The following is a 72,089-nucleotide window of genomic DNA, read 5'->3' as shown; positions in this document are numbered from 1 at the left end:
ACTGCCTCCCCATGGCCATAATATATGGAATAACAAAGCATACCGCAAGTGGTCAAGTTTTATATAATTTAAAAACAAGAGACTATGATAACTGGATTCTTAAAGCAGAAGTTCTCTGCAAAATGGCAGGAGTTAACGTTCAAAGTAAGCAAGGTTGTGACTTCTCTGATTTGGAACTCTTTCAAGCATATTTGAAAGGGGAGTATCAAATCGTAGTTTATGAGGAGATTGAAAAGAATAATCGGGAATATATAGTACGTTACCCGGGAGAACATGCAGAAAATAAGATTTTTATCCTATATCAAAGAGGTAACACTATTGGTCATTTCGAACCCATTCGTAATATTACAAGTTTTCTTAGCAAACGGAAGTATTGTTATTATTGTTTGGAAGGTTATGATGAAAGGGCACGTGCACACAAGTGTAAAACTCGTTGTACTTTTTGCGAACATACTCACGAACGGGACTATACTGCAAACAGAATTAAATGTAATGCATGCAATAGAGAGTTTGCTGAGGGTATTTGTTTTGACAGCCATCGGACACATAATAAAGCGGCTAAATCCGTATGTGATAATGTAAAGCTCTGCATCGATTGTGGTATCATCTTTGATAAGAGGGGGCGAAAATCTGAACACATGTGTGGTGAACATTTTTGTTCAACATGCCGCGCATATGTTGATACAAATCATACATGTTTTGTTCAGAGACAGCAACCTGTTCATACGAAAAGGTTTATGTACATCACCTATGATGTAGAGACGATGTTGAAGGCGCCGAATGAGCGCGGTGAAAGGGAACACGAAGTTGTACTGGTGTGTTGTCATCATGTATGTCACGTCTGTATAAGGAAAGGTATCAATGAGCCTTGTAAAACGTGCGGTGACAATATTGGAAATCGTTCGTTTTCTTTTAAGACAATGACGGATTTTATTAACCACGTGTTAGTAGAACGTCCTGTCTTTCAGAAGATCGTGGCGATCGCTCATAATGCATCCAGATACGATGGTCTCTTCTGTCTTAGAACTCTAATAGAAGACCAGCATATTGTACCTAGTGTTCTTATTCAGGGTCAAAAGATTTTTAATATTAACATAGGTAACCGTATGTTTTTTCGCGACTTTTTCCTCTATATTGGTGTTAAATTATCTAAATTACCGAAAACGTTAGGCCTTAGTGAAAATTTAAAGAAGGGAGATTTCCCATATTTGTTTAATACTGAAGAGAATCAAAATTATGTCGGTCCCTACCCTCCGCTTAAGTACTATGACCCTGAGGGACGAAGCACAGAAGAAAGAAAACAACTGGAGGCCTGGCACCAAGAACGTGCGGAAAGTGGCGAGGAGTTTAACCTGCAGAAGGATATGCTGGCTTATTGTGAAAATGATGTTAGAATTCTAACAGAAGCGGTCATCAAGTTTAGCGATATTATTGAAGAGAAAACGGAGGGTTTGCAATGTTTCATAACATCATCAACCATTGCAAGTCTTGCAATGCGTACATATCGTACCTTGCACTTACCGGAAAATACTATTCCTATCATTCCCGCGTTGGGATTTCATCATAAGACCAAGTATAGTACAAAAGCTATGTAATGGCTTATGTATATGGAAGACCAATTAGGGATAGAAATCCAGCATGCTAGGAGAGGTGGGGAAAAGTATATTGGTAGGTACAAGGTCGATGGATGGCACGAATGACTCAACGCTGCCTTCGAGTATTACGGATGTTTTTTCCATGCTTGTCGCCTTTGTTTTCCCTTTAACCGTGACGCGGTTTTGCACGATGCACAAGACTCGTACAATACGATGGAGAAACGATATGAGCAAACCATGCGCCGCCGTAAGTACCTAAAAAGTATAGGTGTAAACCTATATGAAATATGGGAATGTTCTTGGGATAATAAGGTAAAGACGGACAAGGAAGTGCAAAAGTTTGTTCAAGAACGTTGTACTAATCTACCTGATTTTCTTACTCCTAAGAACTGTTACAACGGTGGTCGTACAGAGGTCTTTCGTTCTTAAGTCAATTGTACGAGTGATGAGCGTATTTCTTATGCCGATGTAACTAGCCTTTACCCATGGGTACTGGCGCGTAAACCTATGCCGGTTAAATCACCTAAGATTCACACGGGACCGGACTTTCCAGATGTGGAAAGTATTCACGGTGTAGTGAAATGCACAATTGTCCCTGCAAAGGACCTCTATTTTCCGATCTTACCATACGTTGCGGGAGGTCGATTACTTTTCGGCCTTTGCCGCACATGTATGGAAGAAGAAAGCACTAATGAATGTACGCATAGTGACGCTGAGTGTGCTCTCACAGGAACATTTAGCACTCCAGAGTTACACCTTGCTCTTAAATAAGGTTACAAAATAATCGATATACAGGAAATATGGGAATTTGAACTGTTAGATCCTGAAGAGGGGAATTCAGGTGGGCTGTTCGGGACATATGTGAATTCCTTCCTTCAGATGAAGCAGGAAGCCTCTGGTTTTCCTGCTTACTGTACCACTGAAGAAGACAAACATAAATATATCGAAGAATATTATGCCCATGAAGGCATACGATTAAATTATGATAATATTAGGACGAACCCTGGATTGAGGCAATGTGCGAAACTATACCTCAATTCATTGTATGGAAAGTGGGGGCAACGCACAGATATGTCACAGAGTATAATCGTTAGTGATGAGGTCACATTTCTTAGGTATTTAACTACGGCAAGGTATGAAATTCAAAGTGTGGTACCAATTGATGATGACCATCTCATTGTCACATACAGAGACATTGAAAACGAAAACGTTCCGTTAGCGTTTTCTAATGTGATACTAGCCGCATTTATTACTTCGTGGGCTAGACTTAGACTTTACGAACTACTGACGACTGTAGGACCTGACAGAGTAATCTACTGTGACACTGACAGTATCATGTATCTACAGAAAAAAGATGAGGAACCCTTGTTACCGCTCGGAAACTATTTGGGAGATCTTACAAATGAAATTCCTGAAGGTTGGTAGTTTACAACCTTTATTGGTCTTGGCTGTAAAAACTACGCAATGCGGCTAACAAATGCCCAAGGGGATGTTCGCGATATATTCAAAATTAGGGGGATAACACTAAATGATAGAACCTCTCAAAAAATTAACTTTGAGAGTTTCTATAAATTAGTGTCTGGACAATTAGAGTCCACAGTAATAGAAAACCCAAATAGCATCGTTCGTAGACCGGGGTTCCGTATCTTTAGCTGTAGAGCGACAAAGACACACCGTGAGGTCAACAAAAAACGAAAACGTATTGACGAACCTGACGTAACTGACGATGAACCAATACAAAAACGTGCAAGTGTACCTTACGGTTATAGACCCACGAATGAATGAATGTGAGTTGTATGAATGTCTCTTTTTTTAAGCAGCTCGTATGCACAGCATAACCGTTCTTAAAAATATTTATTTTTTTAATTTATTCCTAATTTATTTTAATTTATTCATAATTTATTTTTTTTCATTTCAAGCTTTAATTTTATATACCAGTGATTTTTTTATTGGTTCGTATGCCAGAGCAGCTACGCTGTGATCATTTTATTTGTTCGTTTGCGGTGCAATTTTAGTTGGTACGCTTTTCACTTTTTATATTCTCCTTTCTCATAGAAAGTCGTAAGAGCAGCTACGCTGTGCAAACAATATATATATATATATATATATATAAACTAGTCATTTCAAGCTTTAATTTTATCTTTTATTTCCTTACATGTTCGAAAATATGTGAATGTATGAGTGTGAGTGTGTATATAAAGCAGAGTCTCTATTGTATGCATTCATTTGATTACAAGATGTTAAAGTTTCAACATCCCTCTACTATTTTAATTGCTGGTCCTTCAAGGGCTGGTAAAACTTGTTTTGTAAATCGTTTACTTAATGAATGTGATCAAATGTTTAGTATAAAATTTAATGATATTGTTTGGTGTTATGGTGCAGTAATACCAAAATTAGATGCAAATGCAAAAATACGTTTTGTAGAGGGAATACCTGACATGAATAATTTTGAAATTAAAGAAAATTCATTATTAATACTTGATGATTTAATGTCAGAAACTAATGGCGATGTTGCTAATTTATTTACAAAGTATGCACATCATAAAAAGTTAACTGTAATATTTATTATTCAAAATTTATTTCCAAAAGGAAAACATGCACGTGATATTAGTTTAAATGCACATTGTATTATAGTATTTAAAAATCCACGTGATAAATTACAAATACAATATTTAGCAAGGCAAATTATGCCTCGGTATAGTAAAGAAGTCGTGAGTGTGTTCGAAGAAGTAACACGGGAACCTCACACTTATTTATTATTTGACTTGACACAAAAAACAAACGATGCATTGCGAATACGTACAAATATTTTTCCGAATGAAATCATGCATGTGTACGCTAACGTAAAAGACATGCATACAGAAATTTTTGTTTAGTCTGCATCAAGATGTTGAAGGTGAAACAACACTACAGCACGCTCCGTGCTCTGTGCAAATGCAAAAATGCAAAACGAAAACAAATTTTACAAAATGCTTCAAGGGATTTAATAAGAACAATATCTCAAGTAGCTAAAAACACAATAAAAGGAAACATTCCTTTAAATTCTCGTCAGAAGCAACGTTTACGTAGACATAAAAAGATCTTACGTGCTCTATCTCAGCAGTGTACTGCATTGAATAAAAAGAAGAAGTTGTTACTACAAAAAGGTGGTGCGCTTTTACCGTTAATCTTGGGACCACTTCTTGCAGCAGTAGGAAGTAGTATTTTCAGTCGTTAAATATGTCAGAATTACGTAAAATGATTTTAGTTCCTGAAAATGCTGTACATGAAATTCAATCAAATCTTAAATCCATAGATTCACATCAGTCACGTTTAGATGAAGAAATGAATAATATCTTAAAACGTCGTGATCTTAGTGTACAACAAAAGTGGAAATTATATCAACAAACTTTGCATCGTTATTTACAGTATACATCTTCTTCTTCACATAAGCCTATTACTTTACCTATCATTCAAGAAGAAAAATTATCAAGTTCCAAACAAGATAGCAATACTTCTATTTTACCATTTGTATCAAACATTTTACAATCAGTACCGAAAACACTTCGTAGGAAAACAGATCTATTATTAAAACAGTTGTCAAGTTCTGATAAAATTCAGTGGGATAAGTCTGGCATTGTACGTATTCAAGGAAAAACAATACCAGGTTCAAATATTATAGATTTAGTAAATGATGTTGTTCGTACAAGAAAATATTCAAGAAATCCTTTAGGTATTCATGAATTTAAAAATTTATTAGAAGATCTTAATGTTCCTAAAGAATTTATTGGTACACCTATTAGCACACCAGCATCAAAAGTGAATAGTAGTAGACAACGTATTCGTAAAGTAAGAAAATCTACTAGTCCTGCAGTAGTTGCTAATTTATTTAAACAGTGGAAAGAATATAGTATGTAAAAATGACAAAATTATCAAAAATATATTATGATTATTCAAATCCTGATTCTTTATCAAGTATACAAACATTACAACGCAAAACAAAGTTATCTAAAAAGAAAATTAAAAATTGGTTAGCTTCTCAAGATGCTTATACATTACATGCACCAGCTCGTAAAGTTTTTGAACGTAAAAAGTATTATGTTAGTGCACCAAATGAAACATTACAAATGGATTTATCAGATATGCAAAATATTGCAAAGTATAATAATAATTATAAATATATATTATGTTGTATTGATATTTTTTCACGCTATGCATATTGTGTTCCGTTAAAAACAAGAAAGGTCCTGAAATGGTAAAAGCAATAACAAAAATTTTTAAAAATTTCAAGTTACCCGTGTTTAACGTACAAACAGATTTAGGCGGTGAATTTTATAATCGTCATGTAAAACAATTGTTTAAAGAATATGAAATTAATCATTATAGTGTTCATTCTGAAATTAAATGCGCGTTAGCAGAACGTTTTATACGTACATTAAAAGAAAGATATCGGTATTTTACTGCAAAGAATACTTATCGTTATATTAATGTATTAGATCAAATTGTAAAAAATTATAATCATTCATACCATTCAAGTATTAAAATGGCACCTGCACAAGTAAATGATTCCAATGTGAATCAAGTGTGGGAAACATTATACGGAAATAAAAATAATAAAAAGAATATAACATGTAAATTTAATCCGGGTGATTATGTTCGTGTTAGTAAGAATAAACATGTATTAGAAAAAGGATATTTACCTAAATGGTCACAAGAAATATTTATTGTTGACAAATGTATTAAGTCAAATCCTGTCACTTACAAATTAAAAGATTGGAATGGTGAAGAAATTAAAGGAATATTTTATGCACAAGAATTACAAAAAGAAATTATAAATTCAAAGAAAACATATCTCATTGAAAAAGTATTAAAATGTAAAAAAGGGTGGATGTATGTAAAATGGTTAGGATATCCATCAAGTATGAATTCGTGGATTAGATCAGATTCTATTCAGTCTGCAAAATGAATTCGAACTTTACACACGACTTTTACGTTACTCTTCCTCAAATGCAAGTAGCAATCTTTTTGATAATAATACAACATCATCATTTCGAGTTAAATTGGCACAACCTATTGATTTAAGTGATGGGGAATGGGGTGTTGCATTAACACAAATTAATATTCCGTGGAGTTTTTACAATGTTGGTGAAAATGAAGAAATTATAATTACTAGTGTTATCGATGATAAAGTTGAACGCTACCGTGTTCCAATAACACCTGGATATTATTCATCAATTGAATCTATTCTACAATTAATTCCTGAAAATGTTCGTATGTTACACTATTTACAAAATAAAAATCAAGTTGTTATTAAACATTCTTTAAAATTAGAAGATCAATGTATGATTGGTGTAACACCAGGTTTACAACAGATTTTTGGATTTATTAATGAAAATACGCTTGATGTTAAAAATGTTATATACACAAAAGTTAAAAATGTTGATTTAATATTAGCACGTGGAAAATTTCCATGTGATTTAGATTATAATATTCCCAATACAATTAATGTTTGCATTGATATTGTAAAACAACAACAAAATATAGGTCCATTAGTTCGAAAACTTAGTGTATATAATGTACAACACGGTAATGTAAAATCTTTTGTCTTTCACACACCACACTATGTTAAAGTTGAAAAGAAATATTTTGATACAATAGAAGTAAACTTAAAAGATGAACACGGGTTAAAATTACCATTTCGTTTTGGAACTTCAAACCTAACACTTCACTTTAACGAAAATGATTTCTGAAAGTATTAATGATAGTTTTTACATTACATTAGTTTCAAATGCTAGTGCTGATGTATATCCTACAAATAGTCCGACACATTTTATTAATCAATTAAAAAATAATATTCGTTTATCAGAATCCGATTGGTATGTAGGATTAAGTGAAGTACATATTCCATTAACATGTTATAATGTTACCGCGGGTGAAAACGTTATATGGTACAAATTTAAAAATGCAGAACCTATGAAAAGTAAAATTCTTGTTGGATATTATCCATCCATTCATCATTTACTAGAAGAATTAAACGCAATATCGAGTTTTATAAGATTTAGTTTTTCAAATGTTGTACGTGTTGAATGTGATGAACATGTAGAATCAGTTACATTGTCGCCTACATTAGCTTTACAATTAGGTTTTTCTGAAAAATCAGATCTTGTAAAAGAATCTCACGGATTCAAACAACCATACATAGATATCGGATATCCACATCAAATTTCTATTTATACAGATATTATACAATATCAATTTTTAGGTGATACAAAAGCACCATTATTACGTATAGCAACAATCTCTGATATTAAATATGGAAAAGTTCAAACAATTACATTTGAAGATATTCATTATATGCCACTTGCAAAATTTTGTTTTAACACTATTGAAATACTATTAAAAGATCATGCAGGGCGAAATTTGCCATTTCGTTCTGGGACACTGACCGTAACACTACATTTTAAACGCTCTCCTGCATCTTCTAAATAATAATAATAATAATAATAAAATGAGAGCAAGATGTGTTACTTATCACCGTGGGCGCGGAATACCATATTTTTCAGGACCTGTATATCAAAGGGGACATGGTATAGGTAGTTTCTTTAAAGGATTATTTCGTTTTGCTTTACCATTTCTTAAACAAGGTGCAAAAACTGTAGGACGTCAATCATTACAAACCGGTATGCAAGTTGCGGGTGATGTATTAGAAAATCGACCATTTAAAGAATCGGTTCGTGCACGTGTAAAAGAAGCTGGTAATAGTTTAAAGACAAAAGCAATTAATAAAGTTGGGCAGTTGCTAACTGGTAACGGCAAGAGACGGTCACGCAAGAAGAAAGCTCCTGCAATTGTAAAGTTTGGACCACCAACAAAACGTAAACATATACAGGACATCTTTTCATAATGGCGTTCCTAAATTCAAATAGTTTCGAATGTTGTACCAATGAATTTGATTTCTTTTCTATACCTATGACACAAACAGCTATTGAAGCAACTACAAATGCTGAATATCGTCCTATTTCCACATTAACCTCAGAAGGACCTATTGAATTTGTTATTCCGGGAGAAACAGGGGAATTTATTCATCCTGCATATCTATATCTTTATGTACGTTGTAAAATTACTAAAGCTGATGGTACAACTTTAGCTAACGATGATGTTGTCGCACCCGTAAATAATTTCTTACATTCTTTATTTAGTCAAATTGATATTTCGTTAAATGATAAATTAATTAGTTCTTCATCAGGACCTTATCCTTATCGTGCATACATTGAAACATTATTAAATTATTCTCATGATGCTTCTCAAACACATTTAGCATGTGCCATGTGGCATAAAGATACTGCAAAAAATTTTAATAAATTAGATAATACAAATGCTGGTTTTCAAAAACGTGCTAATAAGGTGAGAAATAGTAAATCTTTTGAAATGTATGGACGTCTTCATACGGATATTGTAAGTTTAGATCGTATGCTTCCTAACAAAGTAAGTTTGCGTGTAAAACTACATCGTAGTAAAGATAATTTTTGCTTAATGTCTGCTGAAAATACAAGTTATAAAGTTGCACTTGAGGAAATTATTCTTCATGTACGACGTATTGATGTAGCTGCAGATTTAGCTATGCAATTAAATACACGAATGGGTTCGGAAACAGCCAAGTTACCTCTGACCAGAGTGGAAACAAGATCTTATACTATACCTGCACAACTAAAGTCTTACAGCATTGATAATCTTTTCCTGGGTAATGTTCCTAAAGGCCTGATTATTGGTTTCATCTCCAACACAGCCTTCAATGGGAAATCACATCTTAATCCCTTTGAATTTCGAAACTTTAACGTTAACAAACTGCAATTACAAGTCGGTTCAAAATCATTTCCTCCCAACCCCCTCACTCCTGATTTTAATAATAATTTATACCTTCTAAGTTACTATACTTTGATTTCAGGTACTGGTATATATTATCAAAATTATTCACATACTGTTACTCTTGATGAGTATCCAAACGGATATACTCTGTATGCATTTATTCTATCTCCAACAGGAACTTTAGATGATAACACGTGGGATGTAGTACGCGATTCCCCTGTAAATTTAAAAGTATCATTTTCAGAAACTTTAACTGAGTCTGTTACATGCATTGTGTACGCACAATTCGATTCTTTAGCACAAGTAGACAAAGACAGAAATATTTATACTGATAACACCTTCTAATTTATTTAGTTGAGTACAATGCGGGTTGTTGTTCACTTCTCGGCGTATCATGATAACGAAGATGAGTTTATTATAAAAGAGCTAGCCATTGTAAATCCTGACGTTCCCTTTTTTCAAAATTGGGTTTTTAAACCACCATTTCCTTTAAATAACTTATCTGAGCCAATCATAAGCACAAACAAATATCTAGGTGAGAATGTGTATGGCATTACCTGGCACGAAGGGGATGTAGAATATTCACATCTTAAGGAAATACTTCAAACATATTGTTCAAATACTACAACCATATACACATACGGAATAAATAGAAAGTGTTTTCTTCAAGAAATTCTTCAAAGAGAAGTTACAAATTTGGAAGAAATAAACTGTCCAAAATATACTGCATTAAGTTTTCACGTTCATCGGTGTGCACATAATAAGCATCGTTTCGGACAATATAGATGTACTGTTCATGAAGCATTACTGTATAGTGAATATGTGAAAGTGTATGATTATGTGTTACATGTGAATAACAGTGATAATTACATACTTACTGCAATTAAAAATAATCTCCATCATGTATAGTGATGAATTATTAAAAGTGTTACTAAGTGATAAAGTGATTGGTGCAAGTGTTACTGGAATTTACCCTATTGACAAACTTCCTGTAACGGTAAAACCTCCTGCAGCACTTGTGATTAATTTTGATACAACTGATTCTGCTGGTTCCCACTGGGTTGCAGTGTACATCAATAAGAAAAAACATGGGTACTACTTTGATAGTCTTGCTATGGACATTCCCAAGGAAATAAAAAACTTTTTGTCGAAAAATACTAAAATGTACTTTACAAATATTCAACAATATCAACATGATAATTCTGTATTATGTGGTTATTTTGTCTTATATTTTCTGCATCATATTATTCGCACTCAATCATTTGAAAAGTGTTTAAAATTGTTTAACAAGAAAATTTTGAAAAAGAATGATGCTATTGTTTATAAACATGTAAACAAATTTTTAAAAAGAAAACAAATAATTTTTAAAACTTATTTTTATTTATTTATTTATTTTTTTTAATTTACATTTTTAATTTACAATAATTTTTTTTTAAAACTTACACCCATGCATTTTATTTACAATTCCTCATTACAATCTTGATAATGCATTAGTTAATGCTGTTGATCTTTCATATTTCCACCAATAATTCAACTGTTGTGCATTACGATATGCACATCCTGATTTCTTTACAATACTTGTGTGAAAAGAACAATATTCATTAAATGTATTTCCACATAATATATTTAATGAAGGACAATGTTTTGTTTCTAAATCAATGACATTATCTAATGCAAATATTCTTTTAATCCAAAGAGATTTCTCTAAACCTTTACAATAAAAGGTTGAATTCTTTGCGCATAATTGATATACAAGGTTTCGTATGCATGATACAGTATATCCAGTTTTGCTATCCCATTTCAATCCATGCAAATTTAATGTTAACCAGTCAATTTGTTTTTGACATCCTAGTGATAATAAATTATATTCAACTGGTGATTTTACCAAGCAATGAAAATTTACTGTATCATCGCATGCAGTTAAACAAAACTCACGAATAATAAATTTGTTATCAGACATTTTAAAACCTTGAATATCGATAATATACTGATTTACACATGGTGAAATTTCATTTGTATGAAAAATAAAAAACGGAATTATCTGTCCAACAAATTCTGTATTTTGTAAAAGATCACAAGTTTTATGCATAAAGCATAGAAATGAGATTTCACTATGTTCTTGTTCAAACACTTCAAAGAGTTCACTAAGAGTTTTGTCAAGAGATAAATACTTCACTGCAAATGATCCAGTATTATGAAAATGTCTACATTCATGAGGAAGATGTAACTTGCATTCCACGCATTCCATTGGATTATTGTTGTGTAAGTATACTTTTATAGTTTTTAATACACAGTTCACATTAATGTTTTCACCATTACATAACACACATGAAACACTAGCACTATTCGAATACATTTTTTTTCAATCTGAAATATTCGCTTTCCGTTTGTCTTTTCTTATGAAGATCTCTAGTAATTCCGGTAAATAGTCTGTATCACTTAATAATTCCACATAGGCGTCATAAAATTTTTCTCTTGTTAATAGTCCGATAATATGCGTGTTTGCGTACAAATAAAACACATCATCTTCAACACTAGGACTTGCTATAATACTCCAAGCGCGAATTTCCAATAATTCTGGACGCATAGTCATACAATCATGATCAAAATCATGATTAGATCCTGTTGTACATCCGTCACATATTAGTGTTTCATTAAAATTCCATTTTTCAATAGCCTTCTTTATACATTCGCGATCCACTTTTTCACTATTACAACAACAATCTAAAGCCCAAAATCGTGATGTTCTTGATAATACAATTGGAGATGATGGCGGTGTTGGTGAAACTGATAGCGCTGGTGAATCTATTGCATCAAAATCAAATTCTTCATCTGACGATGATTCGTATATTTCTGTTTCAGCATCAGATATTGCTTCAATATTGCTATTGCAAAGATCCTTCTTCTCATATGACTGCATGATGTATCTTAATATATATTTTGTCTCTTATAACCTGTATTTAAAGTATTTTCATAACCGCAAGGTAATCACGTGTTCGGCATTCCCAATATTAAAGTTATTTTTATTAGTTTGTCCCCAATTTGCGACGTTTATCTCCCACGTCCACAATCTTTCTTTTGTTCACCTACCGCGGCGCCAAAGTTATTTCTATTAGTCTGGCGGTATTAAGTAATGTTTACCAAACGTGTCAACGGTCTTCCTTTGTATTTGAATTCAAGTTTTAGCAACGTCCTGCAAGCACACATCATCACTCTTACCCAACCGGTTTTCCAAAAGCGCGCGAAAAGTTCAGTTCATGTCTTAAGTTCACCAGCAAAAGACGTACGGAAACTATGCTCTGTATATGTACCATCATACTGTATCGTACCGTACACGTGCTTTTACAACGTTCACCGAATATGCTCACACAGTGTTCGAGTAATAATTACGAAAAATAAAAAAATACGATCCAACAAATTAAAAAGTCCCGCATGAATAAATATTTCCCTCCTATCATACAGTGTTCACCTATGGTGTTAAGGGTCCCGGGTTCGATCCCAGTACGTATCACAAACTTTTACACATTAGAAGTGTTCTCACCTTCTTATTTTTAACAACGAGTTTGCACAGCAAACGATTTATTTTGCAAGTTGCTACGACTAATTTATTAGGAGAATATCTTTTTATTCTCTCACATATTGTTCGAACATCTTATTTTTAACAAATAAAATAATTACCATCTCCTTTAGCCTAACAGGGATAATGGTGGGACTCAAATATTTAATTTTTTTCCAAATTATATATTTCTCAATGTAAGTTTCTATTAGTCAAATCCATTTGTATAATATGAGATTCGAACTGGGAATTCATCTCACTGTCATAACGTTTCATCATATCAACAGATTTAATTCAAATCGAACCAATTCAAATTTCCATTATTATTTTTAAAAATAGCCAGTATAGAGGCCGTACACGCGTATACACACTCGAAAAGGAGCACATGACCTTTACAACAATACAGACATGTCAGCACAACTAAAAAAAAGAAATATAAGAACTTTCCAAATCCATGTCATCAAACCCTAATGACATACACGCCCCCCTCTGCCAACACATCCCATTAAAGGAGAACATGACTTTCTAAATTAATTATTACGTAAAGTACCGTTAACATTCTTCCTTTCGGGTTTAAAAGTTCGTCAGGAACTACTCAGAATTGTCACTGTTAATCTCAGCTACTCCTAAAACTATGGATTCGACACTAATATGAGTCATTTTCGATCATTTTTAAATGTTTATCCCCCTTCCCTACGTTGTACCCTCCCCAACTATCAGGGCTGAACTAGGATTCAAAACAGCATCAGAAGTGTCACTGTTTCTCTCATTGACCCCAAAAACTATGGATTAAACACTAATATCGGTCATTTTTGATCATTTTGAAATTTCTCTCTCCCTTCCCTACGTTGCATCGTCAAACTGAATAGATTAAAGCAATCCCTGCCCCTAAACTCATGTATGTTGAAAATTTGATTGAGATCGGTTGTGTGGTTCAAAAGTAATGGAGTCACAAAGGCAGTCATTTTTATTTTATTTTTTACGTATATATATATCTCCCCTCCCCCTCCGCTACGTTGGCTCCTCAAAGTGAAACGATAAAAAAAACTACCAAGGCCCGACCCTTTTCTATGTTGAAAATTTGATCGAGATTGGTTGGGTAGTTCAAAAGGTATTAGGTTTTTTAGTTTTTATTTATACGTCCCCCTCCCCTAGGATCTACCGTTAAAGTGAAATTCCAAATATGTTTTCAGATCCGAACATCATGTATCTTGAAAATTTGATTGAGAATGGTCATATAGTACAAGAGTTATTAAGTTACAAAAAAAGTCACTTTCAGCCTTATATAAATTGACTTTTATATATCTCCTCCCTCCCCCTCCTCTAAATTGCAGCGTAAAAGTGAAATGACGAAAACATCCCAGGCCCGAACCGTATCTATGTTGAAAGTTTGATCAATATCGGTCTGGTGGTTTAAGAGTTACTGGGCCGTATGCAGTAACACCCATTTTCACGTGTGATGAGTGCCATACTAAAAAGTTCGACTAACATAAGGTTCCCGTAGTAGACAAGCTTTTAGTCTGACGTTAATCATACGTCAAAACGACTCTGCATAAGGCGGATTAAGTTTAATTTATTTTTATAGATTTCTCCCTCCCCTTCCCACCCCTCCCCTAAGTTCTACAGTTAAAGTGATATGATATAAACCACCTCAACTCTGATCTTCATGTATGTTGAAAATTTGGTTAAAATCAGTTGGGTTGTTTAAGCATGATGAAGTCACAAAGACAGTCACTTTTATTTTTACTTTTTTGACATATATCTCTCCCCTCCCCATCCTCTTCGGTGTACTGTAAAACTGAAATGAAGAAAGCATCCCAGGCCCAACCTTATCTATGAGATCGGTAGGGTGGTTCAAGAGTTATTAATTCACAAACATGCTACCTACCGTTTCCCTTGGGTGCTGGCTCCCGGAGAACTCCCTAAGAAAACAGCTGATAACAATTCTGGTCCAGGCTCATACTCTGTTTGGACGCTGATTGATAATATTGAGATATGACAAGTGATTTGGCATGAGCCACGTTGGTGCTTTTGAGACTCAGGTTGTGTTATACTTACTTTTGCGTATGCACACGCATATATATACGCAACTGGCAAGCCGTCTGCTCGCAGGAATTCACACACACATGAATGAAGATGATATTTACTTGGGTAAATTCCTATTTATTGAGTATGGATATATGTGGGTGCGGAACGGAATTATATATATATATATATATATATGACAACACACAAAATTCTCAGTTTATAGAGCTAAATGCTCAAACAGAAGGAATTGCACTGAAGTAATCGAATAAACGAAATGAAGAATAAATTCTTAACACTGCATGGTAAATGTAGATATGCGCACACTGTTTACGAACACTAGAAACATATCCCTGGTTGAAATATCACTTGCACTGTAAATTGACTCCGCACTGAGTCAAGACTTTCACTGTTTAATAATGACAAGGGGAAAAGGGGAAATACTGCTGAATGAAGTATCTCGACTTCAAAAGGACGCTGCATATCCAGAAGGTATTTGTTGGTCCTTTTGCTTCACATCCTATAGATTAATGTCGCACCACGAAGTTCTTCATACTATCACTTCATACGTTGTCTTGCACTGCCTCTCTCTACGACGAACTTTTTGCTAACTTCTCTTACTACGAACTCTTATTGCTAACTCCCCGCTTCTACTGACTCTTGGGAACAACCCGTTTTCGATACTTTTGGTTGACAATGCACTCTAGCAAATAATAATAATAATAAAAAATGTTAATGTTTTCTGCATTCATACGCAGTGCCAATGGGTTGATGTTATAATAGAGAACACTGGCAACATTTGATTTGATCCCGTGAGAAAGAAGCTTAGAAAGAATAGTTAAAAAAAGTGTAGCAGTCTAAACCGATAAATTCTTTCCATGGTTATAGGATTTTTATGCACTACTGTTATACATAAAACAGTTCAGTGAAAAGGAGCGAACGATGGCAATTGTGTGTATGAGTCATTCCACCTACGACTCCTGCAGGATATGAACACTTGTTCTCACGGCGGGAAGGATGACGTAATATGAGTGCGTGAGAACACGACAAACACAATATCATTAACACACAATATCAACTTCGTATCCAAAAATATTCCCAATCTTAATAAATGTTGTTAAGAAAAAAGTATATGCGGAACAGTCATGGTGACGAAGACTATAAGTTGGAAACTATTTTAGAGAAAGAAAAAATAAGTTTGCTGCGACGAAGCATTCTGTCTAGACGATAAGAGTTGCATTGAAAAACAACAAGTTCTTTGTTCTATCGTGAGAAACGATAAGGACGGCCGAAGAACACCTGCATAAACAGAAAGAATTGAAGTTCTCACCAAAAGGAAAAATAGCTGTTTGTTTCTATGAGTAAAATAATACTTTCGTTGCATGAATAAAAGTTAAAAAGAAATACACTGGTCGTCCAAAAACATAGTTTTGTGGCCGGGCAGACGGTCACAAACATAGTCACTTTTGTTTTTATATTTATTGATTTTCATATATTTCCCCTCCACCCCCTCCCCTACGTTGCTCCGTCAAAATGAAACGATAAAAATCATCTCAGCCCCAAACCTCATTTACACTAAAAATTTGATCAAGATCGGTCTGGTGGTTCAAGAGTTATTATTTTTTATTTATTTTTTCTGTCCCCCTCCTTTCCCTCTCCTAAGTTCTAATGTCAAAGTAAATAGCTAAAAACACTCCCAGGCCAGAACTGCATCTACGTCGGAAATTTGATCGAGATCTGTCGGGCGGTTCTAGAGATTAAGAGTCACATTCATGTGAATAAAATTTTTCATTCATTGGAGGTGGCCCCCTCAAAATTTTCTTGGGCCCTTCATTTCCCCCCTGAAAAAATTCTAGCAACGCTACTGAATATAAAGCAAGTTAAACCTTTATACCTAGTAATGGGTTCGATTTTTCAAGAGGCTTGTTTTCATTAGTACGAACAATGTTTATTCAGATTCAAATATATTGAATAAATGGACATAATAGAACACAAAATCTCGTTCTCTTCTCATCTAAAATATATATTTACACTTGATGTAAGTCTATTATTATTATTATTTTATTATTATTATTATTATTATTATTATTATTATTATTATTATTATTATTATTATTATTATTATTATTATGGCAAATTTTTACTTTGACTCCAACTGTGACTTCAACCGATTCATCTGATCCGGTTCCCGGAAGTCGAGGAAGTGACTGAACCTATAAGAACCGACTAAATATATTATTATTATTTACCTAAACATAGCTTCTATAGGGATTTACACTGAAAACTTCATCGCTTCGCCTCCAGACGACGCTCCATTCGCACGAATTCGGGCCCAGATGGACAATCCCATGTTCTGATTATTCGCATACACAACTTCGTTGGTTGTCACAATTCGTAAGTCGGATTTACTTGACGCGTTGCAATTCATTTACACGTGTTTAGAAATTCGCAATCACATTTGGATCTAATAAAAGTACTCCTTATAGAGATGAATTATACTGTAATTTGAATATTTACACATGTGTTTCTTGCTGCGCCACTAAACCTAATTCGCACGATTGGTTCAAATTTTAATGTGAACAGCAATGTCCTCTTATGGCTTCAACGCGTCGTTCTTGCTCGTATGAAAAATTTCGTATTAAAAGTGTTAAGCAATATCTAGCTATTATGTTTGACTACAAGTTATTTTCATAGTAAGAAGACAGTGACCACCGGAAGTCGCACATGCTCATTTGCGCATGCGGCCTTGAGTTTGGAGCCTGAGCCATTAAACCTATAGCCATTTTACGGAGAAGCGATTGCTTGGTCGCAGAAATTTGGAGTAATTTCATACATGTCAGAGCCACAGTCAGCTCTTTTACTACGGAAACAACTAGCAGGTATATGTGAATTTTGGTGAAATTTTCTTAGAGTATTTTGGGCCAGTAGTAACAGAGATTTTGATTATTACTTGTAACCAGTTCGTTCATCCAAATTAACTTCTTTGTCAGAAGCAGCTGATGCATGGATCAAACGAGCTGTATACATGTATCAAGTAATAATATTTATTTATCTAAAGAATATAATGTAAGACGTTCACGCATTTAAATGATGAAATCCGTTATTTGTAATCTGGGAAGGGAAGTTACTTTATAATTTAGTAGTAGCTGTAAAAAAAAAAAAAAAAAAAAAAAAAAAAAGTGCATGCGTTAGAGCATTACTTTTACTCATTACTTTCATTAACAATAAAGTAGGAGATATTTGCCATTTCAGGCACGCGTGGTTGCGTAATTATATTTCAAGTTCACACGCATGGTTGGTTTAGTATATTCGTAGTATTCAATGAGGGCGCTAATTGGAACCCATTTTATAAGTTAGGCTAATGTTGATGTAAATATTTGGAAGATTGTAGTAGGCCTATATGTGTAATAGTAATTTGAATTAGTTGAATTTTAAAACAACTTATACGAATATCGATGCCACAAATCCTTTATATAATAAACAAGTTTTCGAAAACGATAAATAATTTATCGAAGAAAGCAACATAGGCCTATTAATTTTACGCATGTTCGTCTTTACCTTATTGTAGTGTGTTTAGATTTGATACAAAATGCGTATATTTTCTACGGCGGAAGAGGTATTGTAATTATACGTATGGTGAGATTCAATTGTAGGATTCAATTTTTTTTTTTTAATGGCTTAATTGCTTTATGCCTTTACATAATGCGAAGAGTATATGCGTTTCATTTGAATTTACTTTAGCAATTATTATACGATCCGTCTTACGCTGTACAAGGTTACATTGTAATTAAGTTATTTAGAAATAGTTAGAAATATTTAAAAATATTTTCATATAGATAGGTGTATAGGGCCTACATAAAACTCTGAGGTGACCTTTACAATATTCGTTCCAGTTGGTATCCTTACGAAGACATGAAAAATGACACTTGGTTAATTTGCACTATGGGTTGAGTTGATATTTTATCGTCCAGGTTTGGGTTAAGTTCCAAAGTTGGACGTCCGTTTCTAGCAAAATTTTGAAAATTTACAAGGAAGATATGGATGATTTGATCGTTTGTATGCTTGATAATATGAGTCTCGAAAAATCTGTTTGTTATATATAAGGTTATAAACATGGGACTATACGGCTAGCGGAGGGAACTACTTGGCGCAAGGTAACCGAACAGTTGCATTGTGGGAAAGTAACGAGCATTTATGTTATCAACATGGCGGATGTACAAGGGCTGTGAACTAACAGTTTTAACATTTGTGAAGCAATACGTTGATAATGAGCAAAATCTTTTAAAAGTTTGTGAAGTACACGGATTAATGAACCTATGACAAATTGCAGAAAATATGGAAAGATGACAGCGGAAAAACGTGGTGAAAGCGGACGTCCAACTTCGGAATAAATGCCCTATGTTTCGAGGAAGGTGTCCAAAAGTAGCTAAAAAAATAAATAAATAAAAATAATAATAAAAAGATTTACTGGGAGATGAGTTGAAGTAAGGGAACGTAATTGTTGTCTCATTTAAGAATGGAATAGAGGTACATTGTGTAGAAGTGAGAAATACGAAATGCTGTAAAGACTATGTACTTACCGGAAGCACACATAAGGGAATATGGATAGGGTTAAAAGTTGGTCGTCCGTTTGTAGCAAAATTTTGAAAATTTACTGGGAAGAAATAGATAATTTGCTCACGCATATGCTTGATAATATGGGAGAGCAGAACTAGCGGTATTACTAATACTTGCCATAAGGGTTCATACTTTCATCAATTGAAATTGTTTCCTCAAGACCACAATGCTTTTAGAACTAAGACGAAAGCGTGCCAAGATATGGTTTCATTGCATAAAGAATTCGGGGCTGTGTTGTTCAAATGAAGATACACTGTATGTTACATTATATAAACATATAATTAAAAATAATTGTTATTCCTACGTAAAAGTAAATACTCATTTTTAAAAATAAATACAACGCATTTAATGTAAAGTCGTTCTGAAATTAACCAAAGATTCAACACAAACAAAATTTAAAACAAACAATATATATTACGTAATCAAAAATCGAGCTTGTAGTGAATGCAAATTGTCCCTCATGCACAGCGTCCGATAAATCGGATGCTTAAAATTTACTTCTCACTTATCACGTGCTAACAGAAATCATAACTAAATATGTAATTAGCAGGGTGGAAAAAAATCATGATTTTTTTCAAAAAAATCATTTTTGTTGATTTATTTGATTTTAATCGATTTTTTTGATTTAAATCAAATCTTTTTCTTCATATAATACAAGTCGCGAACTGAAGAAATAACATTAGGAATTAGTATTAAATGTTAATTATGTCATTTAAGTGAAAGTATTGGGTTTTAATTTTGAATTAATTCCCAATCGTTAACCTATTTCAATCCCAAACAATGTTTCTTAAGCATTAAGGAAAAAGTACAGCAATGTATATCAGCAGGACACTTTTCTTTTCACGAAAGTTACTGATATTTGGCAGGGGCATATTTTTAAACAATTGGAACTAGCTAGCGGCACGAAATACATATAAAGTACGTGAATTTCGCCTAAAATTAACTAACTCACTCTATGACCTATGGAACCCGGAGGTTCAATGCCATGTTCACAAAAGCTCTCCACTAACTTCTATCCTTAGTCAACTGGATCCAGTTTTTACTTTGTATTCCTATTTCTGCGAGATGCAACTTAATATTGTCCTCACATCTGTGCCTAGGCCTTCCTAATGGTCGTTTTCCGATTGGACTTCCAGTTAAAACTTTGAAAGCGTTCCTACTTTCTTCCATTCTCGCTACATGTCCTGCCCACCTGAGCCTCCAAGATTTGATGACCCTAACAATATTTGGTGAATGGTATAAATTATGCGGTTCCTCATTATGAAGTTTTCGCCATTCCTCATTTCTGTTACTTTTGGTTCCGAATATTCGTTTCAGGATTTTATTCTCAATTTCTTTCAGTCTGCGTTCTTCCCTCAGCGTAAGCGACCATGTTTCACAACCATACAGCACAACAGGAATACTTATAGTTTTATATATTTTAAAGCTTCAAATTCCTCGACACAATTCGCGACGATAAGAGATTTTGAACTGAATAATAACACGAATTCCCTGCAGCAATTCCAAAATTAAAAAAATAAATATGATCAGTTCCAGAAGAAGAAACACTTGTGATTGTTAAAAATATGCTTTATGTGACGTGAAAAACAGTTCAAATGCGAGTTGTCCGTGCATTTAAGACATCTATACATAGCAGGCACGTTTTTATACTTTTCTGTTGGCTATTTTATTTCCTCTGACAATTTTTCCTGCACAGGCGCGGCAAATTTTCTGCGATCACATCGCAGATCGCGGCATGTTCTGCAATGGGATAAAGTATCCACTTTCTCAAAAGTATTATTCGATATTTTAACGCATCCAAAATTTGTCGTATTACGATCCCGAGGAACTTCTATGTATTTAGTACATAAATTTCGCCCAAAATTTTAAAATCTAATTTTTTTTTTTTCGGAGAGGGGATCGGACCCCTCTAAATACGCTCCTATTATCTGGAAACAAATAGACGTGGACACAAAAGAGTTTTTATCTTAAATGTCCATGGTGATTTCCCCGTTGGAATAGAAATTTTAAAACCCTGTGTTACAAAGACAAGAAAGCAGGTTTCACCCGTTACCCGTTCAAACGGGATTTTCCCTGATCGTTCCCTACATAATACTCGTTTTCATACTGTGCTTACATACATTTGAGTCTCATTGTATTATGATTATTATCTTCCATGATCGAAATGACAGAAGAGAAACGGGATTTTACTTACATTCACTTTAAGTTAATTCATTTCGAAATTTGATTTAAATCAACGATTTTTATGATCAGACTGATTTAAATCAATCCACCCTGGTAATTAGTAATAAATGTTGATAACTACACTTCCATTATTACCGGTATGCAAAATTTAAAGCTTTAAGAACACCTTTATATTTATTTTCATGTAAAAAGTAACCCATACGTGAAACAGTATACTACCTTCGACAAAGTGGCCCCGCGTAGCGTAATCGCTAACGCTCTCGCCTTCGGTGCGAGTGATCCCGGGTTCGATTCCCGGTGGGGCCACTCGGTCGAAAAAGCGTAGGCCAGCCACCCTGAATGAGGTTTTCCTCATTCACAACAGGCAAATGCCGGAGTGGTACCTAACTTATAGGTCCCAGGCCGCTTCCTTCCTTCCCTTTCTCCGGATAGTGTGCTCGCCGAGGGACGTCATCCCTCAAAAACGTGAAGGGCTAAATGACCTTAGATGCCGAAAGCCCAGAAATCTAAAAATCCTATCCTATCTTCTTCGACAAATGAAGTACAGTCAGTCAATGTTATCGAGTCAAAAACAAAACGACGTAGAAAGAATAGGTAGTAGACTCACGAACTACAAGGAATTAAAGGGCTGAAAACATAGTTTCTTTGAAAAATGAATAAAAGCACGCGTCCGATTTATCGGACGCTGTGTACTAATGGGTTAAAATAATAAACGAAAATACTACACCAGGAACAACTAAATTTCTCAACCCCAGCAAGTTCTAGAACAAAATTGTAAAACCAACCATCATATCGGAATTCTTGGAGCCAGGATTGGCTAGTTTAAACCAGCTTTTTTTTGTTTTTTTTTTTAATGGTTTAAACGAAAAATGTTCGTTAAAGTAACTATTCGTAAAATCTTGATGAACACACGTGTGTGGGTTATTACATTTCACTCCCGTATATTATTCGTATTATATTCAGACTTAAATTCCCCATTCATTACTCAAAAAGCTTAATCTGCAAAAGCAACTTCTTTTTAATAAGTTTTTGATGTTTCTTTTGTGATTTTTTTTTTTTATAGTTTATTATTGTTACGCAGTTGCAAAGGAAAATTCTTAATATTGTTTCGTTTCAATAATGTTTACTATTGATAACATACATCGAAATATCGTACTTTTTTGGGAGGGAGTTCACACAAACCCCACAAGAAGCATTTATTGAAATCAGGTATCTTTGGTATCTATTTATGTATAAATGTTAGAGCCTAAGTGGACTCATTTAATGTAATGGTTCATATCTTGATTCACTTTTCTTACTAATATGCAAATAAGTAGTTGTATTTCTTTAACTTGGACTAACAAAAGTCATAGAGAACTAACTTGAATTAAATTAGTTCTTCCGTACTCTGCAGTACTTTGAGATTGTCCAGATGTAATTCTGTATAATGCTTTCACTTGTGCAATTATTTATCTTTTGGTCCTTCTAAAATGACTCTTGAGAATTATATTAACAAGTATGTAAAGATCAGTACAACGTATTATCAGCAGTCCTTCGTGAGTGACAGGGTTGGCAAAAACCATGGTTTTTATTTTTTAAAAAAACCAAGAAACCCGTTTTTTTGGGTTTAAACTAGGTTTTTTGGTTTAAATAATTTGCCTTATGTATTTATATCACATATGGACAGAAATAAGTTTGTTTCGACTTGGTGTTATTATGCAACAATCTGGTTATGCTGTAAGGGGTCACATAAGCTTAAAGCGGAATCCAAACGGCTTTTCGGCTATATCCGAGAGAAATTGTCCTCCATTTGAACTCGAAACCGAGACTAATTGGGCATAAATCCGATACGTCTGCCGACTCACTCCTGAAGGACTCCTGATAAAAATACGGTGTACTGATCTTTACATACTTGTTAATATAATTATCAAGAGTCATTTCAAAAGGACAAAAATTAAACAGTTGCAGAAGTGAAACCATTATACAGAATTACGTATGGACAATTTCAAAATACTGCAAAGTACAGAAGAACAAATTTAGTCCAAGTTAGTTCACTACGACTTTTATTAGTCCACGTTAAAGAAATATAACAACTTAATTTGCATATCAATAAGAAAAGTGAAAAAAAATATTTGAGTACACTTTGGCTCTGACCAATTTATATATAAATAGATACCAAAGATACTTCTGATTTGAATAAATGCCTCTCGTGGGGTTTGTATGACCCCTCTTCCAAAAAAGTACGGCATTTCGATGTACTTTATCAATAGTAAACATTATTGAAACGAAACAATATTTAGAATTTCTTTGATTGCAATTGCATAACAATAATAATAAACTATAAAAAAATCACAAAAGAAGCATTCATAAACTTATTAAAAAAAAGTTTTTTATGTAGTTTAATATCTTTGAGTAATGAGTGGGGAATTTAGATCTGAATATAATACTATAATATACGGGAGTAAAACTTGATGACCCACTTACCCTTTTACGAACATTTTTCATTTTTTGGTTTAAACCAGTTAGTTTTTTGAAAAAACAAGCTGGTTTAAACCAGCCAACCCTGCTGAGTAAGTCGGCAGACGTATAACGTTTGTGGCCAATTATTCCCGGTTTCGAGTTCAGATGAAGGACAAGTTCTTCTGTACTTGGAAAACTGACATTTTTTGTGTTATATGGTATAATAACGAGAACTATGGCAGATACGTTGTTTTCTTCCAGACCAATGAAAAGTAGGCACCTAAGAAAAACAATATGGGTAGTCATAAGTGCTGTCTTATTTATAGACTGATCTAAGAATTCACAGCAATTGATGCTTTTTTAAAAAAATTTTTATAAATTGTCCATGTTTCCGTAATGAAAAGTGATTTTTACCTGATTGTGCTAAATATAATTGCTTTCAGAAGTTTCTTAATGAGACGAATTAATTTTAAATTTCCACTTCCTTTCTCGGACAATCAGTGGCCATTTTTTTTTTTTTTTTTTATTTCTTTCCGTTTTTCTACTAAATATGATGATACTGATCAGGGGATAGACAACGATGACATTATTGAACCTACCTACCTACAGCCGCCGAGATGACTTTGCAGCAAAGAATTTCAATATGTGAATTTTTGTCCTTATCGTACTGTGTTTATTATTATTATTATTATTATTATAACAGTACCATATGATATTTTTGCAAAGGGTTAACGTAAATGTACACTTTTAAAAATTGAACCAAGTAATTTTGTACGGCAAAAGTTTACTTTGTGCCGAACAGATTTATCTGACCTGGTTCTAGGAACAGTTCCCAAGAACTGTTCGATTCATCGCAACCAGTTCCTCGAAACAGACAACCTGTTACGGAGAACTTACTGCCAGATTACTCCGAAGAATCAAACCACTTAAGAACGGCTTCCTAAACTAATCCGGAAACCATATCAGATGAATCAATTATAACCTACGCATATCAGTTAAAATAATAAGCAGCTTCTAAACTAACTAAACATAACTTAACCACACGAAATTAACAACAATATTACACAATAACATCTAATTTTCCAACTAAGAAAATTAAACAAAAGCCATAGAATAACCACAAAAATATTTTCTAATCTACATGGAGGGCTGCCGACCCCCAAACCCCCGCTAAAAGAGAAATCCCTGGAAAGAAAGAAGGAATAATCTTTAAAAAGTCTTCCAAAATATTAAAAAAGAAAAAAAAATCAAATATTACTCACCATTAACGGCATACAGCAAACCAGCATGCCGAAGAAATAAGAAATATTGCTCTCCACACGACAAACTATCATAGAATTTCCGACGCCACAAGTACCATGCGAAGTGTAACATTGTTTTCCGAACCATGAGCAGATGCAGGATTTACGCGTTAAATGCGACCACAGATTTCCAACAGTTTGTATATTAGCTCCAATACTCGGATCTACAAAATTCAACGAATGCTGCCATTTTTCTTTATCCAAAGAAGAATAACCCCTCCAACAATCGGTCAGTACAACGGATCCTGAATGCACATGACGAGAAATAATTCCAACTTTCGGCAGATCGAGAATTACATTCACATTTGCTTAAAAAAAAAAAAAAACCTCACCACTTTCCCTACACACACCTCCGCCAATCCACCTTTGCTGGCATTTGAAGTTCTAAAACTAACTGCTGAGTCGTCATGCAAAAAAATAAATAAAAAAATAAAAATAAATAAAATAAAATTTAAAAAAACACGCACACAAGAACGAACTCCAGTTAAGACCATCACGAAGCAGGCATACTACACTACACTAACTCATGTTCAAACAACTACGAACTGCCGGCTTGACACACTAGCGTTGTACTAGGGAGACATCTAGTGCCAAAAATCGAAAGCATCATAGCACACACAATATGATATCAGTTCAACTCCATCCAGAGATTCGAATCACTATTAACCGCACCAAAAGTCACTGTTAAGCACAAAGTAAACTCCGTCTCAACACACATTTCCACGTGATTTTGAACTGTCAACTAGTTCCTAATTTTGATCCAATTGTAATGTTTTCAAATCACGATTTGTGTTCGTAGATAATAAGATTGCCTGGAAATCTTAGCTTCAACGTTACAAAATAGCGTTCACTTTAGTTCATGGGCTATCATCATACTTCAGAAGTAAACTGATTCACTTGTTGAAGGAATGTTACTCTGTTTTGGATTTTGATAAATCTTTTAATGAAGTGTCAAAAGAAGCGGATGGATATAATTGTGCAATTCTGGAGTACCAAGAATGGACAGGTATACACGCGTTGATCTTCGGCGTATGTAGGGCATTCTACAGCTGTTGATCATTCATACGTCTCGATGGCCCCAATAGAAACTTTAAATTTCTGCATACCTTGAAGTCATATCAAGACTTCTCCAAATGACCCTGAGATAGGAATTTGTAGATGACTTTGCATGGTGCATATAAGGCTGTAATTGAGGTAAAGGACTGGAAATTCGTTGAATTTTCGAGAGCTCTGTGTAACTAATTTAAGGATGTTCCAGCGTGCCGTGCCCAGTAGAGTAAGAGTCAGAAAATTTCCAGTGAAGTTTTATTCTGACATTTATCTGTTATCTGTTAGCCATATACGTATGTTGCAAGACCATACTTGTGTTATATTGCCAAGCGAGTTTAGAAACTAAATTCGCTCATTATTGAGCATCCATATAATTTGATAGTAAGGTTATCTGAAAGGAGATTGTGTAATCTAAAACTGTAGAAGGGATATGGCATCTAACGTTTGAGATCTAAGTTTTAAGTAAATACGATACAATAAGTAAATAGAACGTAATGCTCAATACTAAAAAGCAAATATTGCTATTTTCTTGCCAGTTGGAGTTAAGTACAAAGTACAAAGACATGTGAGATATAACATTCTCACTACACGGGGCCAACTGAAATTCACCTTGTTCGTGCCATCTTATTGTGTTTGATACTTTTCTGCGTTAGTACTTCGTAGACACGTTGCTTAAGCAAGTATCCTTTAATATTTCCTTTTCTGTCGCACACTATGATTTCATTCACTCATACGAGCGAACATTGGAATGTACAGACCGAACAGTAAATATTACCGGATGCTGAAATAATGTTGCTATTAAAGTCTTTCCCAGTGGGCTGCGTTAAAAGGAAATAGGTTTTTAGGTTGAATTATAAAAGCAGCAGGTAGCAGATAATTGATAGAAATAAAATTTAGAAAACAATTAAGCTTGTACATTTCGAAAAAGCGCGATTTGTTCTACCTAATTTCCTTCAAGATGAATTTGAATCTGTGCAATAGTAGTAATTTGGGCAAAGGTAGGTTTAATTTGCAGGTGATAATTGTGAAATAATCTCAAGCCTGGTCTTGTGGCTCGTTTCGAGATAACATTGAAATAGTCTGATGTATTTACTTTCGTCCAGACTTTTTAAAAAGCAGTTTTATACGTATTTCTTGTATCTATAGAGGGCTTTAGGCTAATTTTTAGATTATGCTAAAAGCATTAGGCTAGCATAGGAGTTATTTTGTAGAGAAATATTTGAAGCAGCATTCTCGAGATTTCTTGTACTTGTTATTTATATAGGAATAACAAAAAGAAATATTAGCACTAGGTTTAAAGAGCACGTAAAGGAGTCCCGGAGGACAAGGAAGCTATATCAGGTTTATGAAAGCATCTACAAATCACCAAACACTTCGTACAGAGTTTGAATGTTTTACACCTTCTACGCAAATATTGAAAGAAATGTTCCTGAAGCATATTTCATAAAGGACAAGGAATCCAATGATGAACAACGATAAAGGAAATCCTGATTATCGGATTGGAAGGGTATTATCAGTATCAACAAAACAAAACAGGAAAACTAGCAAATAAAACCTTTATTACATATTTATTAATTAGATACACAAAATACTCAGAATTATATGAATTAAAATTTCAAGTTTACATATGGTTACAAAAAAGTAGAAAAGTAGTTTGATCTGGCTATGTTGTGCATACAGCGATTTAAATTAATTGTATGTTGAAAGAATGTCTGCGATCTGATAAAAAAGAATCCATTGCGGGAAAAAACCTAAAACATCCAGTAACTTCATCCATCTTGACTCTGGAACTACTACTTAAATAATTCTCTTCTGACCAGAATGTATACTTATTTTAAAAAAGAAAAAAAAGTAGTTCCAATGTCATTAAAACTGTTACGCCTAGTTTTAAATTTAGTAAATAAGTATATACTCTGTTTGGGAAAGATTGATTATCTAGAACACCTATAAAAATTGTCACTAGTAAATTTAGTTAGTGCACTAACATTAGGGTTACATTCATACTATATTATTATATAAAATAAGAGCAATTTATATAAATATTGGGAAAAGTAGGTGACCATAAGTATCTATAAAATTTACGTAATCGTAAATTAACACTGTTGAATTAAAAAAAAAAAAAAATTTGAAGTAGGGCTTAAGCCATTGCGTGTCCTTGAGATTAGTGTCAGTATCATACTCGAAATATTAAAGGAAAGATTGACGTTTGACGAGAAACATTACTAAGTGAATAATTTCAATTAACTATTTGCTTTGTGTCAAAACAACAAATTTCTTCTAATTTGAGTTTTTCTCTTAAGCTGTCTTTTTTGTAGAACTTCGTACCCACTAACAGTTTAAATATTTTATGAGCTTGATTTGGTAAGGAAATGTTACTCATGATTTTCATACAGAATTCTTTCATGTGTTTTGTGATACAGTTCCAGCAAGTAATGAGTGCTGTTAAATTTTCCTATTAACAATTTGTTGTTTTCTGATTTTATATAGACTCGAAGAGAATAAACATCTACTTTGTAGAAATAACTATCAAAGCATTGCTTTAGAGTTCCCTGTTTTTAACCTAAGCTTTTTTTCTATTACTGGTACTGAAAATTGGAGTTGAAATTTGACTAACTTAAATCATTAGAGCTTTGCTCTGAATATCAGTCTGAATTACTTATGAGTGACATTAAACATATACCATCTTCCCATTATCAGTATTCAAATTTGATGTGAAAAAATGTCTAGACATTAACGTATCTGTGCTCGAAAGACTTAATTTTTCGTTTGTAATCTGTGTTAACCCGGAGTTCCTGTCACATCACCACACAACTTCACATAAATTGATTACGAATAGTTTATTTTTAACTTTTGTACCTTTAGTGAAAGCATTGAAAATTAACACAATACATCGAACAAACGTAAAACTAAACCCAGTTGTGTTAAAAAGGAAGAGTTTAAAAGTATTAATTCATGTGACGAAAGGTTAGATTTTTATTTATTTCACACTTTAATATGTTCAGTTTTGTTCCTTTGTGATAAGCTACCATTGATATCATATGTGAATGTAGGTTGCATGTGTTTTTCTTTCTACATATATTTCAGGTTTTATTGGTGCGATTCATGTTGCATTAGTTAAGGCAGTATTTTCTATACTATGTTATGTATTGGTTTGGAATTTGTTCCCTTTGCAGCAGCGCATTTTGTTCTCACTAGAAATTTAATCACAGCTATGCAAAGAAGACACATGCTTACCACTTAGTGCTTTCAAAACTAAAAACAAATTGATAGCTCAAAAACACGTGCAGATATATTTTGAAGAAAGGGATTTGTGTTTATGTGCTAAATCACATAATTATTGCGGTCACTCAGCGAGGGTCAAATCATAAACGTCCTTTTAGCAACAGTGGGTGGAGGGTTTCCCTGACAACAGACCTTAACATTCCAGTGTTGCCGCTAGTAAACACGTGTTTTCAGAAGGAAAGAAGCTATTTTAGTCTTTCGTTTCTTGGTGCATGAAAGTGATTTTTAGATTCAGTTTACTTGTTTATATTCGTGGGCATTTGAGTATTGACTTCGTATACAATCCTGTAGTTATATTTGTATATGTGATCTCTTCTGTTGTACATATCGTGTGCTGGTGAATGTGTTGTATGTTTATTTACGTATATACATATTTGTGTATATAACAAATACATACTTTAAATAATGTCTAGTGAACTGGAGGACATTCTCCCTGCAAAACGGCCAAACTCAGAAAATTCATTGCGGGAACCAAAAACTGTTTGCTTATCCCATTGAAGAAATACTTGTCTTACAAGCAGGTTTACTCAGTACATTAATGATTTCCTCTTCATAGACACTGGAAACAAATTTTTATATAATTACTGTTTATAGTAATGATTTGAATACATTCCTTCGTGTTATGTATATTCATCCCTGTAATGGAAAAGACGGTTAGGTTCAAACATCATCCTTATTTCTCAATGTTATAGTTTTCACCAGAAAAATCAATAGTAATCAACATTTACAAACATTGTATATTCAATATATTATGAGTTACTTAGTGACGCGCTTTTCCTTCTTTAGTGAGAGATCAAGGGTTCGCTTCCCGAAAGACGGAATGTGATTCGAATTCTACGTTGAACTGTGGAGCGACAAATATATGCTCGTGAAATTAGACGTTAAACTCAGTTAGAAATGAATCTTTATTTCTTCGCAACAAAGACGCTAATGACCACGATTTCTTTATATACGCGGTCTCTAAGTTCGATTCTCGGTGATCCATTTGCCTCGTAAGGTTCTTATCTAACAGGCAGTAAATTCCACCTCAACCTCGCATACCGTTGGCACTGAAACTTCACAATCAAGTGGATCCAAGATAATTTATTTGTAAATATCTGTAGACAAATTCCAAAGAAATGCATAAATCCCAGCGTTAAATTCCAGATGAACCCGGATATTCAGAAGTGCTTCATAATTTCTTTTTATCCTCATGATTTTTTTAAAAAATATATTTTTTTCATTTATTTTTTCCTCATATGCAAACACAGCCTTCCCCCTTTCTAAAATGCACAAACTGTGACGACATATCCTTTCATCCATCCACAATTTAGAGATTTTCGTTAAGACTTACAAGACAGTTCCAGCTGAGGACTCACCGGGCTGTGCATGAAGTGGCAACAGCGTGCTACAGCTTCTCCAAACGTCAATTTGTTTCTAGTTTTAAAAACACTTTAGTAGGATCATTGTCTGGTTTTCGTGTATATAGTTCAGGTTCTTTTCTCGGTCAGTGTACAGAATTCTCAATAACTGGATCGAAGGCAGTACAGAAAATAAAACTATTTTAAGAGGAGATAAACTGCGAAGTAGAGAAACAGAAATTAATGTGGGAGCTGATTGCGCTGATCACGTTATCATTCAGTTGAATCAGTGTAAAACAAACTGAAGTCAGTGGCGCTACAGTAGTCTAATGGCTGCCCAACAAGAGTTTGTAGGTTTGTTTGTTGGGAGTTTTAGCGCCCCTTTTCAGCATCGAGACTATAATGTGAAGCATGTTCAATTGGGTGATACATGGTCAGTGCGTTGGCTCCCAGTGTCTTTATCTCTAGCTGTTTATGCTGGAGTTCGTTACGTCTTATTTCAAGTAGTATTCAGTTGTTTTATGATGCTGATAGTCCAAAGAGATTCTGCCTCCAACAAGAATTGAATCTGAGACAACTTGGATAACCATTTGACTATATGGAGCCCGAAGATCCGAAAGAAACCACGGAAAGGAAATTTTCAATTGGTATGATTGATAAAGAATATAAGTAGTAAAATGGATTTCCAATAGCTACAGCTGAAGTCTGGTTCAAGACCTTAGGTTCATACGGCTCTACAAAGATCAAAAAATTCTCTTTTCAAGAAATTTTTGTTCACAATTTCATTATTAATTAAGCCTGTTAAATTATTTATTCGTTTAGTTTATTTAGCTAATGTGTTTTGGTTTACAAAAGTAGCAAAATATAATTGAACTCAAATGCTTTCATTCTTTCCCTAAAGAACTTCTTCGTATGCGAGCCTGTATTTTAAGAAATTAGATGCAAGAATGAGCAACTTAATAAATGTTATTTTTATTTCAGAATTAAATAAGAACCCAGTTGAAGGGTTCTCTGCCGGTTTAATAGATGATAATGACATATATAGGTGGGAAGTTCTTATTATTGGCCCTCCAGATACCCTGTAGTGAGTATTTTTTGTATTATATATTGTAAGGCATAGTTGTAAGCTTTATTTCGATCAAGCAATTATTCTTAAATGTTTCTCTCATAAATAAGCATATTTAAAATAAGTAAGATTGCAGGGTTTTGAGCAAAGCGGAGTATATTTCTTGTTTCTTTGAGAAAATCTTTTGAGTTTACGTATCTAAAAGTAGCTTTCAGAAGCTAACCTGTTCCAATTACGTTAGAAATGGCTGTAGTTTACTTCAATTTTTTTCTAAAAAATTTTTCAAATATGATGAAATCGAATTTGTTAGCTGCTATTTCAGTGAATAGATAGTATTATTCAAGAGTTAGTATTTTCTAGTCTCTAGGCAAAAAGACTAGAAACCACTTCTATCCAAATAAGTTCGTAATTAATTTTTCTTTAGTCTTGGGAGGTAATGTAATGCCACTGAGAAATTACTGTTTAAGTAATGATACAAAGTGAGTTACCGTATGTAATCAAACGAGCTAATTTTATGCAATAGCTTATGTTAGTTTTCACATTTAAATTGCAGTAACAGGACGAGTTTTCGTTTGGAAGATAAAAAAGGTTATTCTCAGAATTTTTGTTAGAACGAATTTACAAGAACTAATATTTGCTATTGATAGCTAGTTCTAGTCAAATTTATTTCTTAAAATTTATATAAATGAGATAGCACCATGTGGTTGTACTGCGATACCGTCGCTGATATATATATATATATATATATATATATATATATATATATATATATATATATGTATGTATGTATGTATGTATGTATAAAGCTATACTTTTGCTGAAGAGCTCCGGTCCATGTAGGGTTGTTGCGACTAATATTTTTATATAAACAGAGTATGGAGGTTTTTATATTTCTTTTTCTGTAATACCTTAAATTGTACTAAAAAGATAGTACATAAAGACAAGGTATCGACGGCTGTAAGAGGAGGAAGAGACCGACAGAAAGAAAGTCAGGGAAATTAAAACTAAGATGTCTCGAAACCCCATAATGTTATCTATTAATCTTTTAGTAAGGTTTCTTATGTCTAGTAACAAATTATGTTTGCGTAGATTCAACAAAGAATAAATTTAATTCAGATCTCAGTCATGCTTTGCAACCAGTTCTACTTATTTTATTCTTAGTCAGATTAGCTGGTGACAATTTAATTCTTAGCGCAAACTAAGATTTCAAACTCGTTAAGTGTAATTTTTCATACGTGTAAAATTAGCTACGTAAACTGTAAGCTCTGTTAATAATTGTGAGGTAATATTCTAAGTAGTAATTTTTCTATGACACCGTTATTCGCATTTAAAATTTAGGATTATTGATATTATTTCCTTGATAAGTATTCAATCAAAAGGTATTTCAAACTATTTCTTCGTTCAAAGCGATTTATATGTATAATATGTATGTTGCAGCTTTTAATGACATTTCCAGTATCACGTTCAGCCGGTTTTTTGATCACTGAAGTAGACACTTGTATTTGAATTTTGCATTATATATAATAATAATAATAATAATAATAATAATAATAATATTATTATTATTATTATTATTATTATTATTATTATTATTATATTATTATTATTATTATTATTATTATTATTATTATTATTATTATTATTATTATTATTATTATATATGTATGTAACAATTAACGAAATATTCTGTTTTGCAGCGAGGGAGGCTTCTTCAAGGCTCATCTTCATTTCCCTAAGGAATATCCTCTTAGACCACCTAAAATGAAATTTATAACAGAAATTTGGCATCCAAATAGTAAGTTGCGGCGGTATAATTGGTATTTAATTGTAGAAACAGTTATTTTTTTTCTTTCATTTTGTAGTGTTCTTGCGAATTGGAGGCGGTCTTATTGCTACTATCTTGTAACCCATTTTGTGTAATAGTTTTTAATCCCTTGTGACTGTGTTTAGATAGTGTTCATTTGTCCAGTTGTAGTTTTTATTTATTTATTTTTTTTTAAATGTCCTATTTTGAAAAAGCTAACCACGGTATTTTTGAGCGTAATTCATACCACTAACAAAGAGCGCGTTTGAATGAATGAATGAAATGTGGTTTAATGGAGGCATATGCAGCGAGGTTATTTGTCCTTGTTACGAAAGATCGTATTAGAGATCTCGCATATGCTATGATGTCTAATTATCTTAACAAGAATTATATTATTTGATGTATTATAAATAGTACATGCATTGCAGAATTAAGCGCTTAAGCTTTTCCCCACTCATAATTAAGAATTATAAAGGATTTACCAATCTGGACATGTATAAAAAAGAAGGTGTAATATTTCGCCCAATTTAATTTTGCTTCATCTGGTAGATAAAAATTACTAGAGGTAAAATAGACTTACAGATAAAGCATCGTGCGGAAGGTTAAGAAAGAAGACTCCAGTCCGCTTTAGTATTTTAACACTCGCTCATGTCGCTCTTCATTTATATATATATATATATATATATATATATATATATATATATATATATATATATATATATATATATATATATATATACAGGGTGTCTTGAGTAACTTAAGTTACAACAAAATGTAAGAGGGGAAACAGTCTTCTAATATGGTATTTTCAAGCGAAAGTGAAGGAATTTTTTAAATCAGAAGAGCCGTTTGGGCTGTATACTCTTTATGCGCTCAGTGTTAAATGAAAATGCAATGTTGCCATTTACGTGGACCCACAACGTAAGTCAGTGAAGTTAGTTTGACATGAGGGCTAGCCATCGATACGTTAGCGTAAAATACAGTAACTTCATTCATTTATTTTGTGGGTCCAGGTGAATGGCAACGTTGCATTTGCATTTAACATTGGGCGCCTAAAAAGTGTACAGCCCAAACGGCTCGTTCGATTAAAAAAATTCCATCACTTTAGATTGAAAACATCGTATTTGGAGACTGTTTCCCCTCTTAAATTTTATTGTTACTGTAAGAAGCTACCCTATGCCAGAGGACTTTTGAGACACCCTGTGTATATATAATCGATGGTGGTGTTTTTTTAATAACTGGGATTTGTAAAAGTGAGGGTCAATGAACAGTCTTGGCCGCCATTCCCGCTAATGATATTGATGGAATAGCGAGGAATTTTGTTTTGCAGTCGAGAGATGTTAATTCTCTCTGGTTATAATTTAAGTCTGTCTGTTTTCAGCATTTTTGAGTAACTTCGTTAAGTTTGGATGCTTCTTATTTATGTTTGTATTAACTTTTTCCGAATTTAGAGGTTGAGTTACTGGGTTTTCATAGATGTTTTCTTTATCTAATGTGATTTAACTTTTTTCCTACAAGTTCTGCACTCAATTTAATTGCATTTATTCATTTAGTTCATGTTACATTAACTTAATAGCTTTATAAATATTATTGCCTCTTATTGTTTGTATTTACGTTTTGCGCAATGAATGGAGAAAGATCTAACTAACTTAATGTTGTTGGTTAGTTGACAGGAGCGGTGATGTGTGCATATCTATCCTTCATGAACCAGGAGATGACAAGTGGGGCTACGAAAAAGCTTCAGAAAGGTGGCTGCCAGTCCATACAGTGGAAACTATTCTTATATCAGTCATATCAATGTTAGCTGATCCCAATGATGAAAGTCCGGCTAATGTTGATGCAGCGGTAAGAGATTTATATTCATTATGTAGAACTAAAAAAGAATTGTTCATTATTTGATTAGCTGAAATGTCAATGTTCATAGCGATAAGAAGTAGCAAGGAATCTTTTTAATACAGGTTGTCTATTGGTCACGAAATTTAGCTGGTTTATATATATATATAATAGCTGTGCAAATGTAAGTAGAGATTGGAAAATTTTGTTCTATAAAACGTCAAACTTCACCACCAAGAAATGTCTATGGTCGGCTTTAGACGCTACCAAATCGCAAGCAAAGTAAGTTTCTATCGCATGGATCAAAATTCGGCCTAATTTGCACCCAAATTCGCTCTTGAAAGTGTTAGGAAATTTTACGATTTGGTAAAGAAAAGGTCACGAAATTTCATTTTGGAATTTTAGTAGACACCCTGTAATATAAAGATTTGCAGCTAGACTTTTAGAAAGTACTAGTAGTTTGATATTACATGTAGACGTTATGTTTTCGGTAGAGATGGAAGTCTTAGTTGTTTAATGTATATTTTGTAGGAGTTAGAACGATTTCATGCAAGTTGGAAAGTCCATCAATTATCTTAGTTCTGAAAGTAATTAGAAGTGATGTTTTTAACTAACCTTGGGAAACATTCACACACAATTGCTTCATTTACAATGTATGTACTCCATAGTTTTCATTGTACGTGGGGGCTCTACGCTGGTCTAGTGACGTGCGTGTGTGGTTCCGCATGGTGTCTATCGGTCACGAAAGTAATGAAAAAGTCAAGAAATTTAGCCTTTGGGTCACGATTTTTTTTTCATCTGTACAAATATAAGTATAGACTGGAAAATTTTGTTTTATAAAATGTCAAAATTCACCAAAAATGTCTATGGTCGGCTTTAGACGCTACCAAATCGTGAGCAAGGCACGCTTCTGTCTCGTGCATGAAAATTCGACCCAATTCGTACCCAAATTTGCTTTTGAAAATGTTACTAAATTTTATGGTTTGCGAAAGAAAAGGTCACGAAATTTCATTTTAGAATTTTAGTAGACATCCTGTTCTGGGTTCGATTCCCAGTGGAAGTGAAAAAAAAATTCACAATCATTGACTTCCTTTAATCATCTGTCTTCTTCAACCTAAAGACAACCATGGGATAGCATATTTAAAATGTGTGTATATATATATATATATATAATACATCATACATTTTGTAATTGTTTAATTTGTTGGATGGTTCAACTGGGTCCTGATTATATCTAAACTTTTTCACTAGACTGGTGTTGACTATCTTATTTCGTGCGCACACATATCAGGTATCCATGTTGCAGAAATTCCATTTGTTTTATTTACCTTTTATCATTGGTATAGTAAACTAAATTATATCTAATACAGATAATGTAAAATGTACACTGATATAAATATCTAATGAAGAAATCCTAAAGTTATTTGATTTTCATGGAACTTATGAATTAGGCATTTGAGATGGTATGTATGTGAAGCAATGAAAGCTAATTTTGAGGCTGTTATTTCAACATTAAAGTTATATTTAAAATATTGAGAATAATTACAGTAATATTCTGAATATTATTGAGGGTTCGTATCACACAGTCCGGCTCAGTAGGCAGTAATCGGAATAAGAAGGTGCGTGTTTGTTCTACAACGAAAATATGAATGGTAAAATCTTCGAACAGTAGCTAGCTTATACCATAATAGGAGAGACACTTTGGAATGAATAGAAAAGGAGAAAAATTATATATCCAGAGTTACTTCACTTAATTTCTCTCTACTAAAAACACACACCATGCCAAATAACATTCAAGTACATAAAAGTGGTAACAATGAAGGGAGAAATTCAGGAAGGTTAACATGTTAAATGAAGAGGCAACATTGCCAATTCAGAAGACTTGCTGAACTGGAACGTTGCTTTTTAATTTGACATAGTGCCGTACCAGTGGTGCCCAAATGGCTAGTGCGATTAAAAAAAAAAAAAAAAAATCAAATTTGATTGAAAACAATCTTTTTTGATACACTTGGTTTGTTCTCTTATTGCCAAATAAATTCATTTATTCATTCAGGATTCCTTTCTATAAGTAATATTTGCTGAACATTTTAGAAAAGCAAACTAATAAAGAAGTAGTCGTGTAATTTAGCTTACTTGGGTTTCTTTAAGCGTCAGTGATATCAGCAGCGCAAGTAGTTCGATATTGTTCGTCTAGAAAAAAATGTCAGTGAGACATTGAAATTGACTTTGATTTTATTTCTTTATTATTTTACATAAGAGTATTATATATACACCATGAAAACCTTTAAGCTTATAATTCACACATGAAACTGATTTACACAACAATACATTCTAATTGCATCAATTTCATCTTTTTGCTTCAATATCTGTAAATAGACAAGCTTCTTAATACGATGTAGCATTTTTAGCTGACAGCAATGACCCTTTTTTACGGAGCATTTAATAAGGAAAGGTTGGAAAGTGTTAGGTATGCGTACCACCTAAAAATGTAACCCTTTAGAAGTTCTTTATAGAAGAGTGTACCGCTTGTAGCGGAAATAAGGTAGATTTCCGAACTTTGTGAATTCAATACTCAAACTTGAAGTAGTACATTTATTATTTGTGATTAAATAGGGGAGTAAGATCAAAGATAGAACCTGTTTTCCAGATGCTGAATCCATATCACATAGCTATTACCCGCTATCTCGTACTGGTTTTGTTCTATGGAGACTAATATTGAAACCGGAAGTGCTAATTGATGTCTGTCAATTCAGATTGCTGTAGAGAAATAAAATCAGAGATGAAATATGTTCTTCCGCTACTGAATCCATATTAAAGAAGGAAAAAAAGACTACTGGTCGCTATCTATTTGAGTTTTATCTATTCTGGGATCAGTGTTGAAACAGGAAATTGTAGATTTTTACCACTTCCGGTTTGGACACACAAGTTGAGACAGTCAAAAAAATAAATAAATAAAATAAAATAAAAAAAAAATAAAACTTTACTATGTATCGTACAGGTTTTGCTCAGTGGAAATAAGTATTGAAACCGGAAATACAGGGTGGTTCTTTATAAGGTTTACAACTTCAGTCAGTTATAATTCTTTATTGGAAGCACATACAGACTTGGTTTATATGTCATTATACTGCAAAATACTTTTTTTTGAAAAATCCATTATGGCTCAATGTGTGCCGCTGTGGTCATCGTAGACACATTCCAACAAAAGTCGATTTCCTGCCAAACAGTACCAGCATTTCGGGGGTAACGTCCGCGATGGTGGTTGTGATGCGATGTTTCAGTTCATTAAAATTATCAGGTGGAGGGTGGGGTGTACACCTTATCTTTCACAAACACCCACAGACAGAAGTCAAGTGGCGTATAATCTGGAGACCGTGGCGGTCAGGCAACTGGTCCGCCACGACCTATCCACTTATCTGCGAAACGATGATACAGAAATTCCCTTACGTCTATCAGGTAGTGTTGCGGGGCGCCATCTTGTTGCCACCATAAGCGACCATCATGCTTATCTTCATCTAACTGTGGAACAAGGAAGTTTTGGAGCATATCAAGATAGGCGATGCCGGTGATGGTGCTCTCAGCAAATAAGAATGGTCCATACACCTTTGCTCTGGAAACAATGCAAAACACGTTTACTTTGGGGCTGTCACGAACCAGCTCCACGTGCGCATGTAGATTTTCCGTGTCCCAAGTACAATTGTGTGTTGACTCGACCGGAAAAGTGAAAAGTTGATTCGTCATTGAATACAACATTGTTCAAGAATGACTCATCACCACTAATGCGATTCAACGTGGTAACACACAATTCATGTCTAGTATGTTTATTCGCTTCACTCAGTGCTTGAACCAAGGACAGTCTGTATGGCTTCATGGACAAACGTCTATGCAATATACGCCAAACAGTGGTATGATGGATACCAATTTCTTGTGATGCACGTTGTGTAAGTTTTCGAGGACTGGAAAAAACTCCCTAATTGCTTCAACTACATCGTCAGTCACGGGTGAGCGCCCTGGAGCCTTTGTGTGTCGCACAGAACCTGTTTCAACAGACGCCTGGTGCGATTTGTACAATATTGGTCTGCTGGGTGGTTCCTTCCCGTATTGTGTGCGAAACTTACGCTGCACGCGTTGCTGACGTTGTTACTTGAAATGTTTTGCAGTATAATGACATAAACCAAGTCTGTATATGGTTCCAATAAAGAATTAAAACATCACGCGTTACTAGTAAATTTGAACCACTCCGTTCTGGTGGAGTGTTGCGAATGGTGATATGTTGACACGCTAAATCGATTGAGAAAAAAAAATCAGTTACCGTTTTTGTTCTATGGTGGGGACATTGAAACTGGAGAAGATTGATTTCTACCACGTTGGGTTTGAATAGAATAGTAACGAAGTAGGTGGAACATACGCATGGAACGCTGAATGGATTGGGAGAGGAAAAAAAAAAAAACTTACCATTTTTGGTTTACGGAAATAAATTTTAAAACCGGAAGTACTAATAATTTTAACCACTTCCAGATTTAATGATATTACGGATGATATGTTGGCATGAGACGCTGAGTAGATTGCAAAAACTTGTTACTGCTGTTTATTACAGTTTTTATTGTTTGTGCTATTTATTACAGTTTTAAATTTGAAAACGATAGAGAATTTCCACTACTTCAGTTTGAGTAGAGGGTTAATGGAGATGGAACACTGAATAGATTGCAAAGAACCGCTTCTCCGTATTTTGACTTTTTTTGGGCTGATACCTGTCGACGACACGGACGGACGGATGGACATTAGCCGTTCTTTGACTTCCAACACTTATTCATAGCATAGTTTGGAAGTCTAAAAATAAGATTAACATATATCTCGGTTGCTTGTACAAAGGGTGTTGAGTCAAACAATACGTAATTTTTGGGAAAATTAAATTGAAAGTTTAAAAAATCATGCAAAATCAGGGTATAGAAAAAACACTTCTTTAATATAAGATTTGTTAAGAAACCTATGTCTACAAACATTGTGTATTATTTCGATTATTGAGTATAATATTATTTATGCTTATAAGAGAACAATAAAATGCGCTATTCGAAAAATTCTTACTTATCCCGTTTTGACTTAACACCTTTTGTACAAGCACCCGAGATATAGTCTTTAGCGAGGAACCATTTAAAAGAATAAAGTGGAAACTCAAATTGTTGGTGTAGTAAAGCAGTAGCAAGTATCGACCCTATTATTCCAATGTGTGAGAAAGTAATTTCGGAACATTTAATAGATTCACTATACAGGTACTGTGTTTATATTGTGTTTTATTTATTTTTCTTGGCTTTACAGAAAGAATGGAGGGAAAATTATACGGAATTTAAAAGAAAAGTGGCTCGATGTGTGAGAAGAAGTCAAGAAGAATGTTTGTAGGACATTTCATAAATTTGGAAGGATTATTTAAATGGTAAGTTCCTTTAACAATCAATTATGTGTCTAGTACTTCCATAGAGTTAAAGTAAGTTTTATATTTGTACTTCTTACCCAGATATCTTTTACAGTTTTACATCTTCAGGGTTAGAGGATTTCTTATTACGTTCTAGATCTTTCACTACTTTTTCATTTACTTACGTAATTGAACTATGAAAGTAATAAGTAGAGCTAGGAATTTTAGATGCATTTTTTTTTAGGGGGGAAGGGAATGCAGATTTAAAATGTAATTAGTTTTGGTTCAGATATTATTATTATTATTATTAATAATAATAATAATTGACGTACGTTGAGAAAAGGTGTATGTAAATGAAAATACATTGTTTAATTTACAACATTATTGACTTAACTCCATTCATGTATCAGTCTATTTCACTACTTTCGTAAAATCTACTACATCAAAGGTGCTTAGAAACATGTGCTACCAAAACTCAGTTAAGAGTATGATTTTTTAATGTTTTCTTTGCAAGATAGGTTAATTTGGTTACTTAGGTTAATTTGGTTACTTTAATATATATAAGTAACCAAATTAACCTATCTTGCAAAGAAAACATTAAAAAATCATACTCTTAACATTAAAAAGTCATATCTGTAGTAATCACGTAAAAATCGCATTTAAACACTCGCGGTTTTCATGTTTGAATGGACTACAGTATTAAATGTGCGCTATTGGAGTAAATTGGCTTAGGACATAAAGTAATTTGACATATCCTCCTTTTAGCCTAAACCCCAAAAACGTGGAACTTAACTCGTAATAGAGTACACTTAGGTCAGTTACGTCGTCCATGCAAAGTGAACCAGAAAAAAAAAAAGCTTATCTATTGATAAACCACTTTCCTAAATTTATGGATTCCTACGTATAAAGTCCAAAAATAATGAATTTACCGTTTACCCAACTCCATTGATAGCCATTTTTGTTTCTCAGTCCTGGTAAACCATAGGTTGATGAAGAAAGAAAGAAAAAAATATATTCAGGAAAGAATCGCCTATCTTCGTCCAGTCATGTATTAATGAAATTTGTATGAAAAGTAGATAGTCCATGTAAACATTTGACAAATGTTCAGTGTTCGAAGGCATCCTCCAAGCAGGAATGTAATCTCAGCCTTAATTGTTTTGTGGTGTATAGCTACCTAAATATACTAAATGAAAAACAAAAAAAATGAACACTGCAAGTTGTTTTCTTTAGAGGTTAAATTTAAATTGTTTCAAAAGGGGATTTTAAAAAGTAAAAATTTGGACATCCTGTATCTTTGTTGGAACAGTTTAAAACTGACATTTTCAGATAAACCCACTGCCGTGTGCAGATATGTTTGAGATTTACCTACAAGTTCAGGCTGTTAAAAATCACAAAAAACTTACTGATAACTGAAGATAACAAGATGGAAATGGACAAGCAAGTGCCAGAATTAGTCTGGGTCCATAATTTAATTATTATTGATAAGTTTATAAGACTCGTTTACTGTTGAAAATTTGTAAGTTAATGTCCAGTGTCTCAACTATGATAGCATTTTGTTCTGGCCATTGTGAATAGAATAATAATGTGTTGATTTCGAAGCACCTACTAAGAGTAGAGCTAAACAAGTTTTAGCGATAAGTGATTTCTTTCATATCTCAAAAGTAGCACAGTTGGTAGACACGCGTTGAAGAAAGCATAAAAAATGAAAACATTCAACATTGCAACAGTAAACTTCTTGACTGATTTGCAAACTGTGAGACAAAACGTGGTCGGCATGAAAATCCTCCCACGAGGGTGAAAGGGTGTTCCGGATAGATTTCGAGACACTGATTACGAATATCTCATCGAGAAAGTTCCAGCACGTAAGTTTTTCCTTTTTTTTTGGGGGGGGGGGGCTGGGTGCAGTTTCCATAATTGACAGAAAAATCTTATTTTTCGTATTTAATGTGTGTTTTCCGTGTTGGAAGTGCATAATTCTGAATTTTTATCTTAATCCAAGAACTGTTACTAGGCTATATCCCAGGAATATTCTTTTCTCTAGCTCACGACCCCCGGAAACGTAACCCCTCCTCTTGGGTTGCAAAGATTTATTGTCGTTCCACACTGCATACACTAAAACCTAGGCGTTATTGACGGAGAAAGGTTTCGTAATCAACTTGCGATCATTCATCGGCTCCCTTTTGTCTAGACGACAGACAGATTGTTGAAAAAAAGGCGCCAAGACATACAACACGTTGTCGCGTGAGACAAATACTTCAGTTTCGAGTTGATCTTCGTGTTAAAAGGTGGTGTTACGCTGTGTCTGTATATACCGTAGGTGAAAAATATTTCTGCGTGAAATATTGACGTTTGTGTTAAACGAACATGCCGAGAACTTGCAACAATTCGACAGATTCATTCTGCTACATATTTTGGGGAAGTGATTTTCAAGGGACAAAGTAGGCCATTGTCACCGTTCCTGAAGACAGCCTGCCTGCCATCTGTACTTCGGGTGTAAAATCGGCGACCAGGATCGCGTTTGGGCTCTGAAACAAAATTGTAAATCGTGTGCGCGTACTCTCACAGAATGGTTGAAAGATACACACAAATCGATGCCGTTCGCCGTACCTATGGTTTGGTGCGAGCACCGTGATCATGTTTCAGACTGTTACTGCTGCCTGACTAATATAAAAGGTTTCTCAAAAAACATGAAGCATAAAATACAGTATCCTAACTTGGATTCGGCGAGGAGACCTGTGAAACATGTTTCTCTGCCTGTACCCGTACCACCAGACTCATACACTCTGTGCAGTGTTTCATCCGATGAAGAACATGCTGCTTGCGAGGATGTTGCTCAATCTTCGAGTAAATAGTCAGATCCCAATTACGCTCCAGTGCCTGACACTAATGAACCACATGTAATAAGTCAGGAAGAGCTGAATGATCTGATCAGAGACTTAAACCTTCCCAAGTCTAAGGCCCTCTTACTTGCATCACGACTTCAATGGAATCTACTAAACCAAGATGTGAATATATCGATGTATAGAAAAAAGAGGTGAGCCTAGTTCCTAATTTTACAAAGGATGGTGATTTGGTGTATTACAGTGACATTCCATCGCTTATGGGACAACTGAAGTTGAACTACAACACTGAAGATTGGAAAAAAATAAAATTAAATCTTTTAAGTTTTACGTTCCACAGTTATGCCGGTTAGACTAAAGGAGACGGTGATGAGCAATGAATGAAATGGTGGAATGAAGAAAGTGGGAGGAAACGGGAGAACCCCGAGAAAGCCCACGAGCACGGTGTTTGTCCAACTGAAGATTGGAGGCTATTCGTAGATTCCTCTAGGATAAGTCTCAAGGCAGTGTTACTACGCAATGGCAATGAAAAGCCAGCCAGCCCTATTGCTCATGCTGTACATATGAAAGAAACATACGAGAACATGCGAAACCTATTACAGAAAATAAAGTACGAACAGTTCCAGTGGTCTGTATGCGCTGATCTTAAGGTTATTGCCATCCTCATCGGTTTACAAGGTTGTTACACAAAGCACTGCTGCTTCTTGTGTCATTGGGATAGTCGAACCAAAGATCAGTACACCATCACAAAATCGCCGCCAAGGAAGCAATGGTCCCAGGGGAGATGAACGTGGCTAATGAACGTCTTGTGGATCCGGAGAAAATGTTCTTACCACCCCATCAAATTAGGGCTCATGAAGGTCTTCAAGGCCCTGAACCGGGATGGTGAAGCATTTAATCATCTCAGAAAACTATTCCTAAGACTCAGCGAGGCCAAGGTGAAAGAAGGTGTTTTTACGGGACCTCAAATCAGAAACGTTTTTAAGGATACTAAATTTTCTTCTAAGCTTAATGAAGTGAAAAGTGAGGTTTGGGAGGCCTTTCGAGAAGTGTGCAGTAACTTTCTAGGGAATCATAAGTCACCTGATTACAAAGACATTGTGGGCAGGTTAATTACTTCATTTCGTAACATGGGATGTAATATGTCCCTAAAGTTACACTTCCTGCATTGCCACCTGGACTTCTTACCTGAAATGTACAGCTTGGGGGAGGTCTCTGACGAACACGGGGGAAGGTTTCACCAGCAAATAGCTACCATGGAGAGGCGCTACAGTGGTAAATGGAGTGTGAATATGTTGGCAGACTTCTGGTGGAATGTGACACGCGAGACACCCTGTAGTAATTACAAGAGGAGTAGGAAAATCAAGTAACACGTAAGTGTTAAACTTTAACTTTTTATGCAATTTTATCTGCATAAATTATATTGATATTTAAATTATAAGGTGCAAATTATTATGGGTGGAGAATAGCATCTTTGGGCGGATATTGAAACACCCCCTCCTCCCTGAAAACTGGTACGTCCTAGAGAAAAACGGGTTACGGATTCGAACTCAGGAGCTCGAAACCTATAGGAATCACTTATTTTCGTTCGTGGGTACGAAAAAAAGTTTCATTTTGCCGACCAGGTAATCCATCCTAGAAAAATTCAGTATTACATGCATTATTATACAGGAGTGTAAGCGATGTCTGGTAAAGATAATCTTCAAGAAGAAATAAGTTTCTTTCTTTCTTTTTTTTTCTTTTTTTTTTTTTCAAAATTGAAAAAATGAGATCAAGAAGGCAGTAATAAAAGGCCACTAGCATAAAATTGAACGAAATTCACGGAAAACTTGAAAAAAATTTTAAAAATTACTTCTTATACCCTTCGTTTTATGTTTAATAGTCTGTTAATATATTAGATAAACGTGATGTGCTGTTAGAACCAAAGGTGATTAATATTATATATACTATTAAATCAGAAAATTCTGGATTTGCAGAAAAAAAAATAACTTCAATTTGAGAATACGCAATGAATAGCAGAACCACTAGATAGAAAAGGGTCATAACGAGGCAACAAGAGGGGATGGTTTCTAGTTGAGTGAAACTGTTATAATTGTTACATATCAGGGGAAAGGGAGAGAACATGGCAATACAAGTAACCTATTTTATTGTAACTGGTGATGAAGACAGTAAGTCTCATTGAAACCAAGTAAAGCCACAGTTAAAATAAATGAAACTTGGATGGAACACTAAAGTTAAATTTATTTAATTGTAAATAAGACTCCGAAAATTCGACTCCCGATATCTCGACATTCCGTGTAAGTCGATGAAAATTTTTACACTAAATGATTTCTGCTGATCAGGCACAATATTGCCTATGAAATACAATAATATAATGGTCTATTAACAGCTAAATTGTAATATCTAACATCGTCTATACGGTGCAAACAGTATAGGTTAATTTTAATTTACTATTGTAATTACAGTACGTATTATGTGCATAAACATCCCCATATTTTCCTTCTCTGCCCAAATTTATTACAAAAGGATTGCAATTTTTATCCCTTTTCCTTTATGGCAGTAATTTTTGGAACTGTCTAACGAGTTTGGTGATAGGTTTTGTTCTCGTGGAAATATCGGTTTACTCCGTTCTGATTTCTTTCTATTGTTGCTAGCCGTTAACACGCTTACCTGAAGTATGACTGTATCCTACTTCAAGCAAAACTTCAACATGAAAGTAATATGCTGTAAAATATGACTAACTCACTCCGTATTCCATAAAACTCGACGTTTTCGGTAACTCGTCCGTTTCTGTCCACATTAGGTCGAGTTTGCGAGGCTACTATTATAAGGTGCAAAATGTCATTGTCCAGATACTATCCAGAAGTTTTAGTGGTTTTACCTGCCTGTTGCAGTATGTGGAAACTGAGGTTTGTTGCTAGCTTGCAGAAATGATAAAAATATTTAAAACAAAGTTAGACGAAAAGTGGGGAAATAAGTTACACAAAGTAAAATGACATCGTGTAATTAGGTGGAAACGTGTAAAGAAGTGTGGAACGCGTGGTTTGCATGGAATATATGTAAGGAGTACATATTCTAGATTGGAAGGCCGACGAAAAAAAGACATTGGGTAGGTTAAGAACATAAAAGGATATAGCAAGATATGAGAGAAGTAGAGTAAATTAAATCCAGGATAGGATTCACTAATAGTTTTTGTATTTTTGTTTCTCTGTGAACTCACTGATTCTTTGAGATACTCTGGAGTAAATTTATGAGAAAAATGGCTCTTCTTTTGTTGAGGATTTCGCTGGAAAGACTGTAAATAGATGTGTTGAAAGGAAGGGCGAAAAACTTGGAGTTTATGATACAAATGGGTCAATTCATTTCAAATCACCCAGGCAAGGTTGTCAACATTTTTTATTTTTCTGATTTTTATCATGAGCTCCCTATAGGTAGATAGTCACAAAACAGTTTAAAAAATATGCTTTTTTTTTTTTTTTTTTTTTTTTTTGCGCGCGTGTGTGTGTGTGTAGCTATTTGTAAAATGGCGGTTGGGCAAATAGTAACGCGTTTAGTAGAAATGCAAAAATTCCTTACTGGGCATCATATTTTCCTGTGTAATGGGCTCAGCTCTATCATTTTGTACCCACTGTTTGAAAATTACTTTGTCAGGCAATATATCAAGTTCATCTTTCAGGACATCAGCTAGGTTATCTGGTCCAAGACATTCTGCATAGGTATCAAGCATACATATTTCATTATCAATATCACATACCATGAAAACTATAGGGTCCTTACAATTTGCACGCATACCCTGAGTTCCTGATGATCCCGAAAGAATGCACCACTTCGGTCGTAGGGCGCAAAACATAGACCAGCCAATTTTGTGATCTTGATATTTCTGTTTATAGAGGCTGTAGAGCTCATTCAGCGAGAGAATAATTAACCCTCTTTGCTTATCTTAACATGGTTAATCACAGCCGAAACACACTTATCAGGACATGAGCAACTGTTTTCATCATGCTCGTAAAATTGTCACACAATTAATAACCACTTATTTTGCCGCCTTGTCTTTTTGAAACATGTAAGATACCTTGATCCTTTACTAGTTGCCTAGTTCGCTTCACCGTGTATTCAAATGCATCAAATTCCTAGATTTTTTTCTTCGACCATGATTTCAGAAGAGGCTAGTATCTTAATTTTATCATCTTTACTAGAAACTTAAATAGATGTTAATTGTTTTGGAGAAAACTATTGAAGTAATGATTTAAACAAGTCTAGTTTGCTACCTTGGCACTGCACGAGTGTGTAGAAGGTAGCGTTGTTACTGAAATTCACTGCTCTGTTATTCTAAATGTAGTTGTCTGTCATAATTTTTTGTGAGATATTCCTATTTGTATAAAGAACATTTTGTAAAATTTCAGTTATCATTCAGTCCCTTTTTTAGATCTGAGAAAATTGATGTTAACAGGCAATTTTGAAATAGAAAAAAAAAAAATCTCAGGACTAAAACTTATACTGCAGCAGGTAGTTACTCAACACAGAAATAGCTTATCATTAGTGAGTCTTCTTTCCTTCATAAAACTAATAGTTTTCAAAATTAACCCTTGATACATTTTTTCAGAGTTTTTACAGTAGTTTGACTGGCTCTCTTGCATAACAGAAAAAATAATATATAACTGAAGTTCATTTCATGCTGAACACATTGGTTTTTGAATTATTCTGATATCTTTATAAAATAGCTTGGTAGTGATACTTTCCGGAAACCAAGCTTTTTATTAAAATATGCCTAACCATCATTTTACAAATTACTGCCAGAAAAACTATGGCGTATATATATATACAAACTGTTTTGTGAGTATCTACCTATACGAAACTCATGATAAAAAATCGAAAAAAAAAAAAATGTTAAGCAACAATTTTGTTTAAAATTGGGTGATTTGAAATGGATTGACCCGAATTTGTTAAACTGTACTCCCTTCTTTACATGTGTGTCTTTCGAATGACGAACACTTAAAGCTGTTTGTGGGAGTACTTCAGGCTGGTGGTGTTTCTGTTGTTCGTATATACAGGTAGAATTTGCTATGTACTTACCTTCCAGAACTTTGATACAGAGTGGCCCATTTTAATCTTCCCACGGAAATATCTCGAAAACGGTTGAACATAAATGAACTGAACAAAAACTCAAATAGGAAATACCATGGAGCAAATCGAATGATGTCGCGGTGCCCCCCAGGGCCGCTCTTCAAGGTAATGCAATAATCTTCTTTAAATCATATTCATAATTAGCACTAATCCCGGCTGGGCCCAATTTTAAATGGAAACATGGGGCGAGTGACACCTCGTTCGATAGATCTTTAAAAACTAAAAAGAGATGTGGCAAAAGATTTGTAATAACGGTCACCGTATTCAAAATGGTCATCAAGATAAACTTCCAGTATCAATAGTATGAAAACGGTTGAACATAAATGAACCAAACAAAACCTCAAATAGGAAACCCATGAGGCAAATAGAATAATTTTGTCGCGGTGCCCCCCAGGACCGCCTTTCGAGGGGCCCAGGCCCAACTTAGAAATTTTAAGCGAAAATAATGGTCAAGTGATACCTCGTTCGATAGATCTTCATACACTAAACAGCGTTGTGGCAAAAGATTGTTCAAATGGGTCACCATCTTCAAAGTGGCCGCCAAGACAATGTGCCTGTATTAGATAAAACGTCCAGTACCACTAATATGAAAACGGTTAGAGATAAATGTACAGGATAAAACTCGTATAGGAAATCACAGAGGGTATTTATCATTCCACCCGTAGAGAATAATCCAACGGAGAAAAAGATTATTAAAGTATAAGTGACATAATGCTAAAGAGGAAATCTAATTTTTAGAAAATTATATTTCCGATCTCCCTCCGTAAGTGGGTGAAGCGGGAATGAATGGTAAAAGCTCAAATGAGAATCCCACTTGCAATAGGTATGGTTTGTCTGAAACACTTGGATGTACAAGTGACTGGAACTTAAATGAACCAATATTGTGCAGACGACTTTTGAGCAATACCCTCTGTGATTTCCTACAGGAGTTTCATTCTGTTCATCCGTTATCATCTTCAACCGTTTTCATATTAGTGGTACTGGACATTTTATCTGGTGCAGGCACCATGTCTTGGCGGTCATTTTGAAAACTGTGAGACCCATATAAACAATCTTTTGCCACAACGCTGTTGAGTGTATGAAGACGTATCGAACTAGGTATCACTTGACTCATATTTTCGTTTAAAATTTCTAAGTTAAGCCCCGGGACCCCTTGAAGAGCGGCCCTGGAGGCACCGCGACATGAATATTCGATTTGCCCCATGGTATTTCATATGTGAATTTGTGTTCAGTTCATTTATGTTCAATAGTTTTCGAGATATTTCCGTGGAAAGATTAAAATGGGCGACCCATGTATGTATATGTGTAACAAAATTGTTATACATATCTCTTGAAGTTAGCAAATCGAATTAACGGTTATCCGTTTATGCGATTAGTTCTTGAAATCTTAAATTGGTGCTTATTGGTTAATGTTCCAACACGATTATTGTGAACATTTCTCTTGTCCATGTCAGCATCTGATGACGTTATTGATTTTATTGTTTTTAGACGTTGCCTTCAGTAGGGGATAAGTTAACAAATTAAACAATAACAGAGAAGGACTACATTGATTGAAATTCAGACCAAGTACAAAATATCACCTAATTTTTGTTATTGTATTGAATTTCAAATATCAATTTCTTTCAGTAAATTTCTTGATGGACATAGATTTTTAATCTTTCCGTTGGTGATATCTCATTCACGCTTACTAATCTTCCTTTGAGATACAGAGATACACAAACAAAAGCGTGGATAAGGGAATAAACCCAAACCATTTGAACGTGGTTTTTGAATGTAAGCTGAAATGTTAATTAGCGATTATCCTGAAATTCGGAAAGAAGCTGTGCTATAGAAAGTCATAAATCACTTCAATACTGTTTTAAAACAGGGTTTCCACAGACCTGGAAACTCAGGGAATTGGACTTTCATCAGGGAAATTTTTGAAGAAAGTTCTTTAATATCAGGGATTAAAGTAGTCGTTCTCGATAATGAAGGCAACTGTGAAGTAATGAGGCTATTTGGAATTTAGAGATCTATCAACACAACAATATATATAATAATAGGTAACAGATGCATTAACTTATATCAAGGTGTTGTGCAGTGATCTATGGGTAGGTTCTTATTATTGAAAGAATATTTTTTCCGGTGGTTTCCCATATAAATTTCATGAGAATCTAACAAATAATCTTCGGAGCTAGACCATGAAACCACTCAATGGTTTGACAGTGTTCATATCATAATTGTGTATGATCACGCATAATTTCGACATAGGTGCAGACATTTTGTTCCCTTCATTTTTGTTTGTAAAAGGATGCTCTCACAGTGTTTTCATATATATTTCATAAGTATCTGATGATAGTCATCAGAGATAGACCATGAAACTTCTCAACGATTGATAGTGTTAATATCGTAATTAACAGACGGTTGTGTGCATGCCACACAACTTGAGTACAGATGTACCAATTTTGATTCCCCCGCCCCTCCCGAAAGATATACTTTCCTGTAGGTGTCATATAAATTTTATGAGGATCTAATGACAGTCTGTGGAGAGTTGGACCGTGAAATTCCTCAACAGCTGACAGTCTTGAGTACCGTATATACCTAATCTTAGCATAAATACTGTCCCAAAGTTTTAAGCACACTCATGTCCAAAATTATTGTCGCATGTCTATAAATGTTGTAGGAATATAATTTGATAACGAATTCGCCCGTTATTTCTTGCAATGTTAGTATGTATATAATCGGCAAAGATATGTATGTGGTAGATTTCATGTCAAAAGAGCAGTAAATAAGAACAATAAAACAAAAATAAAACTTTCTTGTCCATTTAGCAACATTTTGTTTTACTCATTCTAATTTTCGTATTTATAATTCTTTTCCTATGAAATTTACCACAAATATACATTCCCCGATTATACACATACTATCAATTTTAAAGTACCGTGTAAAATCATTATCAAATTATATTCTTACAAGACAGTTATAGATATGCGACAATCATTTTGGACATGACTGTACATTAACACAAACTAGAGATATTTTAATATCCTAATAACATATTATATGTGTGGGTTATGAACCAAAATCACAAATATTTGGTCTAGGAATTAATTCGTGCGGTTGGTACGCACACATTGAAGCTGTAGTACAAACACAAAATACATAAATACCTTAAGAAAAATATTGTCCATCGCTAGCCACCACTTTCGCCCATCTGTCAGGCAATGTACGGATTCCGTGGCGAAAGAAGTCCTCATCCTTGGAAGCGATCCAGTCAGAGACCCATGTTTCGATATCTTCTGAAGAAGTAAACCGCTGTCCAATCAAATCGTTGTTCATGCAATCGAACAAGTAGTAGTCCGAAGGAGCATCGTCTGGTGAATACGGCGGGTGTGGTAAAACTTCCCATCCGACATTTTCTAAATAGGTTTTGACCGGTTTTGCGACATGTGGGCGAGCGTTATCATGTTGAACAATAAGTTTATCATGTCTGTTCTCCCATTCTGGTCGTGTTCTGGCCAGAGCTTGCTTCAAACGCATTAATTGTCGTCGATAACGTTCTCCATTCATAGTTTCACCCGGTTGCAGCTGCTCATAGTACACCACACCTTTCATATCCCACCATATGCACAGCATAACCTTTGCACAGTGAATATCTCGTTTTGGTTGTGATGGATCTGGTTCACCTGGTTTCACCCAGGCCTTTTTTCGTTTAGGGTTCTCGTAATGGATCCACTTCTCATCACCCGTAATAATTCGATGCAGAAACCCCTTTCTGCTCTGTCGTTGAAGCAGCAATTCGCAAATAGTTTTTCGTCTTTCAACGTCTCTGTCTTTCAATTCATGTGGAACCCAATGTGACATCTTTTGAATCATTCCCATGGCTTTCAAGCGTTTGGATACTGTTGTTTGATCAACGCCTAATGCTGCTGCATGTTGTTCCTGCGTTTGACACGAATCCTGCTCGAGCAATGCTGTCAAATCTTCGTCTTGAAATTTTTTTGGCTGTCCAGCTCGCTCTTGGTCTGCCAAGCCGAAATCACCACTTCTGACACGTTCGCTCAGCTAGAGCATGGTCACCATACACTTCCACCAAAATACGATGACTTTCAGTCGCACTTTTCTGCATGTTAAAGTAATGCAGCAGGACATCCCGCAAAAACACTTTATCAGGCACAAATTGCGTCATGTTCACTTAACTACAAACAGGTGTTGTTGACGCTTTAATCCACTGCCCTATAGTACGAACGATACGCGATGACAAGGGTTTGCAACACATGTGTGGATACACGGAACTGTGGGACGCTCCGTTCGTTGCGCCATCTCTTGTCCACCCGCACGAATTAATTCCTAGACCAAATAGCTCAAAATGGCCATGATTAGCATGCACACAATCCTTAAGTCTTTATGACCTCTCAGTTGCATTACGTAACATATAAACTGGAAAATCTGCAACTGCCTTCCTAAGAGACCGCTTTAAACTTTCAATATCGGATCTCTCTTCTTGCAAGCCATCTTCTGAAGCTTGGACCACAATTTGTAATACAAAGGGTTTAGGTCCGGGTTTGCAGAAGGCCAATCTGAAGTGGAAATGAAGTCCGGAACATTTGCCTTCAGCCATTGCTGGGTTGTTCGTGCCTTGTGTGCTGGGGATGAGTCCTGCTGGAAACTCCAGTTATGTGCATGGGAAGGGATGTTGGGGAGATTCTTGACTACTCCTGTCTCCTGGTACACTTTGCTGATGTTTTGATCCTCTTTTCACAAAAATGGAGCTTCATTATGCCCTCGGGAGTTCACGCTCCACCACACCGACTGAGGCAGGATGCTGACCCCTCTGGATCCTTGGAGATTTTTCACCGGCTTCCCTAGAGATGTAACATATATCTTGTCATTTTGGGCATTGAAAGTCTCCTCAACACAGGAAATAGTTGCGATTGGACGGTGCCCATTTGCTGCGTAACGCTTTGCTTTTAGGAGCTTCTGGCAATTCAGTTCATTTGTTAGATGTCCTGTACATTGAAGCATGGAGTACCAAGTCACTGCTTACCGTGCGGGCCATAGGCATTTTCGATGTTTAACTCACGAGCCATAACTGACAGTTTCTAACTAGATTTCGTTCTACACGCGCCCCACTGCTTTCACCAATTCCGGTGTTCGTATTGTGCGTAGTCCCTCTTGTCTCGGGCGATCTTTCATAGTTCCAGTCTCAACGAAGTGCTGGATAATGCGGTAAACGATTTTTTTAAAAAAACTAATTTGCAGCTTCTGGAGGGTTTTGAAAATCTCCCATGGTAATTTGCGTACCTTATGCAACGCTATCACCGCCACACGATTTTCATATTCACCCATTCCATCTTGAACACTTTACACTTTTTAGCTCATACAGATATGACCCAACGCTTCACGATGCCTCTTTAGCTCGCTTGTACGGGCAGAAGTACAGCCACCTTCAAAAGTTGGGATAGTATTTATGGCAAGACTAGGTATATTCCGTATCGCGTAAACTGATTTAATATTAATATATGCATATTTCCTAGGTTGACCCATTTTATAGGAAGTTAGAGCCCTACCTTTACTTAGGGAGGGCAAAGTGGCTTGGGGTCCCTGTTTGATCCCTGGTCAGGTAAGTTTGTGGTGGACAACATTGTGTCTGTGGATTCTCTCGGATACTCGTTTTCTCCCACATTCTCATTTCACCAATTCTTCTATCATTCATTTGTCTTAATCATCCGTCTCTCTCTCTCTTTGCTTAACAGGGATAACTTAAACTGAAAGATTTCATTTTTTTTCTTACCTTTAGTTTTGGTATCTAACTAAACTAATAGGGTTACGAAAAACTGGAAAAATTAAACTTTTGTTACGGAAATAGATAAACCTTTGTTAAGGAATATCAAGGTAAACAGTTTACAAAGATCTGTGGGTACCCTGTAAAAGATCATAAATACATAGACAAGTGTTTCTTACATTATCTCCATGTGTGAGAGGAAGTTCATAGAATACGAACGAAATGTTATTATTAAAAGAATTTTATAGGATGCCAAAAAGGTATCAATTCATATCTTTTTAACATATGCCAATCAACTTTTGAAAATGTTTCTGTTGGAATTTACTGTATGTTATTCTAGCCTATTCTATAAGTGATAGGATTATTCTTATTTTCAGGGAGAAGTTCCACCATACTGAGGGCTAGATCTCAGGGGTTCAATGGGTATGCATTTTTTAAAGGCAAACTAAATTTAGTCACAATATGTAACAGGTGAGGATTTGTTCTATGCAGGAATTTTGTGCCTACTTTTGGCATGGAACAAATAACAGTAACGATTATATGCCACTTAGCAATATGTTAATATTGTGACAATGTGTAATTTTTGGTGTGAAGAACGGAATGGCCCTGTCCCTTATGCAGACTCAATGTAATTGTTCTAAAGAGGGGAAAGAGAGATATTAAAACACAGCACAAAGTTATATATAATAAAAAAAAAGTTTAAAAACAATACAAGCTGTGTCCACCTAGCAGTGTTTCTACGTGTATAATAGCTTGGCATTGGGAAAGGAATTTGAAGTGAGTGCTGTGATGTTGCCTTCCAATAGAATTTAGAACGTGGATTGTTGGTGTGGAGGCTGTTTACAAGAGGATTGTGTGCGATCATTCTCAGTGATAGTGTATTCTCCAGTGTCAACCTTTATATACTATATAGGTTGTGCTTGAACTGTCTGAGAACCAACAGATATATATTGAAACAAGTAAATTAAAAAAAATATAATAATAAAGCAACTCAAGCTTCACCTCATGACGGAATTGCCTAAGTATTAATTCAGTTTCTAGGTTGGTGACAAATCTGATTCAAAATAAAATGACATAATTCAAAGTTGCTGCGAGTCTTTATAGCTTTTTGCGCCGCTTCACACACGTTCAACTGGTTAAATCTCAACTTCAATAGAAGTCTGTACTCATGTACAAATGTGTAAATATATATATGCAAGAATTAAAAAAAAAAAAGTGTAATATTCACAATAGTTCCCAGAAGCAAAGCAAAGATTTTTTTTTTTTTTTAAATAAGTAAACAACGACAACACACATGGATTTATGTTCATACATTATATGACTGACATATGTTTGGGTGACATTCTATTCTGTAAGCTACCAAATGAGTGTTACAATGAATAGGTAACTTAGTTTGTATGATGGTACATTTTTTGAGCAGTGAATGAGAACTTTTTTTGTGGCAGTCTCAAAAGTAAGATGCTGTGATAAGACAAAAAAAAAAAAAATCTCCCCGCAATTTTTTCCTCTTTAGTCCTTTTTTTTAATCACCATTTAACAGTCAGGGATTTTTCTAATAAAATCACAATATTTTGAGTTTACTTTTTGTTATTTTTCCTCTCTTCCATGATCTAGTTGTAGAACAGTTTATGTACATAATACCCGTTGTGTCAAGTTGAGGAGTTACCAGCCAGAAGCATTTGGGGAATGTAACTTTAAAAAAAAAATAAAAATAAATAAATAAAACACTATAGAGATTTTGCTCTTCTGTCACACTTAGTGATTTTTTTATTAATGTGTTTGTAGTTAATACTACATTATTACTTCATAAAACAAGCAAAATTCTATATAATCCAATGTTCTAATAATTTATATGCCACATTTTACCGATTTTTTAAAAAATCTTTTACGTGTAAAAAAGTTGTCAGCGAACATGACTCCCTCTGCTAAATAGTTGCCATAACATTGCTCCCTACTATTTACTAAAATTTTCTGAATATACATCGTTTGAAATTGTTTTACTCATATTTCTACTTGAAGTATGTAATTTATTTTCTTGAATTATTACAAGAAAAAAATATGAAATAAAGTCCTAAAGTTGATTATACATGTATTTGTCATTATTTGTAATAACTTATATTGTAACGCATGTAAAAACAGTGTCAATGGTAAAATTTAGCATTGAAAACGAAAGGTTTGACGCTCATCTGTACCTTAATGCTGTAAATCAAAGCTCATGTTTCTTGGAAAGTGAATGATGAGCGCATTCATTGTATTTGTTGATACATTATATTTCATATTCTTGCATAATATTGTTACATTTTAGTTATTCAGATTTTGTATCATGCATGCACAAGAGTGGCTAGCATAAAAGCAGTCCGTATAGTTACCTCTGGGGTGTATGGTGAATTTTCATTTCAGCATAATACTTTATATATTTGTTATGGCAAATGCTTAGCATAAGATTTGTTTTATAGCGTGTGCATAATACTGGCTACTTAGCCATGACTGAATGTGTTTTAATATGTGGCATGAAATATTGGTTTCACATTTGAAAAAAGGCAATGGAATATGTTCTAATAGTGTGTCTTGTAAGGATGTGATGTGTGTTTCTTGCAACCTCTTTAGTATCCATTTTCCAATAAAACATGTAAAATTATTTTGTAGTATCTTTCTTTCGTAACTTTTTGTTCTATTTTGAGTCACTAAATAATTATTTTCGGTAATATTCCTTTATTCATAAGGACAACTTCATTTATTTTGAAATCAACGAGGGAGATTCAAATAAAAATCTTAGAAATGCGATAGAATTCCTAAATGTTGTACAATTGATCTGCAATTGGTAGGGGTAATCGTGGTTGGAAGAATGACCGGCAGTTGGAAGCATTATGCAGGAACCCTGAACAAGAAAACCTCGGTGTAAATATGACTTACCCACTGACTACATTCACCGCTATAGTGAGCTGTCTTGATGCATCTTTTGAGCAATGAAGATGGTAAACAGTTGAAATTTACCGGAAGGATGAAAGTGGAGTGCTGATTCTTGTCCTACAGAAATCGAAAAGTGATAGAAAGTTGAAAAGTGGCGCAACTTCTGTAAAGGACGCTCCACGACCGGGTCAGGTAAAGCAAGAGGTGACGAACAAACATTGCGCAGTGGAAGAATTTGTGAAGGAAAATTTGCGTATTATTGTGAAGAAAGTAGCCACCATTTTGGATATTAATATTGGTTCAGTACACACTATTGTTCATGATTTACTGAGGTTCAGTCAGGTGTCTGCGAAATGATTATCAAGTGTCTTGTCAATTGACTGTTTAATTCAGAGACCGTCAGATTGATGCATGTGATACAAACTTTGGCGTCGTGTTCAGGTAGAAGGTGATGGATATCTGAGCAGAATTTTTATATGAAATGAAACCTGGATCTACTATTACCAATCTGAAACATTGAGAAAGGAATTGTCATAGCTTGTAATAAGTCATGCTTAATCTCTTGGGATGAAAATGGGTTAATTTTGGAACATTTCATGGAAAAGGAAGTAACATCAGTATTTCGTATGCAGATATGCTACAAAATCACATTCGTTCTGCAATCAGAGAAGCTCAGGGAAGGACTGGAAGTCAGGGAAATTGTGTAAAATATATTTTTTCTAACATTAATTGCACTAATTTCATCTTAGCCAACCATTATAATACCTATTTGGTTTGTGCATAGATATTAATGTTCACAGTATGGGACGTTCCTCAGATTTTTATGGGAGGTAAGTGGAATGTACGTAATGAGCAGTTGCTTACTATTTGTTTCTATAGAATAAATGTTCTCATGTATAAATATTCAGTTATTTATTTATTTATATGTTAACGTCATCCGACACTTATGAAAGTCGGGGAATTTCCTGCCAAAGATCAAATAGATTTTTTCGAGATCAGTAGGAACCTTGCAGGAGCAATCGAGGACGACTTCTAATTCCAGATGTTTTGTTACTTTGACAACACCCGACCCCATACTGCCAATTTTAACGATGTCCACAATTTAGAATATTAAATTCAAGAATCTCGCCCGTTCTATTCTGAAGACTAGATGTTGTCTTAAGTGACTTCATGTTTTCGTATCATTCAGTTTAGATGAGGCACCGCGGTGTACGAGTGACTAGTCACCACTACACGCATTTTTGTTTCGAGAATAGACTGAAATAGTGTGACGTCACATCCTTTTCGTTGCCATGGTGATCGCCATTTTACTATCTAAACAACAAGTAGCTTAAATACCTAAAGACCTAAATGCAAAGCGGAAACTGATGAAATATTTCGGAATTGCGAACATTGAGTGAATTAAATCTTTCTTTTTAAATATTTTTAATCAATGGAAAAAAATGTACTCGTCTTGTTCATAATCAGATATTAACCGTAAGTAATTCTGGAAATTTTTTTGATTCATTGATATAAGTAGGATTGAAGTTCAACAGTTGTTTAGAATATATGCTCAAGCATTCATAATTGGATGTTTTCTTATTGTACTGTTTCTAAATGCTTTAAAAAAGTTGATAGGAAATATAAGAAAAGATGTTATTTATATCCACGTATGGTCCAGATTGAAAATTTCCAAAGGCTTTTTTCCCCTTTCTTTTGAAAAAATGTAGACATTAATATTGTGCACTTTCATAATCAAGAGTGGTCACAAGAAAAATAAATGTCCCAATAGAATTATCATTATTCTAAAACATTTTTTTTCTTTTAAAAAATCGTATATTTTTAGTTTTCCTTATGCCGACAGTTTGACAATCTGCACGTTAGGGAGTTCATATTGTGTATAATTGCTTCTTATCTGCACGTTTACATTTTTGATTTCTACCTTATCACTTATAAATTTGGTGCTTTTACAAATAAGTTCCTTACATATTACTCTTTCTTTGTTGAATTTTCTTGATTTTATTGTGGTGGACAAACACTGTGCTCGTGGGTTTTCTAGGGGTTATCCCGTTTCCTCCCACTTTCTTCGTTCCATCATTTCACTCATTTCTCATAGTCAGTCTCCTTTAGCCTGACTGGCATAACCGTGGGACGTGAAACTGAGATCATTTTTTTCTTGATTTTAATCGCAGTTTCCTAAACTCATTTCCATATTCTAAATTTGTACCCTTTCCCACGAACTTTATAGCCTTTAAAACATTTTATAATTGTAAATAAATTTACAGCCGCTGTCCTTGTTTGTACTAGACTTTAAAATATACCATTCGCTTCACGCGTTTGTACAGAAAAATGGCGATCACCATGGTAACGGAAAGGAAATGACATCACTATTTCAGTGTATTCTTCAAAGCTCTGGAATACGTGCATTGCATATCAAGAAAATTACGCCGGAAAACCAAGTAAGTTTATTTTTTCTGGACTTTTAATTTGCCATATAAAAAGAAACCTAAGGTTTTTATGTGAATCACCGTCGTATATAATATGGCAATTTCAGTATCTCGACGACTTCGCTAAGCACACCCCCGACTTTTTTTTTTTTTTTTTTTTTTTAATTTTAGTTAATAACTTAAAAATTAAGAATATCAAAAGTGTAGAAAGTAAACCGGATAGTATCTTCAGAACGGTATTAATGGACTAATAATTGAATTTCAAAAGGCCATTTGATAGTGTATAAATTTGGGTGCTCAACAATTGACGTATAATTAACTAACTAACTCTATGGCCTATGAAACCCGGAGGTTCAATGCCGCGTTCACAAAAGCTCTCCACTGACTTCTATCCTTAGCTAACTGCATCCAGTTTCTACTTGGTATTCCAATCTCTGCGAGATCCATCTTAATATTGTCCTCCCATCTGCGCCTAGGTCTTCCTAATGGTCGTTTTCCGATTGGTCTTCCAGTCAAGACTTTGAAAGCGTTTCTACTTTCTTCCATTCTAGCTACATGACCCGCCCACCTAAGCCTTCTAGACTTGACGACCCTAACAATGTTGGGTAAACCATATAACTTATGTAGTTCCTCATTATGAAGTTTCCACCATTCTCCATTCCCGTTCCTCTTGGGTCCGAATATTCGTCTCAGGATCTTGTTCTCAAATACTTTCAGTCTATGTTGTTCCCTCAGAGTACAGAACAACAGGCATAATTATCGTTTTGTGTATATTTTAAGCTTCAAATTCCTCGATAGAATTCGCGACAACAAGAGATTTTGAACCGAATAGTAACACGAATTCCCTGCTTTTAGTCGACATTTAATTTCTTCGTGCATATGATTTTCCTCTGTTAATATTGATCCTAGATATTTGAAACTATTCACTTTATCAAAAGTATTATTTAATATTTTAACGCATCCATAATTTGCTGTAGTCCGGTCCCGACGCACTTCCATGTATTTAGTTTCCTCTGCATTTACTTCTAAACCCATGTCCCTGCAAGCGTTTAATAAGATCTCTGCATTTCTTTCTATTGTTCTCCTATCATCCCCTATTAAATTTACATCAGCATATGCCATAACCTGGTGAATACCGTTCAACTCTAGGCCCTGGTTGCTATCTTTGATTTTCCTTATAGCGTATTCTAGAACGAAGTTAAATAATAATGGCGACAACGCATCTCCTTGTTTCAGGCCATTTTCGACGTGAAAGCTCGTGGACAAAAATTTTCCTACCCGGACTTTACTTTGGGATTCATTTAAACGTATCTTAATCTAATTAGCTTTCTTGGTATTCCAAGTTCTGTAAGGACGTTGTATAATGTTTCTCTCCTAACCGAGTCGTACGCCTTTCTAAAATCAATAAATAGTTGATGTACCGGGGTATTGTATTCCCACTTTTTTTCGAGTATTTGGCGAATGGTAAATATTTGGTCGATAGTTGATCGATTTCGTCTAAATCCGCACTGATAATCCAATAATTTCATCTGCGTATGGGGTCAGTCTTGCTAACAGAATATTTGAAAGGATTTTATAGGATGTTGACAGAAGAGAAATGCCTCGATAATTATTACAGTCAGTTTTTGTCGCCTTTCTTGTGAATTGGAACAATGATTGATTCTTTCCACTCTTGTGGCAATTCTTCCTTGTTCCAGATAAGGAGAATGAGTTTGTGTATCTTGTTCCACAATTTTTCGCCTCCAGCTAAAATTAACTCAGCCGGAATTTCATCTACACCCGGAGATTTGTGTTTCTTTAATTTCTTTATAGCTGTTTCTACTTCTATTCGGTTGGGTTCTCGAATATACGGTTCTGCGGTGTGTATCACCTTTTCTCCACGCACTTTAGTTTTTGGTTGCGTGTTAAGCAAATAGTCAAAGAAATCTTTCCATCTATTTAAGATGCTATCCGTGTCAGTGAGAACTGTACCGTCAGATTTCTTTATTATATAAGCACGGGGGCGCAGTGGTAGAGCTTTCACCTCTGGTGCTTGGGGTCCCGGGTTCGATCCCAGCCCCCGCCAAGTGAACTTTGTGGTGGACAAACACCGTGTGCGTGGGTTTTCTCGGGGTTCTCCCGTTTCCTCCCACTTTCTTCATTCCACCATTTCATTCATTACTCATCATCACCGTCTCCTTTAGCCTAACCGGCATAACCGTGGGACGTAAAACTCAAAGATTTCATTTCATTTCAATATATAAGCACGAGATTGATAGCCTTTCTTAAATTCGTTGATTCCCTTATACATGTCTCGAATGTTTTTATTTTTACTGTTATCTTCAAGTTCCTTAATTTTAGCTTTCAGAAAATCGCGTTTCTTTGTTCTAAAAGTTTTGGAAGTTTTCCGCCTGATATCTGCGAAATTTTGTGTAGTTATTTCATTCGGATTTTGTATCCAGCGTAATTTTGCCTGTTTTCTCTTCTCTGCTAGTTTTATGCATTCCTGGTCGAACCATGGTTTGTTCCTACGTATTTCCGCGTGTCCCAATTTTTCTTTTGCTGAAATTTTAATGCTATCTCTAATTTCAATTCAGGTATCCTCAACACTAGTGCCCTCCGAATCTTCTAAGGCCGAGAATCTATTCGAAACTTCAATCTGGTATTTCTCTCTTACCTGGCTCTCTTCTAATTTCTTTAAATTGAATATCTCCGTTTTCGGACAATGAATATTACCTTTATTCAACGATAACCTCTCTCGTATTATCGCTGCTACCAGGTAGTGGTCAGTGTCACAATCAGCCCCTCTAAACGATCAGACATCAATTGTGCTAGATTGCCTTCTTCTATCTACTAAAACGTTATCAATTTGATTATGTTTTTCCGTCTGGTGATGTCTACGTGTATTTATGAACGTCGCGATGTGGGAATTTTGTACTCTTCACGAGTAGGTTTTTGGATGTTGCAAAGTTCACAAGTCTAACACCGTTGTCATTACTTTCCTTATGCAGACTTTCGTTCCCTATAATCGGTTTGAAAATATCCTCTCGTCCTATCTTCACATTGAAATCCCCTAATAGAATTTTCATCGCATAGTGTGATTAGCGAAGAGCCCAACCGTATGTCATTACTTTTGAAGTATTTTCATTAGTCATCGTGGGGCATTGTTACTGTCGTCCAGCGCAGACCTCTTTGAGGACAATAAGAAGGAAATTAGTGAAAGAATTAGAAATTTTCAATAATTATTTCGAGTGTTGTATCTAAACTTGACCTGCACGAAAGAGGTGAGAGAATATATTACTAATGAGTTTTCTGGAAGTAGTAGTAGTAGATGATAGGGATAAATGTACAATAAGTGTTCGACCAATTTGTACATATCTTGAATAGGTGTGGACCAGTCGCAGTTTAGAGTGAGTTTTCAGAATCCCAATCATAATATGAACATGCAATGATGTGTTAAAGTAGTTTGTGAAAACTAAAGCTTTGAGCTTATACCGCCTTATGCAGAATCGTTTTGACGTAGGGGGGCGCGGTGGCTCAGTGGTAGAGCGTTCACCTCTGGTGCTTGGGGTCCCGGGTTCGATCCCAGCCCCCGCCAAGTGAACTTTGTGGTGGACAAACACCGTGCTCGTGGGTTTTCTCGGGGTTCTCCCGTTTCCTCCCACTTTCTTCATTCCACCATTTCACTCATCTCTCATCATCACCGTCTCCTTTAGCCTAACCGGCATAACCGTGGGACGTAAAACTCAAAGATTTCATTTTCATTTTCGTTTTGACGTATGATTAGCGTTATACTAAAGTCCAGACTACTCCACGAAACACTCTTTGGTGCACTAATCACGCATCAGAACGACTCTGGATAATGTCCCATGTTGTTTAAATGAAATATAGTAGGTCTGTGTTAGAGGCAGAAACAACAAAAGTGTTATTACGAGAGTGAATAATTGTGTTGGAAATTAATTATGCGTTGAATGGTTGAACCTTCATACCTTATTGTAGAGTGAGAACGCAGTTGCACGCATTTTTACCGATCCCAAACGTTTCAGTATTCGAGTGCAACCCTAGCCAGCTGTTTTAAGTTGGTCATGTAAAATATACAGAAAAATTTGGGCGTCTTTAATTTGCTCATTTGATGTCCAGATCAGAGCCCAACCAACCCCTCCGGGGCTTCTAACACGTTCCTATTATTACTACTACTACTACTACTATTACGGATCCGTATAGTAAAACTGCACGCTTATTTTAATGAAAAGTGTGTTATGAAAATTTAAAAAAAGGCAGGTTTTACCCACGCTAAAAGACTTTGATAAATAGCCTGCTCGGTAAATCACTTTTTTGATATTCTTTTCAATCTTATTTTAGTGAAAAAAGTGTTATGAAAATAAAAAAAAAAACTTCCTTGGGCCGGGTTTGAACTCACGCCAAAAGTGACTTCCATTACTAGCACGTTCGGCTACAAGGGCCGACAGCAGCTTGCGTTTGCTTTCTGCTATATGTATGTCATGACTTTTGATATCCTATCTGTATCGGCCAATAAAATGAGGAAACTTGAAACGTTTGGGATTCGCAAATATGCGAACGGCTTACAAAGTCAAAATCCAAAGAAGCTAAATTAAAGGTTAGAACTAATTTGAGAATAGAATCAACGTAAATCTTTTAGATTTTCTTAATTTTTTTCTACTGCATTATTGATTTCAGGAATGTTCTAATTGTCCAGTCTTCGGTTATCAGACAAGATCGGCATATGTTGCGGAATTTTCAAATAAAACATCTCTGTTTCTATCTTTTTTCGACTTTTAACGGGTCACAATCGTTCATAACATGCACTGGCGTGTAAGCTTGTAATAAAATCCTTTACAGTCTAAACACCATTGACTGCAACTGACGCCATCTCATTTACTTTCCAGCATATCTGGACAGGAACAGACTAATATGAAGCTACGGGTGGTCAATTTGAAATTTTACGATCTTCATTCAGAAGAGTTTTATAATTCGTAATCACCTCACAATACCTAAATTTTAACTGTACATTCAAAGTCATGTTTTTTATTATTATTTTATCAATTGGCGTGAAGTATGCTTTCGATTGAGAAACAGATCATGGATAGTAACATAGCCCTCGTCATTGAACATTAGGGCAGCTGTGCAGTAGTGACAGTCATCGTGTCCGTGATTTTTCTTGAGGTTCTCCAGTTTTTTTCCACATTATTTCACCAATAATTCATATTCATTCAGTTTCATTAATGTCAGTCTTCTACCTTAAAAGACATAATCAGGGTTGTTAGATTTATTTACATGTGCTCAGCCAATGCTACAATTCACCTACTTCAATAACATCTGTAAATTGTAGAAATCTTTCGTCTTGCCACTGTCACGTGGTATAATAATTTCAAAATTGCAACGTATTTGCTACATTTATTATTTCCGTCAAGTAATATCGCAACAAAGGGAAAATTGAAAATTTTTTGCCCTGCTTTGTCAAACATTGCATTTGCTACATAGTTGCTTGGTTTGGAAGTTACATCAAAAGTACTTGCATTTTACAAATGGTTTGCAAGTTTCATTGTAATCAAATTTCTCAGTCAAATGTGGCTGCTTTTGATCAGTGCCCTAGAACCCTTTTCATGCCTTCTATGTGCCTCATTTCGCATCACATTGAGGCAGCGCAACGCAAAACCTTGCGTTTGTTCGCGATATTTGATATCACGTACTGATTCTGTGATATGACGCCAGTTACGCAAATTTTGCGTTTAGCAGTCCCATATCCTTCGCAAATATTTTCAGACTCAGTCAAGTTCTTAAAGCCCATTTAGTGTTTCGGAACGCAAATTTTCCGAAGACACAGAGAATGAGACTCCTGTTTTGCTGAAGAAAACTTGACATTTTAATCAGACGTTCTAGTATTGATCTGTTTATTATTATTATTTATAAATTTTCATAATTGTCATGCCAATGTTGCTAGTTCATTTAAGTGTTGGTATGTCTAGCGCAATAATTAGATGACATTTTGGGGGAGATTTCATGATGCTCACTAAATAAAAAGAAGTAGCATTGTCACAATATATACTATGTGAAAGAGGTTAACCAAACTTCTTAAAAAGCCAACTTTTACCAAACCTAGGTGTAAATATAGCGTTTTATCTCAAATGAAATTAAGAGCTTCGTTTATCGGTATTTTTTTTAAAACAAGGTTATGCGGATATTGAAAAAAAAAGAAAAAAATCATACAGTACAGATTCCGTTTTTCTTACAATTTTTTTTTTCTAAAACTCGCATACTTTTAGATAGAAAAAAATTTTGGTTGAACAACTGTATTTTTCGTACCACGATAGCACGGTTTCTAATGCAGTATACTCCTCCCCGTGACTTTGTTTACTCTCCTTTTAAATCTTGTTCAGCCTCATCATTCCCTTCTTGTACCAAAGAAACTAGTCACTCAACATTTCAGAATCTGAGCCACTGTCACTTTGCAACCAAACTTGTGCATCTTCTTTATTGCACTGAGAAAAACTAAGAATCTTAGGAAATAAGTAAAATTTCATTCAAACCATCTGTTCTCCACCTACCCCCAACATTTTACTCCGGCTCACCCAATATAATTTTCCATTCATTCCGAAGATTTTCTTGTGCAAGGTGTTTCAAGTATCAGTTAAGATGTAACAGTATATATATATATATATATATATATATATATATATATATATATATATATATATATATATATATATATATATATATATATATATATATATATATATATATATATTTGATCGAAAATTCTATTATTCAATCTTTTAACAGTGAACGACAAAAAGACTTTCTTCGTGTACATACGTTTCAGCTTCTCTACCCACGTTGATCAGTGAACTGAATAAATGCTGTAACATTTGGGGCCAAATACTTGACTTGAAAATCTTCGTTATCCGAATTCAATAGTTCCAATATCTGGATGTGATGGTGCATTATTCAGTAACAATAACACATTTCCACATTTTGCTTTTGAATTTCTTTACGTTTGGGATAATTTAATTTGCGTGCGAGTCATAAAATAACATTGATCTAAGCGCTAACATTCAGAAACCTAAGCATAGCACAAAGGAGGCCTTGCTGACTTTCATTGAAGTATACCGTCCACTCGCAACAGTATGGAACGTTGGAAAAACACAGTATTTCAATAGGAATAAAAAGACAGTATCATATAATACACTGCTCCACAAAACTTAAGCAACTCGAAGAACGATACCTCAACAGGTGAAGCTGGATTGTGCGAGGGCATAGGCAGTCAATATGGCGTGTAACCACCACGAACAGCTATACAGGCACGATATCTGGCCTCCATGCTGCAAATCAGTGTTGATCAAGTCTTGCGGCAGATGGCACCATTTCTCGAGGAGAGCTGTTTGCAGATCAGGGAGAGTGCGTGCTGGTGGACTGCGCTGCGCTGTTCGCCGCCTAAGAGCATCCCACACATGCTCGATGGGTTTCAAGTCCGGCGAATATGCAGGCCATGCAATACGCGTAATGTTTTCGCACTCCAGATACTCGGACACAAGATGTGCACGGTGTGGGCGGACATTGTCATCCATGAATAGGAAGTCTGGGCCAAATGCTCCGCGGAAATTGCGCACATGTGTATTGAGAATTTCATCCCGGTACCGTTGTGCTGTCAAAGTGCCATGTTACACAATATGGAGATCTGTTTTCCCATCCAGCATAATTCCACTCCACACCATAATGGAACCACCGCCATAGGACGGCCGTTCAGCAATGAAGTTTGGATGATAGCGTGTTCCTGGCTCTCTCCACACTAAAGTCCGACCAGAATAAGACGACAGGCTGAACCTCGACTCATCGGAGAACATGACACGCCCCCACTGCACAGTGGTTCAGGACGAGCAAAAAGCTGGCCAAAACTCAATTTTTGAAAATTGCATTAGAAGGACACTGGTTTGTGTATAGGTTACGAAATATCCATAGTTTATTATATACAAATAACGAACACGAGTAACATGTAACGTGTGAGTTAGAAAGGGTGAAAGTTAACCATTGTGGACATATCTGTGAAATGGCTGCCAAGTAGAGTATTTGTCATTCAAGTTCATGGCCTGGTATCTGAGAATATGTGCTTACAAGAAACATTTGTTGTATATGGTACCAACATACCTCTCAAGTACTGCAACTGTCCAAAGTGGCTATGCAGTATCTTCCATATCTACGTTTCCTCGAACAAAATATGTTAATGTGACAAAATCTAATTTGCTTTAGCAAAAGGTCCACAAAACTACAGAGATTTAGTATAGTGCCCAGCGTTCCCCAGCAGAGTTATTGAAATGACCTGAAAGAATAATCCATGATGAATTGTTTTTCAGGAAGTTTAGGTGCGAATATGTGCGAATTCGTGAAATACGTGTTCCTTTGTGATTGTGTGTGGTGACAGGACACTGAAATTAATTATTCCTACTTTTTACGTGCAGGACTTCTATAGTTCATAATGATGCTGAGACGCATCCAGGTCAATGCGAAAATGAGATAAATGTAAGGACGTTGTCAAAGGGAACAAACACAAATGTCCAGACCTGGGTTTTGACGTAATTGGACCTTGGCATTCGAGGAATTGTTTCCAGGTTTTGCAGCCAAGTGTACCAAAAACTTTATAAGAGTGGCAGAAATCATGACATTTCCTAAAGACACATACAGAATGGCTTGATAAAGAACTGACATTTACATTCCGGAGACAGATAGAACGTCGATCAAATCCTGGCGGTTGTCCATCGAAGGACTTCAGAGAATCTATTGACAAAACTAAACGGAGGAAAGCGGAAGATTTACGTACATCTGCAAGTACGTCGGAACTGGCTTTTGCTGCCAAAACGAGGCTTCGGGTATCAGAACAACAAGATGCAGAAAAATTACTTCGTGAGGTGACAGAAACAACTTCGACTAGAGTTCGTAAGATGAGACAAGTGTTTATGAGCGCAAATGACCAGAGCATTTTACTCAAACCGTACACAAAAGAAGAGGCGCTTGCATTGCTTCTCGATCGTAAGTTAAGCAAATGCCAATACAACTGTCTACGTCTTGGTGTCAAAACACGCAACGCAGACATTTATTCAAGTTATCATTAATTACTCAAGGCTAAGAAAATTGTTACCCGTCAGATGAGAGTATTACTGTTTCAGATGTCAGTGCAGAAATTAAATCGCAAACTTTATTGTAGAAAAAAGTTGAACGAGTCCAGTGCATCGAACAGCAGATTCAAGATCATCTATCAACTGTGAATGTCAATTGATTCCAATTTACTTTGCATCACGAGCTTATTCTCACTATGGTCGATGGAAAAGTTAAAATGCACTCCTGAACAACAAATCTCTTCAAAAGTGTTATATTTGCAAAGCATCTCCCAAAGAAATGAACGATTTAGAGAGAGTTTCTACGAAAGACATAGACGCATCTACATTTCTCTTTGGATTGTCAGTATTACATATACGTACATACGATTTTTTGAGTGCCTCCTTTATATTGCATATGGACTCGATTTCAAGACGGCAAGTTCGAAAGAAGCACAAAGAACTATTGAAATCACGAAAACATGAGATGCAGAAGCAGTTTAGAGCAAAAATAGGCCTTAATGTGATATACACAAAGCAGAAGACAGTGGAACAAGCAAGAATGGAAACACTGCTAGGAGATGTTTTGCGGACTCACACCGATCTTCGCAAATAATTGGGATTTCTGAACAACTGATTACACGTTTTTCGGTGATATTATCTGTAATCAATTCTGGACTTGATATTGATCCCAACGCTTTTGACAGTCACGCACTGGAGGCAGACAAACTCTTTGTTCATCTTTGCAGTTGGTTCTATGTATCTGCTAGTGTCCGTAAAATTCTTGTTCATGGATCGGCTACAGAATGCCATTTTACCAATAGATCAGCTTTTTGAAGATGCACAAGAGGGACGGAATAAAGACTTACGAACATTTCGGAAAGATCACTCACGCAAATTCTCTCGTACTATTACGAATCAGGATATGCTCCTTATTACTTCTGATCCCTTTCTTTCGCGTATTAGGCACATGGCTACCGGGAAGAAAAGACGTTGCTTGTCATATGAAGGACGACTGCTGTTAAAGACGTCGGAGCGTGGAGCAGAAGGAGCCAACGCGGCGTCCAGCAAACAAGAGAATGAAGGCATTCCATTTTTATTCAGCGATATTGACAGTGACAGTGATGATTGACGTACAAATGTGGTTTACAAAATCAATTCTCGTTTTTCATTTATGTATGTGAGTGTAATGAAAACTTGTATGTATGAGTGTAGTGCAGATTTTTATGTGTGAGTGTACTGACGTAATGCATACCAATACGCAGTACTTTATCAGTATTTACAAACATTTCCTACTAACTCTCTCCTGCATATAAGGCTAATGCAACCGAGCGATGAACGTGTTCATTAATTCTCAGTATTATAAATATACAATTTTCACATATTTGAGGCATTAGAAGCATTTTGTACATTGTTATAAACGGTTATAGATTTTGGCCAGGTTTTTGCTCGTTCTGAACCACTGTGCACTGGTGTTCCCCCCACGTAACATGTTCCTGAAACCATGTGTAACGCGCACGTTTGTGCTCCAGTTTCAATGGCACACACAGCACAGGCCTTCTTGCATACAGTCCTGCTCTATTGAGCCGCCAACGAACAGTTTCACGACTCACGCGTTGTCCTGTAGCCTGAAACAACTCATTGGCCAGTTGAGAGCACGAAGCTTGACGGTTACGTTTGGCAGCAATTGTGAGAAATCGGTCATCGACGGCCGACGTCTTCTTCGGACGGCCTCTTCCATGACGTCTATTGACTTCACCTCCATTTTGGAAGCGACTCCACAGCCTCGACACAATTTTTTGTTCACGTTGAATTCCTGCGCCATTTCCACTTGCGATCGGCCCAATTCCAACCGACCAAATATTCGCCCGCGGTCAAAGACACTCAAATGTCGTCTACCAGCCATTGGAAGGTGTGTACCCCACACAAAAACCACTAACTCGATGCTTGGAGCCTCGGACACTACTGGGCTGTGGTGTACGCCTCATGTAATTTGTTCACCGCGCTTGCAACGGTGTTGATTATGATATAGAGTGGGTGCTCGCCTTGCTTGTGTGTCTCTGTGTATGCGCATGTCACTAACCAGTGTTGAATGGGCCCCACATGTCACTTATACCACGTTCTCTCGGATTGCTTAAGTTTTGTGGAGCATATATATTAATCAAAAAGTTATTGTATCCGACGCAACGCGGGACAGTACTGTTAAAAAGATAAAAGAAAAAACTGATCAGTCATCAGGAAAAACCTGAGAAATGAACGGAAAACAAAAATCGGGAACCAGTGATGATATGATATGTTCCAAAGCTCTGGGGTTTTAAGAGACTATTGTTTCCTGATTGACCAGGAAAGTGCCATGTCTAGTTTCCTTGTGGACAGTGTCGACTGCTACTCTGCAAGATTATTTTATTGAGAATACAGTTGACTGAAGCAATTCGTTCAGTAAATGGTAATCGGTTGATTATATAACCTCTGAACATACATTTCTTACTTCACAGTTCCCGCTTTTATATTTTTCTCTGGGGGTTTTCAGCCAATAATGAGGCTGCAATAAAACAAATACCTGCCTTTCTTTGTTACTTATGATACTGTAATAAC

General features: G+C 35.2%; 1 protein-coding gene across 2 annotated transcripts; it reads left to right on the top strand.

Moving 5' to 3' along the window:
• The first annotated feature begins 17,743 nt into the window (after positions 1-17,743).
• Positions 17,744-57,710, top strand: LOC145693142 (ubiquitin-conjugating enzyme E2 G1-like). Of its 2 annotated transcripts, none has more exons than XM_081768877.1 (6): positions 17,744-17,900; positions 32,216-32,318; positions 33,998-34,095; positions 35,771-35,949; positions 41,251-41,365; positions 55,450-57,710. In XM_081768877.1, the coding sequence occupies exons 1-5, from the start codon at positions 17,855-17,857 to the stop codon at positions 41,329-41,331; spliced, it is 507 nt and encodes a 168-aa protein (XP_081625003.1). In that variant the 5' UTR covers positions 17,744-17,854; the 3' UTR covers positions 41,332-41,365; positions 55,450-57,710. The 2 variants fall into 2 exon arrangements, with proteins under 2 accessions (XP_081625003.1, XP_081625004.1); XM_081768878.1 differs by lacking the exon at positions 17,744-17,900 and adding an exon at positions 18,010-18,055.
• The last annotated feature ends 14,379 nt before the right edge of the window (positions 57,711-72,089 follow it).

Source organism: Thermobia domestica, chromosome 8 (assembly GCF_964235325.1).
Source record: "Thermobia domestica chromosome 8, izTheDome1.hap1.1, whole genome shotgun sequence".
NCBI classification, from domain to species: Eukaryota; Metazoa; Arthropoda; class Insecta; order Zygentoma; family Lepismatidae; genus Thermobia; species Thermobia domestica.
The sequence above is the reverse complement of the archived record's forward strand: the minus strand, read 5'-3'. Positions and strand labels throughout refer to the sequence as shown.

What these genes read in the sequence shown, in the direction of transcription:
- LOC145693142 (XM_081768877.1), top strand. Translation starts at nt 17,855, where the DNA reads ATGTCAGAGCCACAGTCAGCTCTTTTACTACGGAAACAACTAGCAG. An exon ending in ACTACGGAAACAACTAGCAG is followed by an intron (nt 17,901 to 32,215) that starts GTATATGTGAAT and finishes TTTTTATTTCAG; the next exon opens with AATTAAATAAGAACCCAGTT. An exon ending in GGCCCTCCAGATACCCTGTA is followed by an intron (nt 32,319 to 33,997) that starts GTGAGTATTTTT and finishes TCTGTTTTGCAG; the next exon opens with CGAGGGAGGCTTCTTCAAGG.